Source organism: Mustela nivalis, assembly GCF_964662115.1.
Source record: "Mustela nivalis genome assembly, chromosome: 2".
Classification (NCBI taxonomy): Eukaryota; Metazoa; Chordata; class Mammalia; order Carnivora; family Mustelidae; genus Mustela; species Mustela nivalis.
In genome coordinates, this window is record NC_139021.1 from 106785507 (window position 1) to 106848420 (window position 62914).

At 43.8% G+C, this 62914-nt stretch overlaps 1 protein-coding gene and 1 pseudogene across 3 annotated transcripts; both read right to left on the reverse strand.

The window, feature by feature from the left end:
- Positions 1-28475: 28475 nt before the first annotated feature.
- Positions 28476-47740, reverse strand: LOC309859792 (contactin-associated protein-like 3). Of its 2 annotated transcripts, none has more exons than XM_082720901.1 (5): positions 47539-47740; positions 46648-46735; positions 34667-34897; positions 34417-34440; positions 28476-29501 (listed from the first exon to the last, which is right to left on the reverse strand). In XM_082720901.1, exons 2-5 carry the CDS (start codon positions 46664-46666, stop codon positions 29308-29310), a joined length of 468 nt encoding a protein of 155 aa, XP_082577027.1. In that variant the 5' UTR covers positions 46667-46735; positions 47539-47740; the 3' UTR covers positions 28476-29307. The 2 variants fall into 2 exon arrangements, with proteins under 2 accessions (XP_082577027.1, XP_082577026.1); XM_082720900.1 differs by having other exon boundaries at positions 34369-34440.
- A 494-nt stretch (positions 47741-48234) lies between these two features.
- On the reverse strand, positions 48235-49902 carry LOC309859327 (contactin-associated protein-like 3B pseudogene; annotated as a pseudogene). The gene is made up of 3 exons (XR_014316662.1): positions 49663-49902; positions 48886-49116; positions 48235-48446 (listed from the first exon to the last, which is right to left on the reverse strand). The product of XR_014316662.1 is annotated as a contactin-associated protein-like 3B pseudogene (transcript).
- Between the last annotated feature and the right edge of the window lie 13012 nt (positions 49903-62914).

Genomic DNA, 62914 nt, shown 5'->3' on the forward strand with positions numbered 1-62914 from the left:
TTTTAGTCTTGCAGTTAATTCAATTTTTTTCTTTTTCATTTTTTGTTTTTTTTTCTCGCCTTCAGGTAAAATTTTATTTTAACTGTTACCTTTTTCTTTTTTAATGATTTTTTACTAGTTTATCTAATATATATATTTTTTCTTTTTTACATTTTTCTTAGGTGTTTTTTTTTTAATTCTTTTTTTTTCTTTCTTCCTTTTTTTTTATTAAAGATTTTATTTATTTATTTGACAGCGAGAGATCACAGTAGGAGAGAGGAAGGGAAGAGATCACAGAGAGAGGAAGGGAAGCAGGCCCCCTGCTGAGCAGAGAGCCCGATGTGGGACTCGATCCCAGGACCCTGAGATCATGACCTGAGCCGAAGGCAGCGGCTTAACCCACTGAGCCACCCAGGCGCCCATCTTTCTTCCTTTTTGAACCTCTTTTTATCCACTTACTCCCCCCTCACTATTTTGGATCTCTTCTAATTTGGTTAAAGCACATTTTCCTGGGGTTGTTGCCACCATTTGGGTATTTTACTTGCCCCTTCATATACTCTTATCTGGACAAAATGACAAGACGGGAAAATTCAACACACAAAAAAGAACAAGAGGCAGTACAGAAGGCTAGGGACCTAATCAATACAGACATTGGTAATATGTCAGATCTAGAGTTCAGAATGACAATTCTCAAGGTTCTAGCCGGGCTCGAAAAAGGCATGGAAGATATTAGAGAAAGCCTCTCAGGAGATATAAAAGCCCTTTCTGCAGAAATAAAAGAACTAAAATCTAACCAAGTTGAAATAAAAAAAGCTATTAATGAGGTGCAATCAAAAATGGAGGCTCTCACTGCTAGGATAAATGAGGCAGAAGAAAGAATTAGTGATATAGAAGACCAAATGACAGAGAATAAAGAAGCTGAGCAAAAGAGGGACAAACAGCTACTGGACCACGAGGGGAGAATTCGAGAGATAAGTGACACCATAAGACGAAACAACATTGGAATAATTGGGATTCCAGAAGAAGAAGAAAGAGAGAGGGGAGCAGAAGGTATACTGGAGAGAATTATTGGGGAGAATTTCCCTAATATGGCAAAGGGAACGAGCATCAAAATTCAGGAGGTTCAGAGAACGCCCCTCAACATCAATAAGAATAGGCCCACACCCTGTCACCTAATAGTAAAATTTACAAGTCTTAGTGACAAAGAGAAAATCCTGAAAGCAGCCCGGGAAAAGAAGTCTGTAACATACAATGGTAAAAATATTAGATTGGCAGCTGTCTTATCCACAGAGACCTGGCAGGCCAGAAAGAGCTGGCATGATATTTTCAGAGCACTAAACGAGAAAAACATGCAGCCAAGAATACTATATCCAGCTAGGCTATCATTGAAAATAGAAGGAGAGATTAAAAGCTTCCAGGACAAACAAAAACTGAAAGAATTTGCAAACACCAAACCAGCTCTACAGGAAATATTGAAAGAGGTTCTCTAAACAAAGAGAGAGCCTACAAGTGGTAGATCAGAAAGGAACAGAGACCATATACAGTAACAGTCACCCTATAGGCAATACAATGGCACTAAATTCATATCTCTCAATAGTTACCCTGAATGTGAATGGGCTAAATGCCCCTGTCAAAAGACACAGGGTATCAGAATGGATAAAAAAACAAAACCCATCTATATGTTGCCTCCAAGAAACTCATTTTTAAGACCGAAGACACCTCCAGATTTAAAGTGAGGGGGTGGAAAAGAATTTACCATGCTAATGGACATCAGAAGAAAGCAGGAGTGGCAAACCTTATATCAGATCAATTGGATTTTAAGCCAAAGACTATAATAAGAGATGAGGAAGGACACTATATCATACTCAAAGGGTCTGTCCAACAAGAAGATTTAACAATTTTAAATATCTATGCCCCCAACGTGGGAGCAGCCAACTATATAAACCAATTAATAACAAAATCAAAGAAACACACCAACAATAATACAATAATAGTAGGGGACTTTAACACTCCTCTCACTGAAATGGACAGATCATCCAAGCAAAAGATCAGCAAGGAAATAAAGGCCATAAACGACACACTGGACCAGATGGACATCACAGATATATTCAGAATATTTCATCCCAAAGCAACAGAATACACATTCTTCTTTAGTGCACATGGAACATTCTCCAGAATAGATCACATCCTCGGTCCTAAATCAGGACTCAACCGCTATCAAAAGATTGGGATCATTCCCTGCATATTTTCAGACCACAATGCTCTGAAGCTACAACTCAACCACAAAAGGAAGTTTGGAAAGAACCCAAATACATGGAGACTAAACAGCATCCTTCTAAAGAATGAATGGGTCAACTGGGAAATTAAAGAAGAATTGAAAAAAATCATGGAAACAAATGATAATGAAAATACAACGGTTCAAAATCTGTGGGACACAACAAAGGCAGTCCTGAGAGGAAAATATATAGCGGTACAGGCCTTTCTCAAAAAACAAGAAAGGTCTCAGGTACACAACCTAACCCTACACCTAAAGGAGCTGGAGAAAGAACAAGTGAGAAACCCGAAGCCCAGCAGGAGAAGAGAAATCATAAAGATCAGAGCAGAAATCAATGAAATAGAAACCAAAAAAACAATAGAACAAATCAACGAAACTAGGAGCTCGTTCTTTGAAACAATTAATTAAATTGATAAACCCCTGGCCAGACTTATCAAAAAGAAAAGAGAAAGGACCCAAATAAATAAAATCATGAATGAAAGAGGAGAGATCACAACTAACACCAAAGAAATACAAACTATTAGAAGAACATACTGTGAGCAACTCTACGCCAATAAATTTGACAATCTGGAAGAAATGGATGCATTCCTAGAAACATATAAACTACCACAACTGAACCAGGAAGAAATAGAAAGCCTGAACAGACTCATAACCAGTAAGGAGATTGAAACAGTCATTAAAAATCTCCAAACAAACAAAAGCCCAGGGCCAGATGGCTTCCCGGGGGAATTCTACCAAACATTTAAAGAAGAACTAATTCCTATTCTCCTGAAACTGTTCCAAAAAATAGAAATGGAAGGAAAACTTCCAAACTCATTTTATGAGGCCAGCATCACCTTGATCCCAAAACCAGACAAGGATCCCACCAAAAAAGAGAGCTATAGACCAATATCCTTGATGAACACAGATGCGAAAATACTCAACAAAATACTAGCCAATAGGATTGGCTAGTAAATAAAAAGATTATTCACCACGACCAAGTGAGATTTATTCCAGGGCTGCAAGGTTGGTTCAACATCCTCAAATCAGTCAATGCGATACAACACATCAATAAAAGAAAGAACAAGAACCATATGATACTCTCAATAGATGCTGAAAAAGCATTTGACAAAGTACAGCATCCCTTCCTGATCAAAACTCTTCAAAGTGTAGGGATAGAGGGCACATACCTCAATATCATCAAAGCCATCTATGAAAAACCCACCACAAATATCTTTCTCAATGGAGAAAAACTAAAAGCTTTTCCGCTAAGGTCAGGAACACGGCAGGGATGTCCATTATCACCACTGCTATTCAACATAGTACTAGAGGTCCTAGCCTCAGCAATCAGACAACAAAAGGAAATTAAAGGCATCCAAATCGGCAAAGAAGAAGTCAAATTATCACTCTTCGCAGATGATATGATACTATATGTGGAAAACCCAAAAGACTCTGCTCCAAAACTGCTAGAACTTACACAGTTATTCAGTCAGTTGTCAAGATATAAAATCAATGCACAGAAATCAGTTGCATTTCTCTACACCAACAGCAAGACAGAAGAAAGAGATATTAAGGAGTCCATCCCATTTACAATTGCATCCAAAACCATAAGATACCTAGGAATAAACCTAACCAAAGAGACAAAGGATCTATACTCAGAAAACTATAAAGTACTCATGAAAGAAATTGAGGAAGACACAAAGAAATGGAAAAATGTTCCATGCTCCTGGATTGGAAGAAGAAATATTGTGAAAATGTCTATGCTACCTAAAGCAATCTACACATTTAATGCAATTCCTATCAAAGTACCATCCATCTTTTTCAAAGAAATGGAACAAATAATGCAAAATTTATATGGAACCAGAAAAGACCTAGAATAGCTAAAGGGATATTGAAAAAGAAAGCCAACGTTGGTGGCATCACAATTCCGGACTTCAAGCTCTATTACAAAGCTGTCATCATCAAGACAGCATGGTACTGGCACAAAAACAGACACATAGATTAATGGAACAGAATAGAGAGCCCAGAAATAGACCCTCAACTCTATGGTCAACTAATCTTCGACAAAGCAGGAAAGAATGTCCAATGGAAAAAAGACAGCCTCTTCAATAAATGGTGCTGGGAAAATTGGACAGCCACATGCAGAAAAATGAAATTGGACCATTTCCTTACACCACACACAAAAATAGACTCAAAATGGATGAAGGACCTCAATGTGCGAATGGAAACCATCAAAATCCTTGAGGAGAACACAGGCAGCAACCTCTTCGACCTTAGCCGCAGCAACATCTTCCTAGGAACAACGCCAAAGGCAAGGGAAGCAAGGGCAAAAATGAACTATTGGGATTTCATCAAGATCAAAAGCTTTTGCACAGCAAAGGAAACAGTGAACAAAATCAAAAGACAACTGACAGAATGGGAGAAGATATTTGCTAATGACATCAGATAAAGGACCAGTGTCCAGAATCTATAAAGAACTTAGCAAACTCAACATCCAAAGAACAAATAATCCAATCAAGAAATGGGCAGAGGACATGAACAGACATTTCTGCAAAGAAGACATCCAGATGGCCAACAGATACATGAAAAAGTGCTCCATATCACTCGGCATCAGGGAAATACAAATCAAAACCACAATGAGATATCACCTCACACCAGTCAGAATGGCTAAAATCAACAAGTCAGGAAATGACAGATGCTGGCAAGGATGCGGAGAAAGGGGAACCCTCCTACACTGTTGGTGGGAATGCAAGCTGGTGCAGCCACTCTGGAAAACAGCATGGAGATTCCTCAAAATGTTGAAAATAGAACTGCCCTAAGACCCAGCAATTGCACTATTGGGTATTTACCCTAAAGATACAAACGTAGTGATCCTAAGGGCACGTGCACCCAAATGTTTATAGCAGCAATGTCCACAATAGCCAAACTATGGAAAGAACCTAGATGTCCATCAACAGATGAATGGATCAAGAAGATGTGGTATATATACACAATGGAATACTATGCAGCCATCAAAAGAAATGAAATCTTGCCATTTGCGACAACATGGATGGAACTAGAGCGTATCATGCTTAGCGAAATAAGTCAAGCAAAGAAAGACAACTATCATATGATCTCCCTGATATGAGGAAGTGGTGATGCAACATGGAAGCTTAAGTGGGTAGGAGAAGAATAAATGAAACAAGTTGGGATTGGGAGGGAGACAAGCCATAAGTGACTCTTAATCTCACAAAACAAACTGAGGGTTGCTGGGGGGAGGGGGTTTGGGAAAAGGGGTTGGGATTATGGACATTGGGGAGGGTATGTGCTTTGGTGAGTGCTATGAAGTGTGTAAACCTGGTGATTCACAGACCTGTACCCCTGGGGATAAAAATATATATTTATAAAAAATAAAAAATTAATTTAAAAAAAATTACATCTTAGATGCCCTGGTGTAAACAGAATATAGCTGGGTTTGTTTTGTTAACATAATGTTCTAACTGAAGAATTGCATCTGTTTGTACTCTCTGTAATTACTGACACATTTAGATCTATTTTTGCTAAGTCCATGTTGCACAGTCTTTTGACTTTCCATCTCTTCCGTTTTCTTACCTTTCCCCTTTTCTTTCTTATTCTTTTCCCTCTGTGCTCTGATTTTGCATTGATTGAGTTTCTCTTTCATGTCACTTTTTTTTTTTTTAAACTACTTGTATGAAAATAAACATTCGGTTTCTGGTAAAGAAAAAAAAAAAAAAAAACTCAAGGATTAGTGATGAAAATGAACGAGAGGGCTTGAGGTTACCTTTGCCCAGCATGTTGTGAGATTGAAGTGGGACGGGGAAAAGTGCTGATGCAGGTCATCGGGGGACACATGGCCCTGAGATCCCCATCTCACTGTTGCCTCTGAGTGATTTTAAGGGAGGCAGCTTGCGTGTCTGTGCCGAAGGAAGGTGTTTTTGAAGAATTCCCTCCCCAGGTTAGAGGTCTGCCTGGAAACCCCGTGGATGGGACCAGGCTTTGTTTCAAATTCTATGGCTGAGCCAACACTTCTTCAGAAGCTCTGGCCCTGGAAATCAAAGTCGCCTACCCAGCCCAGTGGACTGTTCACGTTAACATTATTTCGCTCTTCCCATCTTCACCGACATTGTCCCAAGAAGCTCAAATGCAGGGACCAAAGCTGCAGTGACCCCGAGCTCCCCGAACAGCCTCTGACCTTTCAGGAGCAAGCGTCCACGACCACTTCGCTGCCAGTTCTGGGGTGGCCGTCCCCCCAGGCCCCATCATTCCCATGTTCCCATCATGCCCAGGAACTCCGGGCATCCCCCCAGCAGACGAGCCCATCACACAGTGATCTCTGTGCAGGGTTACCCTCCTCTGGAACAGCTCATCTGCCATGGGACTAGGGGGCGCTGAAGGGGAGGACCTGTACATGTCTGCTACCATTTTCCACCAAATGTTATTTGGTTATTTGTTATTCCGTGATGGCCCTGGAGTTTGCAAACTTTCCACAAGCCAGATTGTACTTGGACTCTAAAGAGATAAACTTATGTTTGGGTTTGAAGATACCAGTTAGTGTTTTCTAACCCTGAATTCCCAAGTTCACACTTTCCAAAGCCTGTGTGTTGATAAGGGTCTGCAGCTCCATGCAGGCCTGTCTCTGTGATTAATGCTGGAGGCCTGTAGCCTCTGTGCCACCTGCCTCATTTCTTGTGCCCCACTCTCTGCCCAAGGCCACCCTCTGTGGATGACAGCTGGGAGTCCCATGCCCTCTGGCCAGCACAGACTCTGGCAGGAGAACAGAGAGAGGGAGAAAGTGGTCAAGCTGTTTATTTCCCTAGTTCCCTCTCAGTGTGGTCATCACTGGCTCTGTCCCTGACAAAGCTCATTGCTGCTGCCAAGGTGGCCTGTTCTACAGAATCTTCCTCCTTCCAAGTTCTGGTGATCTTCCTCTGTGTGCCTTCAAACCTGGGGTGGTGTGGCTAGCCCTGGGCCCCTGCACTGTCCTTCTCTGATACCTGCGCCTACTTTATAATTAGGCTCTTTGGTAAATAAAATCTTCTTGAGGAACCTCCCTGGTGCACACCATCTGTTTCCTATAGTGCATCTGACTGATTCAGCAGACCAGCAGACCAGCAGACCAGTGCAGAATTCAAAAATACAATTTTCTGCACAAGGAGAACTCAATGCCCTTAGGACTGGCTGAGTGATAGGTGCATCCCATTCATTGAGTAATGACAGGCCCTTTGGTTGGCACAGCTGTGGACGGTATCCTGTGTGTCCTCAGCTTTATTCAGCTTTGGTGTGTGCGTCGCCGCTGGTCTAACCCACTTTCATGACAAAATGATGATTCCCCAAGTATTAACATTTAAGCAAACAGCCACCATTTGTACTCATTACAACATGAGTTTTTGCGACTTTGTGATTTTATTTACCCCATTGTAGTAAAACTGCCATGCTGGAGATCCGGGATTTTGAACAGCCCAACAAAGGCAAGGACAGTCCTGATTCCTAAGGTCCTTCCTACCATTGTATGATGCTCTCCAGGGATCAGGTCTCAGCTGTCCCCCAAGATGGGATAGCAGCCTCACTTCCTCCTTCCTCTGGTCCCTACCTCATCCTGCTTAATTCCCCCCCCCCCAACATTTACAACCCCCTGACCTTTAATTTGTTTGTTTGTGTGTTTGAATTTCTGTGATTTTCTGCAGTGGAATGTGAGCTCTGTGAGGAGGAGGCTTGGTCTGGATCCAGCTCTATCCCCGATGCTCAGGACAGTTTTCAGTGGTTATCATTTCAAAATCCCCTACTGAATGAAAGAGCAGTGGATGTGGCTCTGGAGCTCCAGAAAGAGACCTGAGTCCTTGGAGATGATAGAGAAAGAGAGAGAATTTCATTATCATTAACAAAGAAATGGTAGTTGACTATCACTGCATAACTGGCCAGAGTACCTCTGAAGACTGAAGACAGAGGAGAAAGAAGGCTGGAGGCATCCTGAAATGGTGTGGCCAGAGGAGAAGAGGGAATCTGGGGGTGTTAAGTGCTGTCATGGAAAGCCATGTCATAAGGGAAATGGACAGAGAATGGACAAGCCACCTAATGTTCAAATGTGGCAGAGAGCCCTGGTGAGGTCAAGGGACATGTCCACGGGCTGGGGGCTGCCTCACCAAATGTCCACTGGGCACAGATCACGGAGACTGCAAGATTCTTGTACATTGGCCCCTGGGCCCTTTCCTGGGAAATGTGCATCAGCATCGTCTTCCCCGTTGTCCTGGGAATGGAGAGGGGCTGGTCTAAATCTACCTCATGTTCATGTGTGGCCAACACCAACTATCTTCCAGATCTGTGCACAGCTAAACAGAAGGGAGGTGGGGGCCCTGGGAATCTTCCTGTGCTATGGCTGGTGGATGTGAGCACCCCTGGGTCCTGACGCGGATGTCAGAGGGAACACAAAGGAAGGAGAGCTGCCACTGCCAGGCAGCATGAGCAAGAAATAAAAATCAGACACCTGATCCTTGCGACCGGCTCCTCACAGCAGCAAAGCTGGCTGGTACTCCTTAACATGCACAAACTCTTACTCTGGTACCCACTTCAGGGGCAGGAGAATCTCCCACAGACCATGTACTCTGTAGGACCTGAGGTCAGCAGCAAGCCAGATTCTGGGGGCAAGGGAAGGGTGATGGCAGCCTTGGACTGCAGTAACTCTGCAGATGGCAGTGCTCTGGACCAACATAGAACTTACCTGAGGAAGAGGGAACTAAGAATTCCATAGTGATACATCTAGGATTCAAGCTGTATCTCTGACCTACAAATGAACACGCAAGTCTGAGGAGGCTCCAGTGGAATTTATTGAGAGGCAGTGCCCTAGATGAGCTACCCGCAGACACAATGGAGCTATAAGAGAAGACCCCAGAGTGCTGCCAAGAGCCTCTGACAGCCTGCAGTCAGGTGACGGGGAGTCAGCAAAGGAACAAAGGAGCCTTGGCAGGAGCTGGCAGTCAAGAATAGAAACCATAATCCAGTGGGCAAGTTCTTCTGGACATGCTGGGTTCAGATGACATGAGTTATCATCACTGGGAATTGGCATCCCTGTTGCCCTAACCCAGATTTCAGAGGACCAGCGAGAATATTATTCAAGAGCCTCAAGAGTGTCCCTAAAACCTCATTCATCCACATTGCATCTAACAGACACATTATAAATAATGTATTAGAGCAGTTAAGATGTGGGAGTTTAATTAGAAATTATAAGCCTTCACTACTCACATCCAGGAGTAGAGAAAGCATCTAAGATGTTGGAATAGAAACCATGCATTAAAAAAAATAAAGTAGGCCCAGCTGCAATCAGCATGGGCAGGAAGTGCCACCCATACCGTGTGATCCAGTTCAGGAGCCCAGGAGGCTGGTCTCACTCTGTGGGGGGCTCACTGGACCTTTTTGTTCAGACGCTGCTTCCTCTGACCCCAGTAACGCGAATCTTACAGAGCTATGTGGGCAGGGAAGTAGCCCTGAATAGAAACTGTAAATGATCTGCTTGTTAATTCACAAATTCCAAGATTTTTGGAAACCTGACTAATATGGAAATATGTAAAGATTCATTATATCTATACAAAGAGGGAGCATACAACCAAAAATGCATTTTATTTATTGTATTCAAAAAAAAAAAAAAACCATGGAGGGGCTCCTGGGGGCTCAGTTGGTGAAGCATCTGCCTGGGGCCCAGGTCACCATCCTGGGGTCCTGGGATCGAGCCCCATGCTGGGCTCCCTGCTCAGTGGGGAACCTGCTTCTTCCTCTCCCTCTGCTGCTCTCCCTGCTTGGGCTCTCTCACTCTCTCTTGAATAAACAAACAAAGTCTTAAAAAAAAAGACTGCCTCAAAAATGATACAATCATAAAGTCTCTGGTGTTTCAGAAATTATATATAATTTTACATTTAATTTAACATAACTTTTGTGCTATACAAAAATGAATCTCTGATTTTAGGTTTTGGTCTATAATAGAAATGCTAAAATGACCCAGGAAATCACGATTCATCTCCATGCATTTGGAGATAAGCTTTATAGCACAAAGTGACTCAGAGGTTTGGTACTTACCCACTGAATTTAGGCCATATAACCTATCAAAATAAATAATTTAAGATACATTTGTTGCAATAAGTAACAAATTATATTTTATTATTACTACTTTAAGTAAGTAGGTAAATCCGTACATAGAGAAACATCTACATCAAATTTAGCAGTATCTCCTGATGGTTATTTTTTTCTGTTTTATTGACAAAGAATTGACATACATCACTATGTCTGTTTAAGGTATACAGTGTGATGGTTAGATTTATGTACATTGTAAAGTGATCGTCACTGTAGGTTTGGTTAACATCCATCATCTCATACGGATACAGTAAAAAAAAAAAAAGACAGAAATTATCTCTGTGATTAGTTTTTAAGATCTATTATATTGACTTTAGAATGTTATCACACAGCAGTGCGAACCCTGGTCATCACGTTGTACACTGTATCCCTCATACTGATGCATCTCACTGCTTTTTGTTTGTACCTTCTAGCCACTCCAGGTCCCTTCCCCATCCCCCCTGTCCTCAGAAACCATGCATTTGACCTTTTTCTGTACGAGTTTAACAGGATTTTTCTGTTTTATTCTGTACTTTTCCCTCTAGATTTCACACATAAGTAAGATCATGTGATATTTGTCCGACTTATTTTCCTTAGCATGACACTTCCCAGTTCCATCCGTGTCGTGGCCAATGGTAGGACGTGTGTGTGTGTGTGTGTGAGAGAGAGAGAGAGAGAGAGAGAGAGAGACAACTGCTTTATTCATTCACTCACTGACGGGCACTTAGGCTGTTCTCATGCCTTGGCTCTTACAAATACTGCCACCATGAACATAAGTATGCAGATGATTTTTCAAGCTAGTGTTTCCATTCTTTTGTCTATATTCCCAGAAGTGGAGTTGCTGGATCATATGACAACCCTACTTTTAATTTTTTGAGGAAACTGTATAGGTGTAATGATTTCAATGGTGGTTGTTCCAATTCACAATTCCTGTAGTGCCCGAGGGTCCCCTGTTCTCCACATCCACACCAGCACACACATATCCTGTGTCTGTGATGACGGACACTGTCACTGGCATGGGATAATATCCTACGTGGTTTAATCTGCATTTTCCTAGAGACTAGTGCTGATGACCATCTTTCTATGTAACGTAGCCACCTGATGTCTTCTTTGGAAAAATGTCTATTCTGGTCTTTTGCCCAGTTTTTAATTGGATTTTTTGTTGTTGTTGTTGAGTTGTATGAGTTCTTGAAGTATTTTGTCAACACTGGGTACTAGAATCAATAGTAAATGGTATAAATTAGCTCCTTCCTCATCGTCAGATTCTCAGTGCCTGAGCCCTGCAGATTCTCTTGCAATCCCTGTGGTGTGATGTCAGAGCAACGGTTCCCACAAAGTGACCCACAATGCTGGGAAGGCATTTTCCTTCTCTTCTCCCCTCAGAGAGGTCCTCGCCAAGGGGTGGGCCCTGGAGGAGCGGCAATGAGGACAACGTGTAGCTGCCCCTCTGCCATCGGCCTTCATCTGATGCAATCCGCCTTCATCTCTGTGGTACAGGGGAAGTTTCGGCCTCACGCCTGTGTTCTAGGATTTTCTCAGCGGTGTCTTGATCATAAACAGTTGTTAGGCGTTCTTCTTGTGAGCAGGAGCAAAGTCAGGCATAACATATGATCCTATCTTGGTGGCATTACTTTCCTGGCAGGTATTAGAAATAATTTTCCAAAAAGGAGAAAATCATGACTCTCATAACCAAATAAAATAAACCTGTGTTAAATATTTATTTAACTCATTGGATAAATGGAATAACCAAGCATAATGTACACATGAAGGCAACACAGGTTTTTGTTTGTTTGTTTGTTTTGCATTGGGGGTGGGGGTTCTCCCTCAGGACTGAATTCACCTGCACATCTCTAGACAAGAATTATTCTGCACGGCAGCTCGTACTTATGGCTTGCAGAGCTGTAAGCCCCTAAAAAGTCAGCATCTGATTACCCAGAAAGAGTGCTCCACAGTGAATGCACACTTTCTCATTGAGGCACACGTCTTCTCCACATGGTCCACATCGCAGGAATGCTCATGAAGAAACTAACCAGGAGGCCCTGTGGCACGTGCTTCCTGCCCAGCCAACCTTGGTTGAGGGATGAGAAGGAGGCCAATGCGGCAGTGAGCAGGTGTGATTTTGCGAAGGTCTTGTCTTCCTGCCCACCGTGCATTAACCATGACAGCCTGGTGCCTGCAGACTGTGAGGATTTCCACGGAGACCCTCCAAAACCTGCCAGGAGCTCCTGGGATCCCTTAGATGGCAGATGTTTGAAGAGTTCCAGATGGCACATCAGAAGAGGGTCTGCTGGTAGGACTGGTCACTGTTATGGAAGACAATTCTAATTCCCTTAGATAGTAATGTCTTGAAGAAAGGCACCACACAGATCCTCCCAGAATGACAGTCTTCTGCTGAATAAAAGATGGACTGGATTTGAGGGCGCAGATGATGTTAGCAGCCACATACCATTGGGCACGCATAGCACAGCTGTGGACTCTACAGATGATGGGGTGGTAAGCAGTCACCCATGGGCAGACTGAGTGTTGGCCTCACTGTGAACCCCCTCACTCCCCAAGGGATTATTGCTGATTCCTAGGTCACATGTAGGGAAGGCAGATTGTAAGATTTCTTTAAAAAATGAGAATCATTAACACATAAGTTCCAGGAGTCGAGTGCTGGGGTTACTAGCGTTAAAGCTACACTTTACTATTTCTGGTTCTGATGTTCTAATCATTCTTCACCTGTTAAAACCAAGAAATAGAAGAGATGCATTAGAGCATGGCTTTTCCTGGACACCTACTGTGTTTTTTTTTTTTTTTAAATATATATATTCAACTGACAACTGGAAAATTTTCAGAAAGCCTTCTAACAGAAAAGCTTTGTTCTCAATAAGCAGTGTGTGTGACCAGGAAACTGATTACACAAGCCTATGTTTAAGTGCTGTGAAACCCATTATGTAGATAAGGCAAAGTCAGTAATAATATTGAGGTCTAGAACTGTAGTGGCCATTCCTTTGACTGTGGCTGGGGTCATGGCCACATGGATACAATTTGATTTGTGAGACAAAATGGTTATTATGAGCCCTATTTTACAGACAAATGTAAAATGCCAATTCCCTAGCACTGTTTGGGAATTACTGGGTCAGAAAGAGGGGAAATGCAGGTTTCCCCTGAAGGCTCCATGAACTGATATACTTTGCAAAGCAAGGGGCAGGACAACTTTTTGTACCATGGATGGGCAGCATCTTATTACCATGATCCTGCCCCACTTCGCCTGTTGCTAAGATCTAGTGGCTTCTTGGCTCTGGAAAGGATTCCCCTCTCTCCTTCAGTGGGGTGTAGATTCTGAGAACCAGCCGCAGGGTAATGATTCTGGAGGCCAGTGCACAATAGCTTCTTGTAAAAGAAAGATGGCAGGTATTCAGAAACGAGTGGATGAACAAAGATGGAAGTGTTGGTTGGAAGTTCTCAGGCTTGTTCTCAGTCTCCTTTCTGGTTCCCTATGTCTGTTCATCCTGCTATATTACATTTGCTATCATGGAGGTGGGGTGGGGCGGGGCGGGTTCCATGTCTCTTTAGTCAATTCTCAGTCACCTGGTAAGCCCTCTAGATCTTCCTCCACCACAACTACACCGCATGTCTCAGGAACATTTCTACTGCTGGAAGTCTTCACTGCAGGGCTGTTAATCTCGTCTGACCCCTAAACACACTGAGATGCACTCTTTCTTCAATGACAGAGTGAGGATCTCAGCAAACCACTCTTCCAGGTGGGGGAAAAAAAAAGAAAAGAAAACCAACAAAACAACAAAATGCCAACAAACAACAAAATGCCAACCAAACAGTTCATATTTATGAATGCACAGAATTGCTATTTTCTAAAGTCATGCCTGCTGTGATGCCTTGAATGCCAAGCACAGCCACTGTCTACACACTTGGCTTAGCCCCTAAGAATCTGCTTCATCTTCCAACAACCATTAATTAGAGTTGCTTATTTCTGTTTCTATGTATAGCTCCTCATGAATTCAACTTCTGCTAAATACAAATTATTAAGATACATGCTTGAGGGTGTAAAATAATGAATGGTATTGTACAGGGTCAGCTCACCCGCCTCCAGAGACCTGTTGAAGGGCACCTGAATCATCGACAGGGACGACCTCCAGCAGCTCTTCCCGGGTGAGTCGTGCTGAATCGGATGTCAGCTGACATGAAACAGTGGGGTCACAAGCGTGAAGAAATTTAACTTGAGAGGAATTGTGTTTTTTTCCTATTAATTAGGAAAATGCCAGTCTCCTCAAAGTTAGTTAGCAGAGCACTTCTGTGCACATCACAAAAAGTTACAAACTGAGAGAACCAGTGCCATTTCTGGAACATCGGAGGAGAGTCGTTAATCTCGTCTGAGCCCAAAACACACTGAGGTGCAGTTTCTTCAATGGCAGAGTGAGGACCTCAGCACGCTGGTCTTCCAGGAAAACAAAACAAAACAACAAATGCCAAGCAAACAATTCAAAGTAATTAGTTTTGAATTCTGGAAATGAACCCAGTCAGAGAACAAACCAATAGCCGTCTGTCCAACAGAAGCCACTAACCCTTGGTGAGAGAGTGGCATCTGGAATGTTCTAACCCCCGCCTCCTCGCACACCCCTTCATCCCACAACCTGCTCAGTGGAACAATGCAAAGTTGACCGGAGGTGTTAACATCTTAACAAGGCTGGCCTTGTACTGAACGTCGATCAATACCATACACCAGACTGATAGAAGGAAAAAACAAACAGAAGAAACATGATAACCTCAATAAATGCATAAAAAGAATTTGACAAAATGCATTACCTACAAATGGTCCAACATGAAATTAAGGAAACAGTTACATTTCAAATAGCATAATTGAGAATAAAATACCTAGGAATAATTTTAGCAAAAGAGGTGTGATACTCGTATACCATAAGCTATGAAGCAGTGTTGGAAGAAATTAAAGCAGGTGTCAGGAAGCAGAAAGACACCCCCACTCGTGGACTGGAAGGCAGCATCATCAAGGCGGCTGTCTCCAAACGGGGGTGCGGCTTCACTCCACACCCCAGCGAAATCCCAGCTGCCTTTCATGCATAAATAGACAAGGATGATCCCAAAATTCACATGAAATGCAAAAGGCCCAGAAAGGAGGAATTAATCTTGAAAACAAACAAACAAACAAACAAAGAAGGAAAATGTAAAGGTCTTGTATTTCCTGATCTCAAAACCCGCTACAAAAGTACAGTGACCAAGAGAATGCAGAACGTAGGTAGGGACAGACACAAAGACCAAGGGCACAGAACTGAGAATTCAGAGAGAAGCCCTCACATTTATCAATCGATTTTAACAAGAGTGCCAGGACCACTTAATGAGGAAAGAATAGCTTCCTTAACAGGCAGTGCGGGAAGAACTGAACATCCTCATGCAGAAGAGTGCGGCCCGTCCCCCCCACACACACCATGCACAGAGACCCACTGATAGTGGGCCACAGAGTGACATTCAGGAACTGAGACTGTAGCCTTCCAGAAAAAAACAAAGTAAATCTTCATGGACTGGGCTTAGGCAATGACGGGCAGTTTCTTAGAAAGTTGAGCATAGACTTATCATGGACCCCCGCAAATGCACTCCCAGATGTACACCCAAGCTCACTGAAAACCTAAGTCCACACACTGTGGTGTGGTGTCTGTGCACCAGTGTTTCCAGCAGCTTCATTCCCAACACCCAAAGAGTGGAAACTCCTCAAGTTCGTAGGTGGGTAAATGGATACACGAATCTTGCACCCATCCGATGGGCTCTCAATCAGCTTACCCAGGGGCCACAAAACTGGAGGTCACAGGCACAGTCCTATAGACTGCCCCATCTGCCCAAGACAGTAGACACCAGCCCAAGTCTGGAAATCTCTGAGACCCTCTTCACTTCAGAGTGGCTACGAGCTTGTGTATCCCTACAGATGCATTCAAGTCTGGCCACTCTGCTGCAGTGACCCACAGAACTCAGGAAAGCGCTCTACTTCCAGTTTTATTATAGCAAAAAGGTAAATCAGAACCAGTCAAAGGAAGAAACATGCACAGTGGGTCTGGGAAGGGAGGGTTCCAAGCATCAAGTCCTCTGAGAGGCTCTACTCTCCTGGCATGTGGGCAGTGCAGACATGGAGGACGGTCTGCCGGGAAAAAGCATATAATTCAACGATTCTGTATTTAAAATTTACCTATTCACTCAAGCATTGCTGTTCCGAGGGCTTCCTGGGGCTTTATCACATGGACCTGATTGACTGAACCACTGCCCATGTAACTGACCTCATTCTTCAGCCCCAGTTCATTCTCAGAGGTCAGGCTGACATCATCTGGCTCATTAGGTGAGCCCGCCCTGAGATTGTCAGTGTGGCTAGCCCTACCACAAGCTATCTGGGAGCAAACTCTAGCAGCTGTGGTGTGAGGGGACCCACAATGACTTTCTAACTCTTGAGAAATTCTAAAGATTGGGAGGTTGTCTCCCAGGAGCTGGGGACAAAGGGCAGTGAAATTCTTTACTACACAAGCCGTAGGATGGAATGAACTACTGACTCATGCCACAACAAGATTCAGCCCAAAATGCATGATGGTAAGTGAATGAAGCCAGACGTCAGAAGCCACGTATTGTGAATTGCAGCTTCTATGAGATGTCCAGGAAAAGAAACCCATAGAGAAAGGCAATAAATCAGTCATTGCCAGGGGCTGGGGGAAGGAGGCATGTGGGGAGAGACTGCTAATCTGTCTGTGGTTTCTTTGCTGGGGGGGTGATGGAATGTTCCGGATTTAGAGAGTGTTGATGGGTACACAACTCTGTGTATACACTTGACACAGGTAACATTCATGGTACTTGAATTATCTCTATAAGAAAAAGCACGTAATAGTGGTCCAAAGGGACATGTGCACCCGAATGTTTATAGCAGCAATGTCCACAATAGCCAAAGAATAGAAAGAGCCTAGATGTCCATCAACAGATGAATGGATATAGAAGATGTGGTATACACACACACACACACACACACACACACACTGGAATACTATGTAGCCATCAAAAGAAATGAAATCTTGCAATTTGTGAAAACATGGATGGAACTAAAGGGTACTATGCTTATTGAAATAGAGAAAGACTACTATCATATGATCTCCTTGATATGAGGAAGTAGAGATGCAACGTGGGGGTTTGAGGGCTAGGAAAAGAATAAATGAAGCAAGATGGGATTGGGAGGGAGATAAACCATATAAGACTCTTAATCTCACAAAACAAATGGAGGGTTGCTTGGGGAAGGGGGGTCGGGAGAGGGTGGTTGGGTAATGGGCATTGGGGAGGGCATGTGCTATGGTGAGTGCTGTGAAGTGTGTAAACCTGGCGATTCACAGACCTGTACCCCTGGGGCTAATAATACATTATATGTTTATAAAAAAATTTTTTAAAAATTAAAAAAAAAGAAAAAGCATATAATTCAATGATTCTGTATTTAAAATTTACCTATTCACTAAAACTGACTCATACTCCAAAGTCAATACTTAGCTGCTTTCAAGCCATTCATTCACGAACATGCACAGGGTGTTGAAAAATTCTTCACCCAGCACACTTTTTTCCTGCTGAGTGACAGTGGGGCATGGACAGCTTTCTTGTCTTGGCTTTCAGACAGAGATGGACAGAAGACACAGACAGCAGGGAAAGCACAGTGTAAAGGAAGCACCATCCACTCTGACACCTGCTCGGGGTTGTGGGGGTGGCCTCAGGCAACTCCTTAACACTTCTGAACCCTCCTTTCTCTCTCATAAAATAAAGAAAAACAATGAATTGCTCTTAGGATCTAAGGTTTTAATCTATGGGGGAGGGGTGTTTGTGTGCACGTGCGCACATCCACAATTTTCCCTAGGGAAGATGTTTCAGTATTCACTAATTCAGTGTTCACTGTGACTGTGTAGAACATAAGGACCAGGAAAAAAGAGAATCCAATGTATGTATTGGGTTCTCTTTATATATATACATATATATATATGTATATATATAAAACCATATGTGTATCTTTACATATATGTGTTAGTCATGAGTCTGTGCCCCGAAGTCTATTTTAGCTGATAATGGACTGCTTCCTGCTGATGAATATGTGCGCAATGCGACATTCTTCATCCTTTTTCTTCCAACCTGCCTCTATTATTATATTGAAGATGAATTTCTCATAGACAACATGTTTCCGAGTCTCAATTTTTATTCCATTCTGCCCGTCTTTTTGGTGTTTGGTAATTTCATTGGTTTATTGGACCAGTTATATAAAAATAATCCCTTTTGTTAGGCTTAAGTCCATCATTTAATTTTTGTGTCCTGTTTCTTCTCTTTGATTTTAGGGTTTTGTTTGTTTGTTTGTTTGTTTGTTTGTTTTTTAACCCTTTTTCCTGCCTTCCTGTGGGTTTCTTGAGCATTCTAGAATTCATGTTGATTTATCTCTAGTGTTTTGGAGAGTGTCTCCTGCATAGCTTTCTAGTGGCCACTCTAGGTGCTACATTTTACACACATAAATGACGGGGGTCTGCTGTTGAAATGAGGTCCCTTTACTCTTCCTGGTTATAGTTGTCTCAGACATTTCCTAGTCACGCTTTCGGAAATTCATCACACTGTGTTGTGATTTTTACTTTCACCATCCAACATAATTTAAATAGTTCAAGGGGAGAACAAAAATCCCTTGATCCCCCATATTTCTGTCTATCGTGTCCTTTTTTTTCCTTCTTGGTGTTTCAAGATTTCTTCTTTTGTCATCCACTCTGTGTAAAGCACTTTCTTCTGCCGTCCCTTTCTCCATCTGAAAATGTCCTGATTTCCCCTTCACTCCTGAAGGACATTTTGGGTAGACAGAGAACTCTGAGTGGACAAGTCTTTTCTTCCAGTACCCGAGCAATACTATGCAACTTCCTTCTGGACCCCCATGGTTGCTGTAGGAAATCCCCTATGTTTGAAGTGGTGTTGCCCTGAGGTGAGGTGATGGTTCCCTCTTGAGGCTTTTCTGAGGTCGTGTCTTCTGTTTGGGGGAGATTGATGACAACAGGTGGGTTAGAACTCATTGGGTTTTGCTGGCAATCTTGTCTCTGCAAATTTATGTCTTTTGCCAAATTTCAGAAGTTTTCTTCAAGCCACTGTTTCTTTTTCCTTGCTGAAGTGCAGTTGACACATAGAATCGTGTTGGTCTCGGGGGTACAACAGAGTGATCTGACAGTTGTGAGGACGCCCTCACCATCTGTCACCCTACAGTCATTACGAAGTTCCCGACTACACTCCCTGAGCTGCACTTCCCACCCACGAATCTTCCCTTTCTAACTGGAGGTTTGTACCTCCTGATCCCCTTTTTACCCAGCCCCCACCCCTCCACTCTGGCCACCGTGAGTTTGTTCTCTGGATTTATAGTACCAATTCTGCTTTTTGTTTATTTGTTGGTTCATTTGTTTTGTTTTCTAGATTTCACGTGTAAATGAAACTGCGCGGCCTTTGTCTTTCTCCAGCTGACTTAATGTGTTACTTCACATGATACCATCCAGGTCCATCTATGCTGCTGCGAGGCTGGTACTTCTTTGAATACATTTTCAGCCCAACGTCCTTCTGTCATCCCAAGGCTCCGAGGACACGTACACTGGAGCTTCTGTTACAGTGCCATGGGGTCCTGAGGCTGCGTGCATTTTTTCAGACTGCTCTCAGTCTCTTGTTCAAACTGGCTAATTTCTATTTCTCTATCTTCCTGTTCCTTCACCCTCCTCTCTGTTATTGTGTCATGCCCTGAGCTTTTTATTTTGGTTGTTATATTCTGCACTTCTACGTGTCTCATTTGGTTCCTCTATAAGTGGTCTATTTCTCTGCCAAGACTGAACTATGAGAAATAACTGTTTTCTATTTTGTTTCAAGGGGGCTCATAATTGCTTGTTGAGGTTCTCATATGCTAGCTCACTTAACATATCTGTTGGATAATTCTAACAGTGCTGTCACCTCAGTCTTCACATCCTTGACCGCCTTTCCTCATTCAGAGATCTCCCCTGGTTCTTTGTGTGACAAATGGTTTTCTTCTGAAGCCTGGACATCTTGGGCATTACGTGGTAAGACTCTGGATCTTATTGAAAGCTACTGTGTGAGCTGGCTTACTTTAACACTCATCTGTAGAGGAAGTGGGGAATGCCAGCTTATGTCTGCCAGGTAGGGGCAGAAGGGAAGTTTCCCTATTTGGCCCCCTTTAGCCCCAACCCCATGACGGGGTCCTCATTACTTTTAGGCAGGGGTGGGGGGTGTGACCACACACTGGGGCCTGTGTGATACTTCCCCAGCTGGGATAGGTGGTGGCGTCTTGTGACTGCTCCCCCGTGGCCTCCAACAATGTGCCTGGGAGGAGGATTGGCCTTGTTGGATTTCCCTAGGCACTTAGGGAAAACCCAGTTATCTACCAGGCCTCCTCCCCCAGCGTCCCTGTGAGGGAACCTTGCTGCTGGGTAAGGAGGGAATCCAGGCTCCCATGTGCTATCTGCAATAGGACTTTGGGGGACGGAAGTCCTGACCGCTCAGCAGACCTTCTTCGACACTGTCCTGGTCATGAGCATGTGTTGGGACTGTGTGCAAAAGCCTCACGAGGGAATTCTAGGATCTGCACCTGACTCTGCTGGCATGTTGAGAGTGGGACTACGGGTTTCCCTGTGCTGTGATCGAGAGTGGAATAGTTACCTGAAAAGTTTTCTTCCTCGATGGGCTGCCCCTTCCCTGTTCCTTTGGTTAGAGATAAAGCAGGATTCCGTTAGGGGTGTGTGTGTGTGTTAATTGTAATAAAAAAACAACACACCACATAAAATTTTCTACTGTAACCACTTTTAAGAGTGCTGTTCAGATCAGTCCTGATAAATATATTCACCTTTTCATGAAACGGATCTCCAGAACATTTCCATCCTGCAAACTGAATCTCTGTACTCACTAAACAATTCCCCTTCCCCTCATCTCATGGTAAACATAATCCCTAGTATCTGTTTCTATAAATGTGGTTACTCTAGGTTCCTCATACCAATGGAATCACACAGTATTTTTATTTTTTGTGACTGGCTTATCCCACTTAATATCATGTCCTCAAGGCGCATCTGAACTGTACCAAACAACAGCGTTCTTCAATAAAACTGAGGGTTGTTTTTGAAAAGATCAAAAATTTGACAAATTCTTAGCTAGGTTAAGTAAGGAAAAAAAAAAAACAGAGAACATTGAAATAAATAAAATCAGAAAAGAAAAATAAAGAGGGGACATTATAACCAGTGCCACAGAAGTAAAGAGGGTTATAAGAGCATGCTGTGAAAAATGGTATGCCCAGAAATTGGGTAATGAAAAGAAATGGAAACATTCCTGCAAACTCACAACCTACCAGGGCTGAATCATGAACTGGAAAATCTGGACAGACCAATAAGTATTAAGGAGATTGAATCTGTGATCAAAAACCTTCCCACAAGGAAAAGCCCAGGACCAGATGGCTTCACTAAAGAATTCTACCTATTAAAGAAGAATTAACACCAATTCTCTTGAAAGCCTTCCAAAAAATTGAAAAGGAGAGACCACTTTGAAGCTCAACCTCGGAGGTCAGTATCACCTTTAGACCAAAGCAAGACAAATAAACTGCAAGAAAAGAAAATTACAGCCCAGTATCTCTGATAAATATTGGTACAAAAGCCCCCAGCAAATACAAGGAAACTGAATTCAATGGCATATTAAAGGGATTATACAGCACAACCAAGTGGGGTTTATTCCTGGAATAGAAGCATGATTCAACACATGAAAATCAATCAGATCACCACATGCACAGAGAGAAGGTCAAAACCACATGGCCACCCTGGTTGGGGCAGAAAAGGCATTTGACAAGATTCCACAGATGTTCTTGGTGTATAGCCTTGAACCAGCAACCTTCGAACCTCGTCTTTTTTTACCTTTGTCTGGCTTTATTATCAAGAATGTGTCTTTTGTTTGTTTGTTTCCCCCCCCTAAATATGTGGGATTACATTGGAAGTACTTAGTCCTTGAGTAAGGGTAGAACTTGAGTCCACCAGAACTTGGACTTTGTGAGACGAGTTTTGACTACTGATGTCTGGGGTCTTGGCTGGGATGCTTCCCCGAGAGAGGAAAGGACCACCCAGTCCAATACACTCCACACCACTCACTGCTGAGGTTGTGAGGAAGAAACAGACACAGAGGATAGCCTTTGAACACCTCTCTGTCCCCTGAGTACTTTGGACCCTGTAAAGGGAAGGATTGCTGGGTCATCAGAGGTGTTGCTCACTAGCTGTCTGAGCTCAGCCCAGAACACCCGAGATAATCTCCCCTGCCATGTGTGCCCTTATGGTTCACTACTGGTCTTCTTAGAGCAGAATCTCTCTTTTTCAGTTACGCCCCTATCTGGACTCTTGCTACCAGCATAAGAACCTAGAACAAATGAAGCGGAGCCATATGCAATTACAACGTCATTAGTATTATAGTTTCTAGATTCACCAGCTTATCCACATGTTAATTCTTTTTAAAAATCCTACAAATGTATCAGTATTATTATTTTGAACAATTTTCTTGCAGTTTATCCACATATTATACTCTGTGCCCTTCCTTCCTTCCTGCATCCCAGACCCTGCTGTTTTTACAATTGCTGTTTTTGTGCTCAGGACACATCCTTTGATCCGTGTTGACCCACATAGTAGCCGTTAGTCACATGTGGTTATTTAAATTTAAGGTGATTTTTTAAAAGATTTTATTTATTTATTTGACAGAGATCACAAGTAGGCAGAGAGGCAGGTAGAGAGAGAGGAGGAAGCAGGCTCCTTGCGGAGCAGAGAGCCCAATGTGGGGCTCCATCCCAGGACCCTAAAATCATGACCTGGAGGCTTTAACCCACTTAGCCACCCAGGCACACCAAATTGAAGGTGATTAACATTAACATTAACATTTACATGGGGTTCCCCAGTCAGAGTAGCCACATTTTGCATACTTATTGATAACCACATGTGGCTGGTGGCTAATTTTCTATCCTCATAGAAATTTTGGGGCGCCTGGGTGGCTCAGTGGGTTAAGCCGCTGCCTTCGGCTCAGGTCATGGTCTCAGGGTCCTGGGATCGAGCCCCACATCAGACTCTCTGCTCAGCAGGGAGCCGGCTTCCTCTTCCTCCTCTCTCTCTCTCTGCCTGCTTCTCTGCCTGCTTGTGATCTCTCTCTCTGTCAAATAAATAAATAAATAAATCTTTAAAAAAAAAAAAAAAAGAAATTTCTACTGAGCCATGTTGCTTTTTTTTTCAATTTATTTATTTTCAGAAAAACAATATTCATCGTTTTTTCACCACAGCCAGTCCTCCATGCAATCCATGCCCTCTATAATACCCACCACCTGGTACCCCAACCTTCCACCCCCCTGCCACTTCAAACCCCTCAGATTATTTTTCAGAGTCCATAGTCTCTCATGATTCACCTCCCCTTCCAATTTACCCCAACTCCCTTCTCCTCTCTAACACCCCTTGTCCTCCATGATATTTGTTATGCTCCACAAATAAGTGAAACCATATAATAATTGACTCTCTCTGCTTGACTTATTTCACTCAGCATAATCTCTTCCAGTCCCATCCATGTTGCAACAAAAGGTTGATATCCAGGATCTATAATGAATTCCTCAAACTCAACACACACAAAACACGCAAACATATCAAAAAATGGGAAGAAGATATGAACAGACACTTCTCCCATCAAGACATACAAATGGCTATCAGACATGGAAAAATGTTCATCATCATTAGCCCTCAGGGAGATTCAAATTAAAACCACATTGAGATATCACCTTACACCAGTTAGAATGGCCAAAATTAACAAAACAGGAAACAACATGTGTTGGAGAGGATGTGGAGAAAGGGGAACCCTCTTACACTGTTGGTGGGAATGCAAGTTGGTGCAGCCTCTTTGGAGAACAGTGTGGAGATTCCTCAAGAAATTAAAAATAGAATTTCCCTATGACCCTGTCATTGCACTCCTGGGTATTTATCCCAAAGATACAGATGTCATGAAAAGAAGGGCCATCTGTACCCCAATGTTTATAGCAGCAATGGCCACGGTTGACAAACTATGAACCAAGATGCCCTTCAACAGATGAATGGATAAGGAAGATGTGGTCCATATACACTATGGAGTATTATGCCTCCATCAGAAAGAATGAATACCCAACTTTTGTAGCCATGTTGCTTTAAAATGTCATTAATGAAGATCTCCATGTAAAGATGTACTCACTTTTAGTTATCCAAAGTGTCTTCCCTTCACACTCCCTTTTCACAAATCTTCTCTTGAGTATAGAATTCTGGGTTGAATCCCTGAATTTGCATATAACAAGGGTAGTAATCCTGCAGCTGAGAAACCCTAGGTCGGGGTCCTTCTCCCTAAGTCTGATCCCTGTGTGCAGCCCCAGATGAGGCTGGAAATTGGGACCTGGCCCGGCTGGTTCCTGCTCCTGTGACTGCGAGTGTCCCATGACTTGGACGACTGCATCTGCAGTTCCTCTTACTCCCCTGTAAGCGTGGATAAAGTGGCTCCCACATCTTTAACTTGGATGTAAGATGGTTATTAATGAGTTACTTTCAGTTAATGAATCTTTCCCATGGGGTCTGAACTATCAGTCAACTGTTTATATCTAAAAAAGATACCCAAATAACCACTTTCATTCCCACTTCAGTATACTTTATATGTATGAGATCTCCAAAGCCTCAGCTGACTCAACAGAAGCAGTAAACTAACAGACTCACTGTAGGTTAGGGGCTGCGCTAAGCCCTCCCAAGGGTTAGGTCAGTGCTTATGAATACGTTCGTCCCCCACAAAATGTCGTAATACTCATATGTGGGTTTAAGTAGCCCGAAGATCTAACACTAATAACGTTTTTGTTCAGCTGTAGTATTTTCAATGTGTAGAGAATCTTCCAATGCCCTAGAGCTTGAAAATGAGCCCATGGTCTCCAGGGGAGCTGTGGACACACATACACACCAAGTCCATTTCCTCATTTGGAAGGCAGACCACTTCATGTTTATCACTATCTTCCTAATTCTTCCTCCCATGTTGCCACACCTGATAAGCCAGGCTGGCATAGGAGACCGCCAGGACCACGGAGAGCACCCAGGGACTTCTTAACATGTTAGTTACATGCACTGTGAACAGATTAGGCAATGCAATAAACGTGTTTATTCATTATGGGTCCACGGCCCTCCGTGTTGGAAGACGGTCCACGCCCCCTGTGCGGGAACATGGTCCACGGACCCTGTGTGGGAAGACTATTTCAACATCCCACTCACATCATCACTGTCAGTTTATGCCTATACAGGAAAGTACCTCCATCACATTTGTCCTCCTTCAGGGTAAAAATCCTGAACTTTATATTTTATTCTTAAAGAAATCCATGGAAAACAATGATCTACCAGATATTCTGTAAGGAAAGAAAACAAGCAAACAGAAATTCCAGAAATGGTGATTATTCTAGATGCACAGAATGCCACAACATGTTTTTCTCTACAGCTACATAATCCTGGGGCGGTAGTGAAGGGGGCTTTACTTCTTCATGGAATAAGCAGGGGTTCTGAAGTTCTAGTCCCAATAATGTGTTAATTATGTGCTATTTTCCTTTACCATCTGGAAATAAAACTTGGGGAATTATTATCTTTGAACATTTATTTCATTGAAAGGTGTTATTTGCAAACTGGGATTTGTATATTTATAGTGCTCTAGAAACCCAGCTCTGGGAATAAATCTTGTGTAACCTGTTTTGAGTACATAGTAAACATTCAACAAACAACTTACTGAATGCTAAATTATTGTTCTCTGGCAAAGGTATAAATACCTATATTCATAGGTATTTTAAGTCATAGTAATCAGTAAATACGAGGCACTTTATGTTTTACTTTGTGTTTGACAATTAAACATGTTAGCAAATCATATTAACAGAGCATAGTACTCTCTACATACAGCAGAGATGAAATAATACACACACCACAACAGAATATATGCATTTGAACAATTTTTAATATTTTAGGGGAAAATGAATATAATTTCATAATTCAAATTTCATTCAATTTCTCTTAAAATATTTTCTTTATTTAATTCAAAAAGATTATTTAATTAACAAAAAGCAGGTAAATTTTACAAATCAGTAAACTGGGTGATACATCACTGCAGTTTGGTACAAATATTTTGTTTTCTCTTTTAAAAAGAGAGAATACAATTAATTTCACTATCTATAAATCTGCAAAATGCCAGCTACCAAAGTGATGAACATTTCCGGAACTTATTGTGATCATTTGTTAAAGTTGTCGTGATTTCAGAGCGTTAACAGTCAGCTGTGCATTAACTAGAACCTATCATTTTTGTGCTGAATCCTTCTCCACTTTTGGGGCAGGGGGAGTATATATCATTTACCGAAGTAGGTTCTTCATATATTACTCTATTCAGATCCTGAAAATTCTTCATTCTTCACTTAAAGAAGCTTCAATATAGTACTGTGGTAGATTAACTTTCACCTGACTCCCATGATCTCAGCCTGCTGGTTCGAGTCCTTCTGTGATGCCCTCCTCTTCAGTGTGGGCAGGACCTAGGACTTGCTTCTCACCAACTGAATTTGGCAGTGGGGATGAGCCTTCACTCCCATCATCATGTTACAGTATTTAAAATTCCATCTTGTTAGCAGACTTGCTCTAGAGTCTCTGTCTCTCTCTTTCCCTTTCTCTGTCTTGCTGGTCTCGAGCAGAAACAGGCTTCCAGGAATCTCCCAGCAGTAAGGAATGGAATGCTGCCCATAACCGTAAGACCAAGAACTTCCCCAGCTGAATCTCTGGATGAGGACACAGTCCTGGCTGATGCCTCAAAGCAGACTTGCAGAAAACACAGTAAACCCGTGCCCAGCTCCTGATCCACAGAAACTATGAGATAATATATTATGGTGACTTATTAAACCTCATTGAAAACTATGTTTTGTTTTGTTTTGTTTTGTTTTGTTTTGTTTGGAGAAAAGGCTTAGTACAGAGGGCATCTTTTTCTATTGTTTAAAAAAATCACAGAAAAATAGGCATACACTCAAAGGTCATTGCAAGGCTCAGTGTATGGAGTTCTGGGTGGTCCTGCTGTGGTCAAAGGAAGCAACATGATTCCTGGCAGGCATGTGGCAAGTGGCTTATCAAGACATTTCACTTAGAAATGGCTAGTGAGTGCAAATGGTCAGCTCCATACAATTATCCTCTGACCGCTACCACAAAAGTCGTTACTGGAAAAATTCCTGTGGTTAATACAAATTCTTTACGCCCGAGTATGCAAATATCCTTGAATATGAAATGAACTGGTTGATTCTGGGCACTCTGGTGGATGACTCTGACTCCGAGATCCTAGATTCTTGACCAGCATGACAGATTGGGTCCATATCCTACAACCTGCATTTTCCCTGGCATCAGCACCCTTCCCCTGACATTCCAAACAGTGACTAGACTGAGATGGTATTTCAGAGAATGGTTGGCCTAGATCACTCGGAATTTAGAAAAAAGAAATGGAGAGCTTTTGTTCAAAACAGGACTTTTCCCAAGTAAATGAAAAGACAGTTGCAAGATATCCAGTTGTGACTACCTTCAGAACAAGAGAACCACAAGACTGCAAAGAATTGTGACCATAGCACCCCACATTTGAAAGAAACAAATTTAGGATTAAGTTCAAGGGTGCCTGCGTGGCTCAGTGGGTTAAGCCTCTGCCTTCAGCTCAGGTCATGATCTCAGGATCCTGGGATCGAGCCCTGTATTGGGCTCTTTGCTCAGCGAGAAGCCTGCTTCCCCCTCTCTCTCTGCCTGCCTCTCTGCCTACTTGTGATCTCTCTCTCTCTCTCTGTAAAATAAATAAATAAAATCTTTTAAAAAAAGGATTAAGTTCATTCTGATGAAAGGGAGGAAGGATACATTTGCAGTGTTCAGGCCAGTTTATACTTGGGCACTATTTCAGTTAGAAAATATACATGTTGGGGAGATCATCAGCTGATCTTTATCATAATTTACAAAGATTAAAATGATGAATTACAAAGAAAAAAAGCAAAGTAGCGCAGACTAGGATGCTTTATGTGCTTTGCTACCTATGAATTTTTCTGCTCCGTAAATGAATAAAATACTACAATTTCATAGCTGGCATTCAATATTCATTTCATCACTAAAAATGTATGCAAAGTGACTTTAAAGAGACAGATCATAAAAACAATCAGCCAAAAAAAAATGTTTTTTTCTAGGTTATTAGTGCATTTTTGGCCCGTGGGCTTTGGTTCAAATGGAGATAGAAACGCACTCCCAGAACATTGGAGAAGCACTTCCCGACTTTAGAAGCATCTGCAGGTGATCGATAGAGGACGCAAAATACAGATTTGCATGCAACACACAACACTAGGGTCCAACTTTGACTTTTATATACTTCCAGGTCTCATTTTTTTTTTAAAAGATTTTATTTATTTATTTGACAGATCACAAGTAGGCAGAGAGGCAGTCAGAGAGGGAGGGAAGCAGGCTCCCTGAGCAGAGAGCCCAATGTGGGGCTCGATCCCAGGACCCTGAGATCATGACCTGAGCCAAAGGCAGAGGCTTAACCCCCTGAGCCACACAGGCGCCCCTCCAGGTCTCATTTTTAAGAGAGTAGGACCACAGCTCACATCCTTGTTCTCACTTCAAATGCAAAGTCATTATGCAAACCATGTGTGAATTTTCAACAATCAGGCCAGACAGTCAGACACCACCGCACAGGGGTTAATGGGCACTGCTGAGTCCTTCTACACACACAGGTCATGAAGCATCACAGAGCAGAGTCTCCCAGGACTGCATTTGAGCAAGCTGACAGTGCTGCAGGATGGCCACCTGTCCGGGGGATGGGGATGTGGGGGGCTTCATCTTCTGGGAGTCCCCTCGCTTAGCGAGAAGGTCCCGTCACCAGAGCCTGAAGTGAGGTGCAGCTGCCCTTCAGAAGAAGTACTCTCTCTGGCTCTCACTGACTGAGCTTTTCACATTGACCTCACTCTTCAGAGCTGTCTCAGCACTGTCTCCAGCCGGGGGAACAGTTGACTCGTTTTTTTGGTACAACAATCTCTGCTGATAAATGCGTGTGGCCACGGCGGTGAGACAGAGCAAGACAAATACCACCACCGCTATCACACCTGGTGAGAGAAGGGGGAGGCACAGTCAGAACACAGACTTGTAACGTGCAGGACTCACATAGGTGATAGCAAGCTCACGTACATCACATGTGCATCATCAGGAAAGTGGGCACTGGCCTACTGGAACACTGAGTTCTAAGTCCACACGTCCTTTGGATACAGCAGTTCTTTGCCTTTAGGTTAAAGATCTATTGGCCTAGCTTTCACTTGGTGTCTACCTGTTAAAATTCAGAACCACAGCATGGCCTCTCAGTCATGCCCTCACTTCATGCTAACAAGCGGGCACGTTTTCATTATTTTAAAAGGATGGAGTGTATAGACTTGTCATAGAGTAATTAAGTAGTTATGTACAAGTACATTAAAAAGATCTGCTGCTGATATTCTGCTTATTTACAGTTCTGTGGTGAGTACACCAGTTCCTTCTATGAGGCTAAAAATGTTTCATGATCTCTGCTGCTGGGGGCCATGCCTTGAGCATGATCCCCTTCTTTTGCTATGTGTAGGCCCTGTGGCTTGTTTTTAACCAATGAAAACAACAGAGGTGATGCGCTGTACCTAGGTTATGTGATTATGGTATGTGAGATGGTAGCACCTGTCTTATGGAACCGTCCCTCTTCCTCCTGGTGGTAAGGGGGCAGGCAGTCATGGTGGGAGTCCATATGGGAATCCCTACATGGCACGAAACTACAGGTAAACTCTAGGTGCTAAGGGCAGCCAGTGAAAATCGAGACGCTCTCGGTCCTACAGCTACAAGACTCTGGATGCCATCAACACCCATGAGGAGGAGGAAGTGGATACTTCCCCAGAGGAATCTCCAGATGAGACCTCAATGTTGACTGACACCTTCACTGCAGGCTTCTGTGAACACTGAGCAGAGGACCCAGCTAAGCTCTGCCCAGGCTCCTGACCCACAGAAACTGGGACATACTAAAAAGGAGTTGGGTTAAGCTCTAAGTGGGTGGTGATCTGTCAGGCAGCAGTAGATAACCGATATACCACTATATTAAAAATTTGTAGAAAGAGAGACAATGTTCAGCAACAGGGAAAGTAGATTATTTGGCATCTTTTGCTGGTAATGCTTTAAGTACTGAAGTGTTAGCTGTGTCAGTGCATCTCAACTTTGGCTGCACAGCAGATGATAGCTCAGAATCTTTAGTGGGAGGCTTGAGCACCAGTATTGTTTTAAAATTTCCTCTGATTTTTTTCAAGGGCTGTCAGGGTTGGGACGGTCAGATGAGGCCTAGAGGGGTTTGCTCAAGCTGCCATATTCATTAAAGAATGAATGTTAATCCATACCGAAGCAGGGAAGTACCAAAACAGCGTCCATCAGTCAAACACTTTTAAGATGGCTGACACAGGCATTGATATTGCAGTTAGCAAATGTTAGAAAATGCATTCCTGTTTAGTTAACTGAATCCAAATTCATGTTGTTAAATGAAGATTCTTCACTATGCTCTGGGACAGAGATAAAGAGCATAATGGAGCCCAACAGACTCGCAGCTCAGTGGGTGCCTCTGGTCACAGGGATTCCTGATCAGATGCTCAGAGCCTCTGGAAAGGCTCTTAAATACTAACAAGTACAACAGTCAACACATTCACTACACCTTGTACCTCACCTGACAACAAAGAGTTGTCACTTTAATTACTCTTAAATTTTGTTACAGGACTTCTCTTTGAAGAGCTACATTGTATCCAATTTTAGTGTCAGGGACAGGAACTCAATAACAGTGACCAGGCCACTTGGTTATCCAATCACTGTCACTGTTATCCTCAAATACCCAGGATGTTATTGTGTATGTAACTGAGTACTAGCTTGCTCATTCTCTGAGATTTGGTAGGGTTCTAGAGCAACCTCTGTCTTCATTTGCTCTCTGAAGAGACGGGGATGATGTGACTAATGCATCTGATGCCTTCTATAACCCTCCTTTCAGCAATCCAACTGTGAATGCGTTTGTGACAATCAGGTCTGTCTGTCTCTCCATCCATCTACACATCTGTGTCCTTCTCTGCCTGTTCATTGACATGATGGATCCCATGGCAAGAAAAACTCCATGATCTCCGGTGTTCCAGGTGTGAACATGATTTAGGTTACTTCCCCTTCCTATATTGTTCCCTTTGTTTGCAAGAGGAGAGGTGATGGAGCGCAGCACGTGAAGAAATCCACGTGCTGGGGTGGTTCTTTAACCGGACTAAGTACTTTACATGTGGTGCGGTCTGGGATCATTTGGACACAGGGCTGAGGATTCCACCCAGGATTCTACACTGCAGCTCAGTATACTTGGCAGTGGACAAACCACGCAGCACACAGCCACCACACAGATCAAAGGCAGAGCTACGTGAGTTGCAGGAGCTGCAACCTGAGTTGTTACCTCCCTAACACCCCATGTGCTCTGATTCTCCCTCCCGTCTGTCAGGAGCTTCAGCTGAACCTTAAAACAATGTATTACTTAAAATATAACCCATGGGAAATTTTACTAGTTACCAAGCACATTTAGACATAGCCTTAAGAAAAACACATACTGGTAACAGGCTGTAGGGTAGAGGACGATATACGGCATTGAAGCTGAGCAGCCCGGCCTGCTCAGGGTGGAACACCGCCTGCTTCATTTTTCCGTTATCTCCCCTTTCCCCCAGAAAGCACCTGTGGCTACTTAGATAAGTCCTCTGAATGTGCTTGTTCAACTATATACTGCTTGTCCAGACATATTTTGCCTTCCTTCTTTGTTATCTACAAGGCCTATGACTAATGTTTGGCCTTCTTTGGCTCTTCTGTTGGTTACTGTTTCTATCTAATGAAAGCGGGATCGAGGAATTGTTGGGGACAACAGTCTTTTCTACTGTTGTCCCCTGCTCCCTTTCTCTTGCAGCTGACTTGTTTGTGCCTCATTCTCCTCCCGTTCATGGACTGGAAGTGGCAAGGAGCCAAGCAGGATTTTTCAAGGGGAAAAATATTGGTGCAACTTACTTACTTTGTACAACTTGCCAGTGATATTTAACCAAAGGCAATACAGCTCCAGAGACCACACCTTCTATTCTAGCACCAACCTATCATCGGTGCTCTCTCTAAACATGGCACCAACCATGACATTTTGCATGTTTAGACTTTGATACCTATTTCGAAAACATGAATCACATTTAAGTTGATTTATTTTAAATTGGCTTTTTGCTTTATACTGAAGTCTTCTCACTCAAAATAAATGAGAACAGGATTAAGACTTGATTTATATTTTAACACAAAAGTAATCCTTTTAGGTATACATTATGAATAACATATATGTTTCTTTGTTCCTGGAGTTGTGAAATCAGGAGATCATATACCTCATTCATTAGAAAAACAGAAGCGATTACGATAGGAATGGGCAAGTTCACATTCTTACACAGATTTGGTCAGCACGTAAAAATATCTGAGTACCTTCCTAATAGTCTGGAGAAAACTGACATGTTGATGAACAGAAACCAAGGGGCAGATGCAGTCTGGTCTGCCTGAAAAGTGGACACCCACCTGCATCCCCCAGCTTGGGGCTGACCTCCCTTATCTGGAATAGGCATGAAATGGAGAGCAGCTCACTCCCTCTCAGCCCATAGAGTTTACAAATGACACATTCCAGTAGTCTAATAAATATAAGCATTCTCTGAATCATAAGGAGGAGACTTGAATATTCATTTTTTAAAGCAGGCCTAAATAAATTCTGTTTCAGAGAATACAGAGGGAGATATTTAAGATGGAATTACTTGTACCTCTTTAAATATACGTAAGTACATAGAAAATATTAATATACATTATATGTGAATATATATGTAAATACATACATAGTTTATCTATAGGACTTTGCTTTAAAGAACTGTGTTATATCCAGTTTTACTGTCACAAGTATAGAATACATGTGACACTGAACGTATATATATAATGCAAATATATGTGAATAGTTACTTTAGAAATACAAATAAATATATGTAAATCTAACATAAGATTGACACCAGAAAACAGTTCTGCATATTTATGTTTAGAAAAATCTTTAGGTTTTTCTATCTTTATGTTTATGAAAATGACAACTTGCACAGTTTAGGTGGTTCTAAACTCACCTAATGCTTTACTTTTTTTTTTTTTTTTTTTAAACTTTTTATTTTTTATAAACATATATTTTTATCCCCAGGGGTACAGGTCTGTGAATCACCAGGTTTACACACTTCACAGCACTCACCAAAGCACATACCCTCCCCAATGTCCATAATCCCACCCCCTTCTCCCAAACCCCCTCCCCCCAGCAACCCTCAGTTTGTTTTGTGAGATTAAGAGTCACTTATGGTTTGTCTCCCTCCCAATCCCATCTTGTTTCATTTATTCTTCTCCTATCCACTTAAGCCTCCATGTTGCATCACCACTTCCTCATATCAGGGAGATCATATGATAGTTGTCTTTCTCTGCTTGACTACTTTTAATATTATTTTTAAAAGTTTTGGGCGAATGGACTGAGAGGTCTTGGCTATTTTGGATCAAAGAAGTAAAGGTGGATATGTCATATATGTACATGATCTCCTGAGTGATATGAATGGGTATTTTCTTTTTTTTTTAATTTTTTATTTTTTATAAACATATATTTTTATGAATGGGTATTTTCAAATGAAAAACCTTATTACTCTGTAGTTCGGCAACTATCCTTTAAAGAGTGTCTCGGTCCTACCATGGGTTCTCTCCACTCAGCGCCCCTGAGCCCGGGCAGAGGCTGACATTGGGGCAAGCCCGTGAAGAATGCCTGCAAAGGGGTGTCCCGCCATTGACCTCGCCCCTCAGCTCGGACTCCCGGACACGGGTTTATGCCCGCGGTGACAGCAATGCCAAGGACCAGGTCGTTCACAGCCCTGTTACCTCCAATGACAGCAGGGTCACTTCTGTCAGTGCTAAGTAAGGGCTCACCCCCGTCTGTCGGTCCAGAGCCACCTACAGCAGAGAAAGGGAGAATGACAGAGGCAGAGGGAAGAGGACTTTGGTGACATTCGCAAACATCTGACTGGAGAGCAGAGCGCGCTGCGCGGGTGGGAAGGAGCAAGAAACCCAGACCAGAGCAGGGCCGCGCGACCCCACCGAGGGCCTGGGCAGCCCTGGGACGCAGACGGGGTGGAAGACCGTGGGCAGCAAGCGCCACTGCGGGCGGAGGGGCACGCACCTGTGCCACTTGCGATTGGGCGTTTGGCCTCCCGCGCTGGGGCTCTGGTCCCCTTGGACTCTGCGCACTGGGAGGCGGCGGCCACGTGTCCACGCACGGTGACCGCGACGGGGCCGCCGGGGCGCAGCACAGCCTTGAGCGGAGTGGCGGGGCCGAAGCGCAGGGCAGACAGGCAGCCAGTGAAGCCGCGCGCGCCGGCCCGCAGCGTGTCCGGGTCCGCGCCGGGGGCCTCTGCAGGCAGACAAGCGGGGCACGCCTTAGGGTGCGGGGGGCGCAGGCCTGGCCCGCGTCTGCAGGGCCGCCACCAACCGACCCGCCCTCCAATGCTCTGCCCTCATCCCGTAGGGCATGACATGCAGGGCCGTCCCTGCGGCCCCTGTTAGTGACCGGCAGGTGCCAGCTCTGCCGGCGGGCAGGCCGTAGCGACCCCGGGTGCAGTCACGCCCAACAAAGGATTCCACCCTCTGCTGTTGCCCGTTTCAAAGATCACGGCAGTATTTTGTAACAGAATCTTTGGCCGGTTATCCAGGTGGTCGCAGTGAAATGTCACCCGCGTGGGGACAGCAGTGCTCTAGGGATAATCCCTAGGGAGGCTCTAACCTCCCCATTTACACTTGACTCTGGCCCCTGTTCTCAGTCCCACAGAGTCCCCACCCCAGCTGCAGCTGCCACGGGGGAGCCCCACCTCCCGCTGCCTTTCCCCAGTCACAGCGGTGGGCTCTGCCCCCTTCCCCCAAGTCTGGGCTGGCTCCCTGTCCTAGTCCCTGACCTGGCTCGGATCTGACCGAGGTTAGTTAGCGGGAGAAGGGCCGCGACGCACCCATGAAAGCAGAGCACCAATCCCTTCACCTCGAGGACGATTAGCCCGTACACTGCACTTGCTCAGTGAGCCCCAAATCTGACCCGGCCCAGTTACGTGCAGGCTTCGGACGTTTCATGGATGCGCAGGGAAGCCGCCTCAGTGTGGGGACCCGCGGCATCTGCATTGATTCCCTCCCTTCTTCAGTGTGTCCACTAGTCCACCAGTGTGTCCATCTTCTCCAACCAACCATACACAGCAACCAAGAATTCACCCGGTGCCTTCCACAGGCCGGCCACCGTGTGGGTTCATTTGCAGAACTGAGAATTTAATGCTCGCAATGTAATACCGCCAGTGTATTTATTCCTGCTGGAAGCCAGTTCACATTAGATTTCAGAAATATCTGAATGTCTCTCACGAGGGGCGGCCTGGATCCAGGCTGGTCACAGGAGCCCCCTTTTCAACAGGATATTCTCTCTCTATCCTGCCAGTAGCTTTTGGACATGTTGGTAATTGCTGGCATGAAGGGAGGGGTAAATGGGGATCGTTACACTATTTTTAGAATGAATGCTATACCTTCCATAGAATAGATGCGTGACTCTACAAGTCTTTTTGGTTAGCGCGATAGCAGGTCTTTAAGTTCACCCTGAGAATCTCAGCTCTGATCCCTCCCTCTTGATGTTGTGGATAAACTCTTAGGGGGTAATGTTTACTTCCTTTGAGTTTTTGAGGGGTGCTCTAAGTGCTATGTAAAAGACCTCTAAAAGCAACTAAAATGAGGGGCATGTTTACATTGTTACAATCCTAATAAACAACTCTCTGAAACACACAGCTTTCTTGGCCAGGCTGATTATATGAGGCATCAAGGAGGCTTATGTATGATGAATTCCAGGTAGATTCTTACAGTGAAGTAAGTGAGCTGGAGACAACTCAGTTGAAGGATCATTTTAGGTTAAAGAGCTCTTCTGGGGCACCCGGGTGGCTCTACTGGTTAAGGGTTGGCCTTTGGCTCAGGTCATGACCTAGGGATCCTGGGATTGAGCCCCTTTGTGCTACCTGCTCTGCGGGGAGTCTGCCCTTCCCTCTCCAACTGACCTACGGCCACCTCTAGCCCTTATGCACACAGTCTCTCCCTCAAATAAAAAATAAATAAAAATAAATAAAAAATAGAGTTCTTTACAGGTCACTTTTTTTTTTTTTTGCATTCAGACAATATATATTCATTCCATAAAGAAAGGCATCCTTGCTTGAATATACTTAAAAGAATATCAAGAAGAACTAAAACAGGAAAATGCTATGATAGTAATAGGACTACCACAATGCTAAAATACTAAAAAAAAAAAAAAAAAACAGAACACCACAGGCCAATTAAAAGTCCCAGCCACTGAGCCAAAAGAGGAACCGGACAACACTCGCTTTCCTGGTCAAAGTCTGACACGAGCGCTACCAGGCTAGGGTCACAGAATCAATCCTGGGCAGACATGTATCTTACTAACTAATTGGACTAACTTTGTGAAATTCATTCTAAAGGTAAATTTAAAAATGTCTATAGGCAGTGCTATTATTCAAGAAAGGAGTGCCAGTAGAACACTGTATTGCAGTCAAGAACTTGTACTTGACATTTATACGTACTTGTGGATTGTGAGTATGGGCATGTGTGGGTGGGCTCATGTGCGCCCATATCCTGTTATTAACCCCATAGCTGTAGCCATGACTTTGTATGCGTATGGGGTACCAAGATGCATGCAAGTTTACTGCTCACTGCTGCCTTCGTATTTTCCATCCTAAAGTCATGCTTGTGATTCGTTTTTTGACTGGAATAATTCTCTAGTATTTTCCTTAGATGGGAGGCATGGTTCAAATTTAATCTCCATCCATCCTTGTTATCCAAAATATCTTTTTTTAACCTTGTCAAATACATTATATATTAGATGCTTGCATTGTGGCTCATTCCTCAGCCATACTAACAATGATCCACATCATTTTTTTTTTATCCTGCTGTAACAAATGAGAAGTTAGATGCTGATGCCACAATCATTATTTTTTCATTGTAGTAACTTCTGCCTGGAAAGTTTGGAGGACTTTTCTCTGTGGGTTTTGCAATTTGGAAATTTTCCCAGTTGTATGCCTTTTCTCGTCAGAATTGATGCGTACTTTCAATCTGCAACTCAAGTTTTCCTTTAGCTCAGAGAATTTTTTTTCATGCATAATTACTGTCTTTGCTACCAGTTCTGTTTCTGGATCTCTAATTATCCCCATTAGGTTTTCTCTTATTTTCCCTTCTAATTTCTCTCTCTTAATCTTTTTTTCTTTGCGGTTTGAGATAGCCCATCTCTGTAATATTCCAGACCACTATCTAATGATAACCAGTGATGATTCTCTCCTTCAGATAACCCTGTGAAATTGTGAAAACTCGTATTTACTTTAACCCCCAGAGTTGGTGTGTGAGTTTTTCAAGTGTCTTTGAGTGCCAAGTCTCATCGCAGTTGTGTTCTGTCTTTTTTTTTTTTAAAGATTTTATTTGTTTATTTGACAGACAGAGACCACAAGTAGGCAGAGAGGCAGGCAGAGAGAGAGAGAGAGAGAGATGGAAGCAGGCTCCCCACTGAGCAGAGAACCCGATGCGGGACTCGATCCCAGGACCCTGAGATCATGACCTAAGCCGAAGGCAGTGGCTTAACCCACTGAGCCACCCCGGCGCCCTGTTCTGTCTTCTTTAATGGCTCTATTTTGATGTGGGAATTGTAGTTGTTGTCTTCAGTCCTCCTCCCTGTCTTCTTAGGGGCAACATCATCTTTTTAGCTATTGATTTATTGTTCTGCTAATGAGAACTCCGTGGATGAGATCTTAGACGGTATGGGGGTCCTGGCAAGCTAGAGGCTGCATCTTTTCTGTCCCATACCCGGCAGCGTACCTGCAGGTTCATGATCTGGCCCCAAACAGAATGTAGGAAGAAGTCTCTCTCTCTCTTACCATGGCAGAAGGAATATGGCCCAACCATTCAGCCCATCTCCTGCTCCACGAGGGGCACTGAGGATAGGTATAACCATGCTAAGCAATGCTGACCTTCCCTCTGGAAGTCAAACTTTTTTTTTTTTTTTAATTCAAGATAAATGACATAATTAGAAAACGAGTAGAAGACAGACTTTTCCAGTCCATCTTTCCAACAATTCAGAGACAGGAGGCCCTGATTTTCAGAGTGAGAAAGAAGTGAGTGAATTATTCCTTCCTCCCCGAAACACAGGCCCACAGAGCACTAGGCTCTCCCAGTGCTTGCAGCTAATACCAGAGAAAAAATCAGGGGGTAATCTGGTGCCCTATGCACTCAGAGTGAGCAATGCTAGTAGGAGCTTCCTGGAGCACTAGTCCTTAGTATATAATACAGACTTTTTGTGTAATGACACGTAGGCAATCCCCACCACTCTTTCACCCAACAAGATGATTACATCAGAACTCCACACAATCGCTGCTCTTAGTTCCTTAGTCGTCTTCACAGTTGTGCAGCCCCACCCGATGTGTCTCTGCCCATTTCAGCAGTCCTGAACCCTGAGCCCTTCCACTTCTCTCCCCCCACCTCCCATCACACCCTGTCCTGGAACGCACTCATTCACACTTCAGAATAGACACCCGGTTACAACTCATCACTCACCATCACTCACCATCACTTCTCCCAGCTGTGTGTGCAGAAGAGACATTGGCAAAAGAAATGAATCTGTAATACCTTTTTTTTATATTGAGATACAATTCACATACCATAAGACTGATCTTTTTAAAGTATACAATTCAAGGGGATTTTGTATATTTACACAGTTGTAAAACCGTTACCAGTATTCACTCGCAGAATCTTTCTATCTCTCCTAAAGAAACCTAGAGCACATTAGACTCCACATCCCATTTCTACCCCTCTCCAGCCCTGGGAAAACATAAACTTCCGGTTTCTATAATTTACCTATTCTGGACATTTCATCCAAAATAAATCACACAGTAAGTCACTTTCGGTATTTATCCTCATTTATTTAACATCATGTTTTCACCCATTTGTAGCCTGTGTTGCTACTTCATTACATTTTATGGCCAATATTTCACTTTTGTTTGTGGCACACAGTGAAACACTGGCATGAAACATAACACTGTATCACTTAGTGGTCAGTGGCTGGGGCTATTCCCATGCTGGGTTATTAGTGGAGAACACAGCTACAGGGATTTACGTACACCTTTTGTGTCTGGACATATATTTTCAATTCTCTTGGGTATATACCTAGGAGAGGTCATATGGTAACTCTGTGTTTAATTCCCAGATAAACTGCCAAACTGTTTTTCCACAGTGGCTACACATTTTATATTCCCATCACCAATGCACAAACTCTCAAATGTCTCCACCTCCTCCACTTGTTATGGTTTTTTTAGTGATATCTTATGGTTTAGATTTGCATTCCTTTGCTGGATAATGATCTTGAGCATCATTTCATATCAGTTTTTGGTAAATCTTCAAAGAAATGTCTTTGATTTCAGCCTTTGACCAGATCTTTTGACCATTTTTAAATTGGGTCATTTGTCATTTTGTTTGGTTGTGAGAGCTCTGTATATACTCTGTAAAAAATTTCTTATAAAGTTGGAGCAAACAATCCTAAAATTTGTATGGAATCAGAAGAGACTCTGAATTGCTAAGGAAATGGTGAAAAAGAAAAACAACTGGGGGCATCATGTTGCCTGATTTCAAGCTGTTCTACAAAGCTGTGATCCCCAGGTCAGCATGGTACTGGCACAAAAACAGACACATAGACCAGTGGAACAGAGGAGAGAGCCCAGATATGGACCCTCAACTCTATCATCAAATAGTTTTCGACAAAGCAGGAAAAAATATACAATGGAAAAAAGACAGTCTCTTCAATAGATGGTGCTGGGAAAATTGGACAGCTATGTGTGGAAGAATGAAACTCAACCATTCTCTTATGTCATATGCAAATACAAACTCTAAATGGATAAAAGACCTCAACATGAGGCAGGAATCTAACAAAGTCCTAGAAGAGAACATCAGCAGTAACCTCTTCGATATCAGCCACAGCAACTTCTTTTAAGATATGTCTCCAAAGGCAAAGGAAACAAAAGTGAAAATGAACTTTTGGGACTTATCAAGATCAAAAGCTTCTGCACAGCAAAGGAAACCATCAACAAAACAAAGAGGCAACCCATGGAATGGGAGAAGATATTCATAAATGACAGTACAGACAAAAGGCTGATATCCAAGATCTATAAAGAACTCCACAAACTCAACACACACAAAACAGATATTCATGTCAAAAAATGGGCAGAAGACATGAACAGACACTTCTCCAATGAAGACATACAAATGGCTAACAGACACATGAAATAATGTTCATCATCACTAGCCATCAGGGAGATCAAAATCAAAACAACATTGAGATACCACCTTACGCCAGTTAGAATGGCCCAAATTAACAAAACCATAAATAATGTGTGTTGGAGAGGATGTGGAGAAAGGAGAACCCTCTTACACTGTTGGTGGGAATGCAAGTTGGTGCAGCCACTTTGGAAAACAGTCTGGGGATTTCTTAAGAAATTAAAAATAGAGCTACCCTATGACCCTGCAATCGCACTACTGGGTATTTACCCCAAAGATACAGACATAGTAAAAAGAAGGGTCATTGGTGCCCCAATGTTCATAGCAATAATGACCAAGGTTGCCAAACTGTGGAAAGAACCAAGATGCACTTCAACGGACAAATGGATAAGGAGGATGTGGTCCATATATACTGTGGAGTATTATGCTTCAATCAGAAAGGATGAATACCCAACTTTTGAGCAACATGGATGGGACTGGAAGAGATTATGTTGAGTGAAATTAGTCAAGCAGAGAGAGTCAATTATCATACGTTTTCACTTATTTGTGGAGTATAACAAATAGCATGGAGGACATGGGGAGTTAGAGAGGAGAAGGGAGTTGGGGGAAATTGGAAGGGGAGGTGAACCATGAGAGACTATGGACTCTGAAAAACAATCTGAGGGATTTGAAGGGGCGGGGGTTGGGAGGTCAGGCTACCAGGTGGTGGGTATTATAGAGGGCTTGGATTGCATGGAGCACTAGGTGTGATGCAAAAGTAATGAATACTGTTATGCTGAAAATAAAAAATAAATTAAAAAAGAATCCAGGGCAAAAACTCCAGCTTCACTCTTCTTTTCAAGATGGTTTTGGTTAATTGGAGTCCCTTGCATTTCCATATGCATTTAGGATTGACTTGTCACTTGGACTTGGATCAGAATTGTATTGAACCTGTAGATCAATTTGGAGAGCACCACCACCTTAGCAATGTTAACACTTCCAGTCTACGGACATGGATGTCTTTCCATTTGTGTGAATCTTCCTTAATTCTTTCTAGCAGTGCTTCATAGTTTCCAGCGTATGTGTCTCACACCTCTTCTGTTCAAGTTATTCAAAGGTATTTTATTCTATCTGATGCTACTTTAAGTGGAATTTACATTTTGGTCTTCATTTTGTTTTCGTATTATTCATTGCTAGTATAAAAATACAATAAATTTCTGTATGTTGATCTTATATCCTTGCTCCTACTGTGAACTATCTCCATTAGCTTTTTTCATGGATTCCTTATAAGATCCCGTTCTGTACAAATAGACATAGTTTTACTTCTTCCTTTTCATTCTGGATACTTTTTACTCTTTGTTTCTTGCCTTGTAGCCCTCACTCAAACCTGTACTACAGTCCTGAAGGAAGGTGGTGAGAGTAGACATCCTTATCTTATTCCTGATCTTAGGGAAAGATTTCCATTATTTTCCATTAAGTGTGATGCCAGGCATGGGGTTTTTGTAGCTGTCTTTTTACATGCGAGGAGGTTTCTTTCTATTCCTACTTTGTTTTTTTGTTTTATTTTATTTTTTTAATGAAAGCACAGTGGATTTTTTTCAAATGCTTTTTATGTGCCTATTCAGACAACCATGTGGTTTTTGTCCTTTATTCTATTAATATGCTGTATTACATTGATTGTTTTTATCTGCTGACCCAACCTTAAATTCCTAGGATAAATCATATCTGGTCGCATATGACAATTTGTTTGTGTTACTGGATTAGATTTTACTGGATTAGATTTGCTAATATTTTGTTGAGGAACTTTTCATTTGTATTCGTATTCTGAAATTATATAAACTTTTGTGTCTTCCACCCTATGACTTTCCTCCCAAATGAGATAAATACTTAGGCAGAGCACAGCAAAGACAAAACATACGTCACAGAAGTCAATGGAGCTTTTAGTATCCAAACTGTAGTCTGTCCATGAGGGCATCAGTAACCCCCACATATTATGTATAACCCAATTCTAATATATGGAGTTCCATTTCAACACAAGATCCTTCAGTGGGTTTCTTTTCCCCACTAAGGTTTAACTGCATGACTGTACTGACTTGAACTACATTCAACGTATTGCACTCTTTCCCAGGAGGGAAGAGAAAGGCACATCTTTACTATGCACCCTTCAAAACAGATTTTTGTTTTGGTAATTTGGGGATCTTTGCTATTGTTGTTCTTTAATGCACAAAAGACAAAATCCACAGAATACCATTTACACAAAAGCCTTTAGAGAGATAAAACCTAATGAAAATGCCAGGACATCTTACTGGGTTGTTGTATTTTAAAGCTCTCATACTTCAGGGTTACAGGTCACATCCAAGTCAAGACTGGACAGAAAATTAGAAACCTAATGATCTGCACTTAAACTCGGATTTTACTGAAATTATTTTATAGTAACCGGGAGCACTTGACCTGAGTGTCATTGTTAATAAGACCACTGAAGAATAAGAGCTCACCAAAATAAGTGGAGAACAGCTTGCCATAGCTTGAGACAACTGTCTTTGGAAAATGAATGGCTCTTCATTAGCCAGTCTCTTGGTCTATTTTATGCAACTTTATGAAAAGAAGCTCAGCTTCTATTTCCCAAATCTGAACATGAAATAGTCATCTTCTCGTAGTTACTGCTAAGGAGAAGCTATCCTAAATAAAGTTACCCAAAACACGATAAGTGTTATTAGACTTTGATCAAGATGTGTACCTATAGGTACAGATGAAATGAATATTTATAATTTTATTAGACTCAGTTGCTTCAGGCAAAAAACTTCATTGATGAATTTCAACTTCAATTTCTACAGCCTGAGAGAGATGCTTTTTGACTAGACCATTCTTGAATAGAAACATTAACATCTTTGATTCCATGCTACTGCTCTCTACAGATGAACTTGCAGGAAAATAAAAATGTATATGATAAAATGTATTATTCTCCTTTTTTATTAAATGACTCCCTTTATATAAGGTAGTTTAGCTATTAAATCAGTTTCCATAACCCATGATGTATCTTTTTACAGTTAATACATTCAAAGCTAAATTGTCTTTAAAAATGTTTGTCAATTTCACACTTCCTGCTGGCAACTTCCTACCTTATGCCACAGTCACTTCTGAAACAGCCTCATCTCTCCTCTCAGAGCCAGAGTCACTGAGGGCAGGCAGTTAGTTGTGTGTGTTATGTTCCTTTTGTTCCTTGACCCTATCTGTCATCCTGGCTGGGAAGAGTGCCCACAGAAACCTGCTCCAGCAACAAAGGAGGGATGACTCTACTGGGGGCAGATGGGGCCATCCCTGCACTCACAGACCTCACCTGCACGTAAGTAAGCTGAGCTCTGAGGCTTGCACACCCTTAAGATGATCTACTCCTCACTCTGTTCAAGCCATGAATGGTAACTGTCAGGCCAGAGAGTGGAGCTCAGTAGCACATAAAAAGGGAGCAAATTCTTTTCCACTTGGATATTAAAAATTCCTTTCCACTTGGATTGTATAAAAAATTATACTATTCAGCTGACAGCAGAGGCTGGGGTTCCATCCCACTGTTCTGTGAAACTCAACTAGGCTCTGACTTTTTATGAACTTCATAACCTCTTCCCACTAATTGTATACTGTTATTCTCATGGGTCAAAGCCAGAGGAGAATCTTATCTCTTTCTATAGTTTTCCCAGTTCTTGTGCTTTTTCTATACTATGTCACTGTTTTTGTTTTGTTTGGTTTGGTTTTGGTTTTTAACTTTATTTGACAGAAAGAGAGATAGTGGGAGACAGAACACAAGCAGGAGGAGTAGGAGGAGAAACAGGCTTCCCACTGAGCAGGGAGCCTGATGTGGGGCTTGACCCAAGACCCTGGGATCATGACCTGAGCCGAAGGCAGATGCTTAACGACTGAGCCACTCAGGCAAACACCCTCCCTCCCCCCTTTTTTATGCCACTGTTATAAATAGAATGAAAAAAAAAAAAAAAAAACCTTACTGGGTGTTGTATCTAGATGATGAATCTCTAAATTCTACACCTGAAATTAATATTACACTATATGTCAGCCATCTAAAATTTAAATAAAAACTTTAAAAAATAAAATAAAAAATCTACTAATATCACAAAACATGGATGTCCAGAAACACCTAGAAAACACATCTGAATTCACGCATTAGAGACTAAGCTATTCCCCTCTCTTTCCCATGGGCTATTTGAGCTACAGACTTCTCCCAGCACTTGAGGGGAACAACTGTGCTCATCTGCATTTCTGTGCCAGCTGCTGGAGGCCCACTCTGCATGCGCAGAGGGGGCAGGAACGGCAAGCCACAGCAAAGCCTTTCTGCCAACACATCATGGGGCCTGACTCTTTATCCACACTAAGGCACAGTTAGAAAGCAGGAGCACCACTTTGGCCCAAAGTTGGTATCCATTACATGATGCCAAGACTGTTTTCACAGCAAAGAACCCTGGGACCCTGCTTCACTGGCTTAACCTGCAACTGTAACTCCCAGGACCAACACAGAGCTTCCCATTCCCTCTACCATCTAAATGATGTGCATCTGCATTTACCATTTACAAGGACACACTGCGATCTGCCTCATTTCCTCTGAAAAATAAGAACTTATAATTTTATTGCTCATCATCTTTTAGAAAAATGTCACCATTTTAACAGTATCTGTGCTTCTCACCCTATTTTGAACATGGGCTCATGGGCTGTCTGTAGATTCCAGCATCTATAGGATGTTTTATGTGCCAGGGATGGAAGAAATGATCAAAGAATCAAGGTACAAATGGCTGAAAAGGTAGTAAAAAGTCCATAAATTATCTTGGACAACACAGCCAGATGAGTGTCATGTACCAGAGCAGAAATTCTACCCAAGACTACAAGAAGATTTCTCCCAAATAACTTTAGATATTGATAGCACGTACAGTTTACAATATAAACAATTAAAAGGAAAAAAACTACCTTTCAAATTTTATTTTTATTTCAATCTAATTCTTGGTGACAAGGGGGAAAACAAAGGCATAAATAATTTGATGCTTAAGTAGTCGGTATTCTTTTTTTTTTTTTTTATTTGACAGAGAGAGATCACAGTAGGAGAGAGGAAGGGAAGAGATCACAGAGAGAGGAAGGGAAGCAGGCCCCCTGCTGAGCAAAGAGCCCGATGTGGGGCTCGATCCCAGGACCCTGAGATCATGACCTGAGCCGAAGGCAGCGGCTTAACCCACTGAGCCACCCAGGCACCCCAGTAGTCGGTATTCTTTTACCAGCCCTAAAGCGGGTGTGGGGGATCTTCAGATCCTGACCTTCCAGGGGTAGCTGGGAGCACTGAACACATCTCAGAGCAGAGCCCAGCCTACCACCAACACATACTCACTTGCCCAAAGAAAATGTAAGTCCTTTCTTCTTAATATAAAGATTTCTGCATTTGACCCCTGATTAATATACAATTGTAAACGTGGGTGATTTCTGTTGGGTGATTTCTGCATTTGACCCCTGATTAATATACAATTGTAAATGTGACAGCTGCTTTGATTTTGCCTTTCCCCAATTGTTAGAAAAATACCAAGTTTCATTCTGCTTGATTACCAAGTGAGAGAGCACATGTGGAGACACTTCTCAGGGGTCACTGTGGCTCACCTAGCTGACAGCCCTCCCTGGTGATTACAGGCACACTTGGACAAAAGGGCTGCTTCTACCTTGATTGTCACTTGCTGGGTAACCATGAATACGACAAGGAGCTTCTTTCAGCCTTATAAACCCTTCCCCTGTTTGCAACCTGACACTTCTGATCCATGTCAGGGGGCTGGGTGTGGGGGGTGTGCTCTTTCTGACACTTACCTAAAATTGTCCCCAACATAAGGGATTTGACAGCATTGAATTCTGTCCCTGACGACAGGACAACTTGTCTCCTTGCATTCTGGTTAACCTATTAAATATTCCATGAGAAGCAAACATCAAAATGGCAAGTAATTTTGGTGGATAGGAGAATGGGAGTCTGAGGGAGACCAAGGAAAATGGTAAAAACAAGCCATACATTCGTGCTGTTACAAAGGTTAAATGGTTTCATAGCAATTGTTTTAATACCTCGGATTTCACACCACCCCATTGCCTATTCTTTCCCCTTTATTAGTCTTCATGGTTTAGGGATCCGTAATTGGTACGATTCACAAAGAAATGCAATAAGCTATTTCAAACCTTAAAGCTTTTACTTACTTCAAACAGAAATTAGTAACACAAGCCACAAAAAGTATTACTGGCACAGATTCAATATATAAAGGTAATTCTTCAAAACCCAGTGACAATGAATAATTGAAACATGGAGGCTTTTAAAAAATGTATTCCCACTTTCAGCAAAATCTTGCTTTTCCCCTTGTGTTTACATTTCTGCCACCTTTGCTCTTTTGTACTCAGATGGAAATAGGCTCTCATTCTCGTCGGAACATCTCCAGTAATCGCTGGGAGAAACTGGCAATATTCCCCGACCGACGAGGACAGCTTGGCATTTTCAGTGGTCAGATATTAACAAAAACCCTGTCAGCCTCTTGCTAAACAAACTAATGACACTGCTAAAGAAAACACTTTGACTACGTTTTCTGTCCTCAAGACTTTCTGGGAAGACTGATGAATGTGTATCTCTGTTACTAGGATTTATTCTCAAAGCCTTGCTGGAGGTCATACACTGAATGCCACAGGTTTGGTTACTGTGGCTGCTGTGAATCTATCTCTTACCTCTACAGAGACCACCGCTGCTTCTCTGTGAATCGTCACCTGGTGAAGCTGCCCATCAGCAAAGTTTTTAAAACCAAAGTTAAAAACATCAGGTTCTTGGTGCCTGTCCAGCTTATACCTGATCTGCAAACTTCCTAAAGAAGACCAAAAAATGACATTTTTAACTAAAGTGGAATTTTATAAAAACCATCAATGCAGGTTCTAAAGCACATTTTATTTTTGTTTATTTCCTATAATTTGAATTTATTGAGCATTTGCTTAAGGACACTGAGAGTCTCTATTCCTGGAAGAGTGATCATTTATGTGCTATTCCAGGGCTGAATTCAGAATCCGATTACACTATTTTAAAAATCAAGACCAAATGGTCTTTCCCCAAGTTCTTCCATTTTCCTTAACAAAAGGAAAAAATTCTAAGTTAGGCATATGAGAACTTGGAGCTAGGCTTGAAGTTAATTATTCATGTGGTATTCATAGTATTGAATGGCAAAACCTCAAGCAATATTGCATTAACATTCAGTTTCTATAAGCATCACTTCTTTTAATATGACTTATTTTAATGCATTTTAATGTATTGCTGACATTTGCATAAAGAATCTTTTTGCACAACTAGAATTTTTTCCCTTATGTTTCTGCCATAATCAAGAAACAGAAGAAAGACCAGTGATTTGCTACAACATCTAAATCTCCTGATGTCCTTCACAGGGATGCCCACTGCCCCATAGCCCTGTACTGCCTGGAGAAGATCTTACAGAAAGTAGGTCCCTGCCCTTCCGCCCTGTGAAGCAAGGTTACAGCTTGAGCTAATGCTTCATCTGCAACGTCTTGGAAAGACTTGTGGCCATGATTTGGGTACCTCTCATCCCACTTTTCTTCATATGTAGATATTGCCATGAATGGCTTCTCAGCCACTGAAGAGTAAAGAACAATGCTATTCATGTGATGCATAGGAATCGTGGGTTTTAGATAGCTTAATATACTTCTTTACTTTGTTAAGAAGGAGGAGGAAATATTTTCCATGTACAAAGTGAGCTATCTTGTTTCAGAGTGAATTGCAGAACTAATTTATTCACATACAGATGGAAAGTCTTCCTAGAATAGCAAGAAGCCTTGCAGCACATCAAATACCTAAAATGATCAAACTTCCATGGAGGGAATGTATCTTAAATATAATCATGGAAATGTGAACTTTAGTAATAAACACTTGAGGGTTATCATGAACTAGTGTTACAAGCATGGCAAGCCATGCAATTGTGTTTCCTTTTCGTAGTTAAACACCTAAAGGGTCCCCCTCATTGTGGTCCTTATTTTCTAATTCAGCCTCCTCATTCTTATGATCTCGACACTCACCATTGGGGGTGAAGATCACAGACAGGTACTCCTCGTAGAAGGAGCTCACATAGAGGAGTAAGCTGGGTGTCCCTGTGGTCCGGAAGCTCAGTGTGGCCATTTCTCCAGCCAGCGTCAAACCCTCATGAAGTAAAGTTGCAAAGGAGCTCGAATTCTTGCTGGTGGTGTAGTTAGAATGTTCCTGAAAGTCGTAGATAACAGACGAGCCAATTCCAAAATACGCAGAAATCTCTGGAATGACACTCATTTTTGTTATGTTAGCACGAAGTCAAGGCAAGGCTCTTCTCTATGTGTATTTACGCACTATCTCTAACCCTTAGTCTCTCAAGACAGAAAACAAGAATGTCACACTTTGCTGTTTTTTTTTTTTTAATTTAGAAATATTTCTGATTAAAAAGGTAATCAAGTATGGATAAAAAGATAATTTATCCCCATGTATATTCGCATGATGTTGAACTGAGTAACAATATTTTATTATGGCCCACAAAATGCTTCATCTCAGAGTTACACAGCATTAAACGCCAAGTGTGAACATATACTTAGAGTTATTGTCCATCTCAGTGTCACGTGAATGATGCAGAATCCAACAGAAGTCATCACGAGCTTCTCAAGAACAGAATCATAAATGGACAAATTTGGGAGAGAAACAACTCTCCTTTAGCCAATCAGAGAGAACTGCCTTATCCTTTTGTAGAGAAAGGGTCAAATGCCAGAAACAGGAGGCAAAGACCTACATAAGGTGCCTCCCTCTCCCCATCCTGCCCAGGGCACACTCACCGCTCTCGCAGAATGGCCCATCATACGCAGAGAAGGCACAGTCACAGGCAATGCCCCTGGGTCTCTCCCTACATCTCCCTCCATTGCGACACAGGTGTCCATAGCTGCTGCAGTGTCCCAGGCAGCCTGGGTCCACTCCTGGCGTCATCGTGGCCCTTTCTTCCAGGTCCAGGGCCAGCCCATTCAACCGCAGTGACCGAATGCACCCCAGGAAGCCTCTCTGTCTGGTGGCTGTCCCACCTACAAGGGAAACAATTACAGCCGTGCCCTGGGGGCCTCGGTGGCATTTCCAACTGACATCCAACTGTGGCTGGACCGATCCCTTCAGAAAGGCGACCCACCCGAAGCTTTACAAACACATGCGATTTTGAAAACCTAGGCTGTGATTTAATACTAAGAATCATCAAATGGTATCGAATAAACCACGGATGGAAATATTTTTAAAATTGAACTTGGTAAATATTTATTCTAAAAAGTACTTCTTCAAGTTCTATTTAGAAAGATTTTTACAGTTTAAAGTTGCTTCCTTCATTAAAAAATAAAAAAAGAAAAGACCATCTCTCCTTTTTAAAGTTTAAGTGTATAAACTGTGATGGGCACAATAAAGTTAAATAGTTGAAAATCTTTGTAATATAATACATATTACAAATTTGTAACATGCAAATGTATATAAATTGTATAGGGTTAATATGTAGTATACATTATAATTTGTATATGCATTTGTCATACATATTTTGTTATGTATTTGTTATATGCTTGTTGTATATAATATAATGCATACATTACATATAATAACAAATTATATATGTAATACCATCCTTTCTTAGAAATGCTCCCATTAACAATGCCATGAAAAGGGAATTGAGGAGCAGGCAAAGAAAGAGAAAGCAGGGGTGACATTAAAATCCAGGCTCAGGCCTGCCTTGCTCCAGGCTGCTGGCTCTGAGGTCAGGAGGGTAACAGTCACTGAACACTGAGTAGCTCTCTATCATGCCTCACATGAGCCTAATCTCAAATCTGGGGGTGGGTGGGTCAACTGGAGTGCTTGCTACTCCTGGGGTTCATTCCCAGGGATTCTGACTTGGTGGGCCTGGGGCATAGATCAGCATTTTCCACCAGCTTCCCATGCTCTGGAAACATTGTTTCCATGAGGATGTCAATTCCATGTTTACTTTCTTTAAAACAGGAGACACTTTGTTTGATACCTACAGAGGAATCTCAGAGCAGATTTTTTTTTACCATTTTATAATTTTTCTCAGTCTTTTATGATTTTGCCCCACCCACACCTGATCCGAAGACATTTTCTAAAGGAATTTGGCTTTCTCAATGTGTTCAACTTAGTTTTCATTGAAACAACTATGCTTTCTTTTGTGCTTTTATTTCAATCCTTCATATAATACTGATTTAAATTTGCAAGCAAAACACCAACCATAAGAGCATAAAAAAGGTTTGAGAACAAACGTGCCTGACCCTTTTAACCCTGTCTCTCAACTGGAGAGACCAAGGGCAGAGGTGAACAGGAGAACAGAGGCACAAGCTTGGGGCATGCAGTCGGCCTTGGGCATTAGATATTTACAAGAGAACGGAGAGGCTGTCTTCTGTGATAAGTTGGTTACATGAGGGTCCATTATGAAAGCTTCTACTATGGTTTAGAACTTATTCCTGGTACCAGCTTGATTAATAAAAGATGATAAATGGAACACAGGCTAGGAAAGTCCTGTTCTTGGCTCTTCAACCGTCAGTTTTAATGATAATAAGCCCCGCCCTCCTTCTTACCTCCCAGAGTTGTTCTGAGAATCAAAGGTAAAGGGGAAAGTCCCTTCAGACCTCAGGGTGATGTGGAGGCTTGCCTGGCCTCTCTGTGTTCTCTAGGCTGGTATTCTTGGGCCAGGGCAGGGACTGGAGAAATGCAAAAGCTCAAGCTAATTTGGCTGGTGAACACAATATTGACTAGAACGGGCTCACGATCTTCTGTGAGTCCTTGGATTTAAAAATGAATGCACTGAAAGAGATACAGTCCAGTAAGATATATCAACAGTCCTCCATTAGCTAAGCAGTCCCCCGGGCTTGGTCATCAGTCTCCAGCACGCCATAAAAAGGATGCCTACAGCTCCGCACTTGTAATTCAACACTAATGGCACGATGGTGCCGACACTGTCTCTAGCAGGAAGCCCTAACACGGCACTCGGGCTGGCCTCTCTCCCTGCCAGACTTCCCGGGACCGTCCTGCAGCTGTGTCCCTTTTCCCTAAGCTGGAGTAAACACAGGCTGCAAACTACACCAGAGAACTGTGTTTTCCTTCATGGTTAACTTGTTTGATTTGTAATGTATCCAGACAAGAACCAATTATGACCTGTGTTTTAGAAAATGATGCCCTATTAACAGTGAGATTATACCAAACAGTGTGTGAAAGACATTTGGGCGTGGGGCCCAGGGGGTGTTTTGCAGAGCAAACATTCAGTGAGTAGGGTCGAAAGGCGGCTCAGGGGATGGCCCCAAAATGAAACATTCGTTTTCTCAAATGTGCAGTCGGAAATGCAAATGCGCGAGAGCAACAGAAAAGATTCATTGTGGTTTCTGATGAGAAGTGCATGAAGCCTGTCTCGTCAGACACGCATCCTCACCGCCATCAGATAATATTTATTAAGTCTCTCATTCTCCCATGCATTTACGTGCAGCTGAGTGCGGCCCCGTAATGGTTCCGTGACTTATGGTGGTAACTAAGGGTTCATATAAAATGCTGTGGTCTGCCGACGTACTCGACCCTGGGCTTTTGTTCACCTCCTCTTCAGAAAAGGGAGCACCCTGTGTGCTGTGAAAAACCTGGTGAAAAGCCAACCTTAAAAAACTTTAAAGAAGGGGCGCCTGGGTGGCTCAGTGGGTTAAGCCGCTGCCTTCGGCTCAGGTCATGATCTCGGGGTCCTGGGATCGAGTCCCGCATCGGGCTCTCTGCTCAGCAGGGAGCCTGCTTCCCTCTCTCTGCCTGCCTCTCTATCTACCTGTGATCTCTCTCTGTCGAATAAATAAATAAAATCTTTAAAAAAAAAAAAAAAACTTTAAAGAAAAGCATGCTTTTAGTAGACGGAGAAAACACAGATAACTGAGGGAAACTGAGCAGACTCACCGCAAGAACTGTGACCAGCTCCCATTCACGACAGTCCCCTCCTATAACTGACCCCATGGGCGCCTCCCTGAACACTCCCCACCGCTCCAGGACTTCCTGAGCAGAGCTCTCCCCTAGCACAGATCGGGAAACATGGGCTCAGAGAGGCGGGCCCTTTGCCGGGTCTCTGCAGCTCGAGTGGCCGCACTGAGATGCATCTGTTTGACCTCAGTCCCCTCAACGCCCAAACCCATGCCAGCGGACTCTGTGCCGGACATGGCGCGCACGATCTCCCATCACCCCCAGACCAACCCCTGGAAGTAGTTCTGGTTATCCTGCAGACAGCCAAGAAGGTGCCCACCTTCTTGGAGGCAGTAAGAAGCCGGGGCCACGCCGGCTGCCTAGGAAGTAGACAACAATGACCACTCTGGGGAAAACTCTTGCGATGTCCACTCCATGCCCACCATCCGCAGCTTCCCTTCCAGACAGTTCTGTCCATGGCCTGACTCCTCTAGGGCTTCAAACAGGAAGGGTCAGTGGAGGGGAGCCTTTGGTTGAACCTCACCAGAGAACAGGGCCATTTTCCTTCCGTGCACAAGCTCCACGGCTCAAACACAAGGCAGGGGCTCTTATTCAGGGAGGCAGAGCTGGTTAGAAGTCCTGAGGATAAAAGGTCAGTAGGGGATACAAGAAATTGGATTTATTTATGGTATGTGACCTAAGTGTGCTGAGAGGTATTCTCATAGGTTACCCAGAACAAGAGAGCGTATTTATGGCCAAGATGGTGCAGACGTCCTAGCCCTTTTTATTAAGTATGTTTATTACCCAGCAATTGGGTTAAGCAATTGTCCAACTGCTGAATTACTGTCCCTCTGATGGGTCAGCTCACTGCCCTCTAAACCACAGGTGCGGATGGCCTAATGGCTCTTCCTAGAATGCACTGAGCACCGTTCTTCCCATCCCCATCCTAACGTTATTATTCCCATTTTTTTTTTTTTAATTTTTGACAAAAGTGGTAAAGAAAAGATGTTTGGGGGAAGACATGGTAAGTAAGTAATCATAACAAACAGCTTCAGTCTGAGGCTGGCTCCCTTCTGCAGGACACACACCCTGTATGATGCCCAAGTTCATGTTCCCCAGGAATTTGGGGGTAAAGGTCACCAAATGCCCCCTTAGTACAAGCTGCTTCTGTCTCATGCTCGAGCACAGACCCACCAGGAAGATAAAATCATGATAAAAGCAGTTGCTCGGCTGAACTGGAGGCTCAGTAACTACGCTGGAGAATTTTAATTCGTTTAATGATGACCATCCTCCGAGGCAGTAGTGCTCATTGTTCCCATATCACAGGGGATGAATCCAAGGGTTAAGGAGGCGAAGTTACTCGCCCCTGAAGTCCACAGGAAGGTTTGATTCTGTCGTAGCAAGAAGCCTGATCCTTCAGGATTTCCTATTCTTAAGCCCACCCTCTTTTTCTTAAAAACAAAAGCACTCAGCACGCTGCTGTAGGCCTACTGTGCGTACGGTCGATCATCGGGCATCAGCACACTCCATGTTTGGGTTATATTATCGCAAAGCCAGCTTGGTTTGGGTATAAACTGAGAGATGGTGTTGCCTGCGTGCTCCACGGACTTCAGAATCAGTAAGTGCTGCCTCCCCCCCTTGTTATAACGTCGGGGAGGCCACGTGCTGGGGCACAGAATGGGTACAGACGGCAGGTGACACCTAGGACAGCAAGAACGCCTGCCACCTGTGGGCAGCGTTGCTGATGTGAAGGTGACCTGGCAAGGGCTACCCAGACACCCTTGGGACAGACAGCCGTCAGTTGTTGCCAAACAGCACCACATTTCAGCCAGAAGATCTCTGGAGCTGACCAAGAAGGGGGAACTAAGTGGGAAGCAGGGAAAAGGAGCCTCTGTCATTTCAGGGTGATGCAAGAGAGAGTTTACCACTGCAGGAGCTTCCCTCCCACTCCCGGCCCAGGGGGCGGTTCAGAGTCAGCCTCTCCACCATTACGTCACAGCCACTGTTGCTAACAGAGCGGAAATGCGCTGTGAGCCCCAAGTCCTTGCACCGCACCCCCACCAGGAAGGACTCCAGCCACGTGGGCTCTTCCTTCCATCCTGTGCCATTTCTCTGCGATGGGGCCCTGACCCACAGCTGGTCCACCCAAGGATCACTGCACCCAAGGGTCCTGGGACTGTGGTCCCAGGGTGTGCTCCATGGTGACTATCTGTGTACCTGGTCTGGAGCCTCCTCTTTTAACGGTTTCAGTTGTCTGACAACATAACCCTGGAAAATCCCAGAAATTTAACAGCACGAACTATAATTCCAATGACAACATGAGATAGTGCCTATATGCTATATGCTAATACTTTTATTACTCTTAACAACAGTACACAATTATGGTATAATGTAGGGCTTCCCATTTTGCCACACACTCACAGAATGGTGAGGTCTGGGCTATCTGGAGGCATTATTAATACGGGGTTTTATTTAAGTCAGGAGCCGGGGTTGAAGCACTGTGATCAGGGGTCTTTGGTAAAACAAAGAACCTTCTCAAGAGAGAACCAATTTACTCCCTGTTCCTGCTAAAGCCCTTCAGGCCTTGCTGGTGTCCACCTTGCGCTTGGCAAATAGACTTATTCTGGCTGTAGGAGATTAGGGAAAAAAGATTTTTTTAAAAGAAGGAGAAAAAACATAACTCAGATACAGCACTCTGTGTGCTTAATTTGGAGGGCTTTGTGGTTGAGAAAAATAGATGCGATGATCTACCTTCATCAAAAAGGTGACATCTGGGTTCATTAAAGATATACGTTAGATTTTGATAAAGGCTATTTTTCTAAGTCATTAAATTGGTTTTTAGGAACCTTATACTCTCCTTCATTTGAACAATTATTAAACTATAAAATAGAATTGCACAATTGCTAAAACCGTAATCTGAAAGTTTATAGCTGGCTATAAAACGCTATATTATTAAACTATACTGAAGATGCTCAAGCCCATTACAACTTTTTAAATGAATTATAAAACCCTTTACTGCTGATAAAATAATCTTAAATTACAGTACTGTGTATTCTAACAATATGTTCAACCAAAGTTTGCTACAATGCAAACATGCCAATCACAGAAAATCGTTCCTTGAATTAAGTTTGCAGAAGCTCGTCGGTGACAGCAGTTAGGAGAGGGGACACTGGCAGGCTGGGCGGGTCGGCCCTTCTGCCCCAGGGAGGGTCTTTCCCCATGTCCCTTCCACCAGAGGACCAGCCAAGAGGGAGTCTCTCATGTTCAAAGTCTACACAAGAGACAGCAGAACCCTGTGTACTGCATTGCAGGGAGGCTTGTAGCAACAGTGATTTTTAAATTCACCCCATAAATGAGATTTTTAAACTGTCAAATATTTAGTTATGCAGGACCTGCCCCTCCCACATATGTTATGGACGGAATGGGGTTCCTCCCCCCCCAACTCATATATGAAAGCCCTGTTCCCCAGGTCTTCCGGATGGGACTTGATTTGAAGTCAGGCCTTTAGGGAGGCGATTCAGTGAAAATGAGACGGGTCCCAGACCAGTCGGACTGGTGTCCTTATCAGAAGGGGAGATTTGGACATACAGCGGGACGCTGGGGACACACAGGCACAAGGAAAGGCCACGGGAAGGCTCAGTGAGAGGGTGGCCATGTGCAAGCCACAGAGAGGGGCCTCAGGAGGAACCAGACCCCCAGACCTTCCTCCGATTTCTGGCCCCCAGAGCCGTGAGGAATAAATATGTGTGGTTGAAGCCCCCGGCATGGGTGCTTCATTGCGGGGGCTGAGCACACCGTTGGGGGTGCCGACGCTGCTGTCGGCGGATGGGCCGTGTGCGCACCTACCCACCGCGGAGCCTGACTCCCAAGAGGAAACGTCTGTCTTTTTGGTCCCAGTTACACGTTCCAAGCTTCCGAGCCTAATGGGGTTCGAATGCACTACGGAAGGCGCATGTCGGCAGGCTGCGTGGCAGCCTTCATGGAGTCATCCCCAATTTTTGAGCTCTGAATTCAAGCACTCTCCTGGATGAAAGGCTTTGAAAACGCTCTACAAGCAGTTATTCCAAGAACTGTTTTTACAACAGCCTCTTTCCTCCCAGGGCTAACGTGGGCGGATTCTGGGAGGCAGCTCCCCTCTGAGCTCATCGGCTGGCACCTGGTGCTGCGAAGATTAAGTCCCAGGAGGCCGCTGTTGGCCTCTCTGCGATGGGAATAGTCGGGCCCATCACGCAGGGCCTCTAGGCCACTTAGCAGCCCAGTCCAGAGCTCTGCCGTGAGGCTTCCAGGGGAGCCCAGAAGCAGCCTGGGTGGGGGGGCCCCCGAGGCTTAGCACTTCTGCTCAGGGAAGACCCCTTGCAGCTCATCTCTCCGGGAGTGGGGGAAATCAACTCGCTCTGAGCATTATGCAAAGGTAGCTCTAGCCAACATTTGGACTTTTTTTTTTTTTTTTTTTTTTTTTTTTAATGGGACCGACATGCTGGTGGGGGCTAGAAAATACTCTGTAATAGCCAGAAATGATGGAGACCTGACAAAGACCATAAACCAGATACCACATATCACAGGCAGCACCAAGGTCGTTTTCTCAAACAAAAGGCTCAGGAAATGGCATCTGTGTGGCCAGAGTCATTTAGATTCCGCACACGAGCTGCAGCTCGGCGGTGACTGGTCTGGCACGGGCCGGCGGTGACTGGTCTGGCACGGGCCGCACAATCCTGCTCGACTCCCCTCGCCGCCCCCCCGAATGCCCCCATGTCCCGGGTCCACATGCGAATCCTGAAGGGGGTGGGGAATACACATTTTCACCCACTCTGGTCAGCTGGCAAAAGTCTCCTTTGAAATGTCCCCTCTGGGTGGCTCGTCCAGGGTGCTGAGTGGTGAGAACACATTCGTCAGAAGGTTGAGGGTGTGCAGGGCCCTGTGGGCTGGGAAGACCAGCAGGTCCTCGGATGACGAGAAGCCAGCGGAGAGCCTCAGTCAGTACCTCCACAGGCCCCACTCCAAGAACAGTGTCACCTTGGGAAAATTAACTTAAATATCCCAACATGGGCATTTGGTGGCTACTGCTGCCCCTTCCCATTGTTTTGCCTGCGCGACCCAGGGAAGACTTGGTCCAGTGAGGCTGCTTGCTCTCCCATCTCCACACGCCCCTTACCATGCAGGGAACCTGAAAACACTCTCCAACAACTTAATTTCCCCTGTTATAGAAAGGAAAAGGGGGTCTTTGAGGCAGCCCTCATTTCCTGGGCAGTGGTCCACCTTCAGGGACGATTCTGCCCTCTAGGGGGCATCTGGCTCTGTCTGGGGACGTGTGTGGTTGTCACCATAGGGGAAAAGTGCTACTGGTATTTAGAAGACAGAGGCAGGCGTGTTGCTCAACATCCTACAGTGCACAGGGCAGCCCCAAACAAAGAATTTCCAGACCAAAATGTCAAGAGGGCCAAGGCTGAGGAAGTCTGATCTGGGGGAACTGTCCTGTTCCTGACCAAGAGATCACCCCACGGTCCTTGCTGAAGTTTCTAAGATCGGCGCAGAAGCACACAGTCCACCTCCTGGAAAGAACAGAGAAGCATCTGACTCTAAATTATATTCCCAAACCACCACCCTGACAAGATCTCACCTTTCCTTGACCTTAACAAGCCTGTGCTACCCGTGCAAAGCCACTGGAAAACGGGACCCATCAGGCAATGCACAACACAGCCCGGCCCCCTCAGGGCGTTTCTCTATGACTGGAGATGGGACAAAAAGGACCAGTGCTATCCAAGGGCCAAAAGCATCACAAAACTTACAAAGAATAAAGACTTACACGGTATCTCCTCTGAGCTGGGCGCCACACTTTACACACAGGATCGCACCGAATCCCTGTAACAGCCCAGGAAACTCCAGCCCTCCTGGGCGGCCATGGCCATCCCCACTTCAGGGATGAGGAAGTCCAAGCTAAGTAGTTTGCCCAAGTGGGGCAAGTGGGGGAAATGAGCCCACGCTAGAAGTTCAACTCTAGCTTTCTTATGAGAAGTTTCACTCTTTGGTCCTAGAATTAAAATTAGAATTTGGCTAACTTTTGTTCCTGGTTTCTGGGAGAAAACCTTTACACACTTGGAAGTTCTTCAGCAATAGGAGTGCCTTTGGTATTCATGAGCCCTTCCGATCCTACCTGTGTTTATGGTAATGAGATCGGGGTTTGGTCACCAGAGAGACCAACTACTGGCCAAGGGGCTGGGGCTTTGAATCATGCGAGGTCCCCCCAACTGCTTGACCTCCAGGCAGCAGAGAAGGGTAGAAGACTGCATTCAATCACAGGCCCAATGGCTCAATCAATCACGCCTGTGTAATGAAACCCCAATTAAAGCTGGTCACTGCAGCTCAGTGGCGCTCCCTGGTGGGTGAATGCATCAATGCCCTGGGAGGGGGCAGTGTACCAACCCCACAGGGAGAGGGAACAAAAGCTCTCTCCCGGAGACTGTCTCAGATCTCAGCCTCTGTATCTCTCCATTTGGCTAGTCCTGATCTGTTTCCTTTATAATAAAACCGTAATCCTAAGCAGAGTACTTTCCTGACTTCTGAGTCATTCTAGCGGATTGAATGTGAAGGGTCTTGGGAAGCCCTGAATTTGTAGCTGGTTGGTGGCCTGGGGAATCCCTGAAGTGTGGCTGGCACCTGAAGTCAGGGCCGTCTTGTTGGGGACCGTGCCCTTAACCTCTGGCGTCTGTGCTGTCTCTGAGAGCTGGCGTCAGACCTGAGTTCCAGGGACACCGATTGTTGTCAGAATAGATGTTGTTTCCTTTCTTTATGCCGATTTACGAACCAGTCTGGCTCCTCCATCTGCCAGATGTTGCGCAAGAACGTAGAGACTGACTTTCATCTCTATTGAGTGAATAATGTTACCTAGAAACTGAAAGCTAAAGTGCTCTGATTTAGGTAACACAGTGTAGTCCTTTAAAACGCATAGAAGGGAAGATGCTCCTTTGGTTGCACCCCTCTCCCGATCCAGCCTCTCTGGGTCTCAGGCCTATTGTCGGAACAAATGGAAATAATAACAGTACTGACCTCATCAGGTTATTGTGGGGATTAAGGGAGTGACTCTATATACACATAATGTGCTTAGAACAGTATCGACTCGCGGGAAGAGCATATACACATTTGCTTTATTAACATCCAACCATAAGAACTAGTGCTGATGTGCGCTATCAGAGCAAATAGTTCTGGGTTCTGTCATATTCGATGGTTTATAATGCTTCTCAGAGGCGGCTTTGGGGACCACTGTTGTCTGTGACACTATGTAAGGGACATTACTAACATTTTTAATTTTAATATTTATATATGGATTATGTAGAGAGAACTAGCACACTGACTCACGTATATGTCACATGTGATTTAACAGCTTTGGATGAGTCTAAAAATTATGGTGTTCATATAAATAAGTATATCTAAAAATTGAGTTTTTTTTTTTTTTTAATCAGATTGAGAGAGAGAGAGCACAAGCCCGTGGAGCACCGGGCAGAGGGAGAGGCAGGCTCCCCGCTGAATAAGGAGCCGAACGCAGGACTCCATCCCAAGACCTTAGGATCATGACCTGAGCCGAAGGCAACCACTTAATTGGCTGAGCCACCCAGGCGTCCCTAGTAATTGAGTGTAAAGATAAATATGAAGCAAATAGTAATACTGGCAGAATGCAGACGTGGGAAGGAATCAAAGTCCTGGGGTCAGAGGCTGGGATGTGAAGCTGGTTCTCAGACACTATCTTTTCTGCAGCTACGACTGTTTCCTGTTTACAGCCGTGTCACATCTTCCCAAGGTCAGCGCTGGTTAAAGAGATGTGGCAACAGCCCCTGGCAGACAGTCCCACTCTGGGACCAAGGTCGGACCAAGATCTGACTATTGTCACGGCCCCAGTCATACCATCAAGAAGCTGGGGATATGGAGTTTGGAACTGTTATAAGCCTCAACACCTTGTCCTTTCTCCCTGCCTTTTGGTTTCCCTTCCTCCAAAGTACACCTGTACTTCCCTCCGTCCTTAGGACTTTTGACAATGACCAATTCTTAGAATCAGCTGGGTATCACCCCGTTCCCACGGTTCTTAAAATCTAAGAAAGCGGCCCCATCTTTTTTCCTCCATGGACTCCCAGTCCCTGGGAAGAGCCCTTCCTTTAGGGTCCCAGGGTCCAGAGAGAAAGCGCTCACACAGCTCATGAATCACGCTAAGAGTGGTAACCCCTTAACCACGTGGAGAGGGTTGGACAGTCATGCTGGGCCCTTTGCATAAGGGAAACCAGGTCTGAACCTTCACAACCGATCTGGGAAGCAGGTGACAGTGTAGAGCAGACATTCGGAGAAGGTAGGAAATGTGCCCTAGATCACAGAACAACAGGAACAGAACCAGGGTTCTCACTCTAGTCCATCTGACCCCCAAAGCTCATGCTCTTCCCAGCAAAGCCCCTCCTGGGCTGTCAACCACAGGTTAAAGGAAAGCACCGAAGAGGTGCCCCAGGGAGGCTCTGCCTGCTGGCGTAGGAGGACTGAGTCCAGGGGTGAGCGTCTCCATGCCAGCGGCCTAGTGTGGAAGCAAGCACCTCGCTCCCTCCCCCCCAGCTTCCCGCCCTCCCACCAATCACCCAGGGCAAGATCCCACCACCCTGGCCTGGCTCTCAAGTGCCTCTTCTCCAGTGGAAGATTAACAGGACGCCAAAGCACCCCATTGCTCTGCTAGCATAAATTGCAAGAAAAACATTTAGAATATTGATTAAGTGCTTCATGCTCGAAGATTTAAATTTACCTCCTGTATTTCCAGGATTAGCTGACATAATGGGAGCACAAATATTAGCTGGCACAAATGATTTACGGAACACCCATTGGCAGCTTTCCTTTTAAAACTCAACACTTAAAATTTTCACTTGGTCACAGCCAGAGGAGTCCTGGGTATTGAGCAGGTTTGGATGACTGCCTTCCTGCCGCCGCATCTAGAACTTTTGGGGTCTGGCCCTGGGAAGAGCTTTGAAATCATTTCTGGTCTGGTCTGACCCTATCAGGTACAAAGAGACTTTGTTTAGGTGACGAGGTCCTAAGGCGGTGGAGGGTTATGCTGTTCTTCCGGGATGGAAAGTCTTGTTTCAGGTCTAGATAAGTTTCAATATTCTAATATTTAATATTCTATTTAAATATTTGAATATTATTCTAATATGTAGGAGTTAAATGGCTGGGCAAATCTTGCCTGCCCTCTGCTCCTCTTACCAATGGGTAAACATCCTGCATCCCATAAGCTCCCAGCCCATTTCTTTTTTTTTTTATTTTAGTATATTTTGGTGAATATATTTCTTTCTTTTTTTTTTTTTAAAGATCCTATTATTTATTTGACACAGAGAGATCACAAGTAGGCAGAGAGGCAGGCAGAGAGAGAGACAGAGAGAGAGAGGAGGAAGCAGGCTCCCCGCCAAGCAGAGAGCCCGACACGGGACTCGATCCCAGGACCCCGAGATCATGAACCGAACCGAAGGCAGTGGCCCAACCCACCGAGCCACCCAGGTGCCCTCCCAGCCCATTTCTATAAGCTTCAGACTATGCTCTGCGAAGAGAAGAACTGGTTCCAGTCAAGGAGGCCAGGAGTTAAAATCCAGTGGGTGCTGCAGGTTCTCCGCTCCAGGAAAAACATTCACCTCAAAGTCTTTGCCCCCACAGCCAGAGAGGATCAGTAGTGTCCCTGTTGTGGGGCCCTTAGGGCCAGCGTGGTCTGACCATCAAAGCAGATGATGGATGATCGGTGGGGAAGAGAACAGCAGCCCTCGGCACTGGTGATTTCAGCAGTTAGCCTTCTCACAAAGACTATCCCTGGAGATGCTCCCATAGCTCCTGTGTCTGAGAAAACCACATTGGTGGTTTCTTTCTAGAGTGCGGCCTTAAAAGTCCCACTAGGGAGAGGGGAGGAACCCTACTTGAGATCGGTCTACAAGCTCTGGCCCTCCATGTCTCTCCACAGAGAAGCTTTCTTTGGCTCCTAAGAAAAACGGACTTTGGTCGTGGCTCTCACCGTGCACTAGAGCTCACCAACTGCTCACAGCTTTCCCCTACCCACCCGCCAGCCCTGGATCGGACTGTGTGTTCCCCAGGCTACCAGACTTTCTCTTCTCAATCACAGCC

Coding starts and splice junctions, on each gene's coding strand:
- LOC309859792 (XM_082720900.1), bottom strand. Junction 34,441..34,666: donor CCCAATCGCAAGTGGCACAG/GTGCGTGCCCCT, acceptor TCTCTGCTGTAG/GTGGCTCTGGACCGACAGAC. Junction 29,502..34,368: donor TGACCCTGCTGTCATTGGAG/GTAACAGGGCTG, acceptor TTCTCTCACCAG/GTGTGATAGCGGTGGTGGTA.